Source organism: Gossypium hirsutum, chromosome D10, assembly GCF_007990345.1.
Source record: "Gossypium hirsutum isolate 1008001.06 chromosome D10, Gossypium_hirsutum_v2.1, whole genome shotgun sequence".
In the NCBI taxonomy this organism is placed as follows: Eukaryota; Viridiplantae; Streptophyta; class Magnoliopsida; order Malvales; family Malvaceae; genus Gossypium; species Gossypium hirsutum.
The window spans coordinates 30,637,901-30,702,114 of NC_053446.1; the positions used below are offsets into that span (position 1 = coordinate 30,637,901).

General features: G+C 34.1%; 2 protein-coding genes across 3 annotated transcripts in view; one reads left to right on the plus strand and one right to left on the minus strand.

The window, feature by feature from the left end:
- The window catches only part of LOC107914848 (protein SULFUR DEFICIENCY-INDUCED 2), a 2,962-nt gene extending 543 nt beyond the window's left edge, over positions 1–2,419 (minus strand). Inside the window, exons 1-4 of one of the 2 annotated variants that reach the window (XM_016843899.2) lie at positions 2,098–2,419; positions 1,554–1,766; positions 692–847; positions 1–554 (exon numbers count right to left, since the gene is read on the minus strand). The exon at positions 1–554 is cut by the window's left edge and continues 543 nt beyond it. In XM_016843899.2, the coding sequence (XP_016699388.1) occupies positions 144–554; positions 692–847; positions 1,554–1,766; positions 2,098–2,205 (888 nt within the window). In that variant the 5' untranslated portion in view covers positions 2,206–2,419 and the 3' untranslated portion in view covers positions 1–143. Of the gene's footprint in view, positions 555–691; positions 848–1,544; positions 1,767–2,097 lie in introns of both variants that reach the window. The other variant, XM_016843898.2, reaches the window with a different exon arrangement.
- Positions 2,420–47,967: 45,548 nt separating this feature from the next.
- LOC107916053 (amino acid transporter AVT1H) lies at positions 47,968–50,425 on the plus strand. Its single transcript, XM_016845220.2, has 3 exons — positions 47,968–48,264; positions 48,347–48,957; positions 49,687–50,425. Exons 1-3 carry the CDS (start codon positions 48,036–48,038, stop codon positions 50,224–50,226), a joined length of 1,380 nt encoding a protein of 459 aa, XP_016700709.1. The 5' UTR covers positions 47,968–48,035; the 3' UTR covers positions 50,227–50,425.
- The last annotated feature ends 13,789 nt before the right edge of the window (positions 50,426–64,214 follow it).

The following is a 64,214-nucleotide window of genomic DNA, read 5'->3' on the forward strand; positions in this document are numbered from 1 at the left end:
TTATTTAGCAGTTACTGCTCCTAGTTCCACTAGGCTACATACATGGCGCCTTGTTACAAAGGCACTCCTGAAGAAAGAAACTGTCTCTAGCACACTCATCAATATACAAACGGTTCTGGCGGAAGCATAAACAATCCATAAAATCAACAGGCTAACTGATCTCTGAACGAAGAGATTTCTTCGAATATAGGAAGCCTCCTTGATCTGTATGAAGTCCATTGGCTCATCAACTGGTCAAGACCTTCTGCTAGGAATGTATCTTCTGCATTCAACCCTATTGCAGTAGAAGCTATTGATATGAGCTGTTCTGACTCCAATTCCTGTAGCAGCTCCTTCACACGGTTTCTTGATTTGGGATCCCCAGATCCTGGAAGTTTACCCTGTATTACTTCCTCAAGAACGGATCGTGCTTCAATGTAACGTGCTTGCTTGATCAGACACTGGCAGAGGTTGCAAGCCTTGTTTGCATCAGGGTCGATTATCTGAGCTTTACGATAAACCACTTCTGCTGCTAAATAGTTCTCTTGCTGCATGTATGCCCAACCCAAGTTTCCCTGCATTACACATTTATCATTTTATTTTATTTTTTGATAATGATGAAGCAGATAAACTGAAGACAATCTTGTAAAGAGTAGAGAATTGCAGAAGAAGATACAAATGGAGAAATAAGTGATGAGAAGAATTTAAGTACCAGTATTCTAGAGGTCTCTTGCTTGACAGTAACTTGGAACTTCTTCCCATGGGACCGTGCTGTCTTAGTAGGCTTTCCATTGAAAGCCTCACCCTGGTAAATCATTCTAACCTTCTGTTTCAATAATTGTATCTGCTCTTCAATTCTTCCACATTTCTGCTTTTGCAGTCAGTATGAGGAATTTATAATAAGTATATATATGAAGACAATGAAAGCAAGGAGATAATCCCTACATCTAAATTTGTTAAGAACAGTTAACTAAAACATTTCTTGATTTCATTATGAGAGAAAGAGAAAGACACAACTAAACCACACAGTTGAACTGGATTTTGCAGTTCACCTTGGCAAACAAACAGTATTAGCAAAATGGTTTCAGGATTTGTTACCTAGTATTAGCTTATTAATTTAGCTCATTAAAATTATTAACTTGAAAACAACCCAAGGTTTACCTAGTTGGTTTGAGTCCCAGTATCCACAATCCATTCTCCTATTTGTTGTATCAAAAAATAAAACTATCACTTTGAGAAGACTCGACATAACTATAGTTTGTTGAACTTTGTTCTTTAGGCCTCACTTCTCATCAAGTTCAGCTTTTTAACTTTATTGATTCTTCAATATGATTTTGGGACTCATTCTGCAAGTATTAAGGGTAAATGCTTAAATGCCCACGAATCATGGAGGAACAAATTAGTCCTTGTTATTAAAATTTTCATCCATTTCTACCATTAAAAACCGATCTTTCTACTTCAACATAAACTACCGTTAGTTAAATAGTTGACAAAAAAAACCGATTTGCTACAGTTGCCTAATGGTACTTTAGCATAAAATATCAAGACATTGTCAAGTAATATACCAGAAATACCTTATACAAGTCAATGAGGACATTGTCAAGTGATTCTTGAGCTTGCTTGGAGCAGCGGTCCCTGAAAGACTTAATGGCTTCAATGGCTTCTTCAGCTCTATCCTGCTGTTTCATAACCACTGCCATGTCCTTCAGTGCGCTGTCCACTCTATCTCCTGCATTTATCGCCTTCCAAAACAATACTATGGCGCCTTCTGGATGCTTATCTACTAACTGCAGTAGATTGGGATTAGAGATGACACCAAATTCATCCAAACAAATCTTTCACTTTCCTTAACATTTATCAGAAATTAAATGCAACATATGCAAATTAGGAAGGACTACTGAATTAGCCAATCTCAATTAAATGGATAAAAACCATTCACCAATAAGCAAGTAATCTATGATAATAATAAAAATCCTTATTTAATCTAATTGGGGTACCCCCTGCATAGTAATTTAGTATTGCACTCAAGGGTTTTTTAGTAATTGCAAAAACGAAAGAGTAACTGAAGAAAGAGGGGCATATACGTATAAATATAGGAAGATACATGTATAATAATACCTGAACATGTTTAGCTCGAACGTAAGGGGAGTCCCCAGGAGGAAGCTTGTGAAGGACATGGTAATGAGATGGATGCAGTTGGGCTTCTATCTGGTTTCCCTCCTTCATTTCTTCTTCTTTGAATTTGAGGAAACAAAAAGAAAGGGAAGATTTTAGAGAAGTTTTCTTCTTTCAATGGCAGAAGAACAGAAGAGGAATGAATGAGATCCTAAATACCTGTTCTGGTGTGGGAAAGATGAGATGAACCTGTACGTATATCCATCCAGGTTCAATCTTATTTGTTTTCGACACTTGGCATTTCCTTTTTTTTTTATTTCTTTTAACTTTTTCTAAACAGGGTTTGCCCTATGCTGTGGGTTTTTTTAAAATATTTTTTAATGTAACAAATAAAATATTATTTCCTATTTTAGGTATATCCAAATATTTTGAGTAAATTATAAAATTAGTCACTCAATTATGCTTTTAGTTCTGTTTTAATCATTTAACTATTAAATTTTTCGGTTTAATCACTCAACTTTTCAAAATCAAATATTTTAATCACTCTCACATTAATTATCACTAGATGAGTGATGGAAAGCTGACATGAGTACTTTTTTTAATTGACCTAATAACAAATTTAACCCTCTAAAGTTTACACATTTTATCAAATTTATCCTAAACCTAAAAATTCAACAAATTTAACCCTCATTGTTTGTAATTTTTTTATTTTATTTCTAATTCTAATTTAAAAATAAATAAATTTAGCCTTCAATACTTACAAAATTTGTCAATTCAGTTCTAATTCTAAAGGTTTAAAAAAGGAAAAATATTTTTTAAAAAATTTATTTTTGGATAAAACTGTAAAAATGATTTAAAATATAAAAAGTATTAATAAATTATAAATCAAAAATCAAAACATATGCATTAAAAATAAAAAAAATACAAAAAAAATATATCAAATAATTCAAAAAGAAATTAACACAATTTAGATTGATGAGTATTAGAAAGTGATGAAGTTGAATATTCCCATGAGATATAGAATCAATAAGGTTATCTCTATTGATTCAGTTCAACTCGTATTTTCAATTTTGGACTAGATTTTTTAAGACTTTAGTCGTTTGACCGACGTACTTAGACTACTCAAGTTTGAAAGTTATTGATAACATGTCCAAGTTGGAAAAAACAAAGAGAAAAAAAAACTTTTCAAGGTTTTTTATTTCTTGAAAGATCTCACATTGTATTGTTTTCTCTACTCAAAGATTAGGTCTCTGTATATTTTAAAAAATAAGAAAAAATTCAAAAAAATTGTTTTGTAATAGTCTAAAAAATTGTTAATTTTTTAGACGTATTTAATTAAATAATATGATATTAATTTAAAATATGACACTTGGTTGGATTTAAGCAAACTTGATTTTTTCCCATATTCATGAAGGTGACATTAGTTTAAAATGAGTAAAATCCAAATGGTGTTAAATATTCTTCTTATCCAGCAGGTTTTGGAGGTACGTTAAGGGATATTGAAAAATAGAATTTTAAATATTTTCCTTTTTTAAAATTTTTAGAACTAGAACTAAATTGAAAATTTTGTAAATGTTTAGAGCGAAATTTATTGAATTTTAGAATTTGAACTAAAATAACAAGTTTTGTAAACATTGAGAGCTAAATTTGTTGGATTTTTTAGGTTTAGGATCAAATTGATAGAATGTCTAAATATTAGAGGGCTAAATTTATTATTAGGCCAATAAAAAAAGCTTATGTCAACTTTTCATCACTCATCTAACGACAACTAACAAGAGAATAACTAAAATATTTAATTTCAAAAAGTTGAGTGACAAAATTTACAAAAATTAATAGTTTAGTGACCAAGATAGAACTAAAGGCACAGTTGGGTGATTATTTTTGTTGTTTACCGACTTGTTTAGGTATGTCCAAAACCTTTGTATTCATGCTTTTGAGTTTTTTTAAAAAAGAGATAAATTTAAAAATCACTCGTGAAGTTTGTTTTGATTTTGTACGATTTTATATGTGAAATTTTAATTTGATTCAATTTTCATAAACAATTAATATCATTATCCACATAAGACCATTTTACATTTATATATTACATACACAAAGAAATATATTTATCTAATATAAAAATAAATTGACGTATTTATATTTATCCAACATTTGAAAGACTACTACACAATATTAGAATGCGTCGACTCAAAGATGTAATGTAATGTTGCCATCAGGGGAGTCTAAAAACAAGTTGTACTCTTTACCTTTAACCAAGGTTTTCTCCTATTGGTTTTCCTGGTAAAAGTTTTTTAATGAGGCAGCTTGTAATAAAAGATTGTGTACTTTTTTTCCTTCATTAGTTATTTTATCCCACAAGCTTTTCCTAATAAGGTTTTAACGAGACACATTATCTACCAATGGACATCCAAGGGGAGTGTTATGAATATCTTATTAAATGGATGTCCATCATGACAAAGATAAAGTTTTGATGTACTTTAAATTCTAGTAGTTATTAGAATTAGACCTCTACTTCTTTTATACTTCTTATGCCTATAAATAGAGACTCTGATGAAGTATTGTAATCATCTCTTTTTATCAATAAAGTATATTCTCTATTGCTTTCATATTTTCTTTGTTCTTTATTCTCTCTATCTCTTTTTATTTTATAACAAGAACAATATTTTTTTACACTTTTTTAAATATTAATATATATAAATGTAACTATTTTTATATTTTATTCCTCATGCATCTATGATAGAAAAATAGTTAGGAAATTTTTTTAAAAATTTTTATTTCTATTTTATAGTGTCAAATAATAATTTTACGTTTTAAAAATTATAAAGCTATGGTACTTTTTTTGTGTCTACAAAATTTAGGTTACATTTCATTTTCATTTCTGTTCTAATAGGAAATGGAAATATTTTTAAAAAAAACATGGTTGGAAATTTTAAAAATAATTTAAAAAAACAAAAAATATATGAAAATTAGAAAATAATGAAAATTAAAAATTTTAACTTAAATTGATTCATCACTTCAAGCCAATATAAATGCAAAAATATTTTGTTATACAATTTTTAAATATTAAATTTGATACCCTACTTAGAATCTAGATAAATGTAAAAAATATTTTATTTATCATGTTTCTATTATGAAAAAAAATAGTTACCAACCATGTTTTCATTATTGAAAACAAAATTTTTTTTCTTGATCAAATGTGTTTCTTAATTCTTTTAAAAAAATAAAAAGTGAAAATTGTTTTCTGAAAAAGGAAAATGAAAAAAAAGAAACATATGCATTTTTATTTTCTTAGAAAATGGAATAAATTAAAGAAAATATATTTAGTTGAAAATTTTAAAAATGATTTTTGCAAAATGAAGATGAAATTATGTGAACAATAGAAAATAATGAAAATTTGTTTTTATTGTTTTCACTAAAACAATGTTTTTTAACTATGAATGAATTGACTCTGGTTTAAACTCATATAAACTATTTTTTTACAGTTTTTTATATATTAAATATGATACCCTTTGCCGATTGATTCTTAGTTCAGTTGGCATCGACATTGTTGCCAGTGTAGGAGGACGTGAGTTTGAGTATGCTGAAGCGCATTATCCTCTTATTTAAGGATTGAAGAGGGGTTATGGGTAGTTCTAACCATTGCATCAAAAAATGAAGATTAAGAATCGAGAGATTACACTCATATGAAAGGAAGTAAATAAAAAAAATTATGATACCCTAGTTCGGATACATATAAATGTAATTTTTTTTATTTTACTCCTCTTATATCTATTATAGAAAAATAGCCAGGAAACATGTTTTTTAATTTTTTTTTCTATTTTGTAGTGTTATATTTTGGAGACAATATTGTTAGTCACGAAGCCAGATCATAAATTGTAAAACGGAAATGGAAAATAAAAATAAAACAATTAGTTTATTTTAGGAAATACTATTTAATGTGCTATTAATGTATGCATTTAATGTATCATTAGTGAATAATAATATAATATTCATCATTAAATAAAATAATAGATTGAGAAAGAATTATAAATAAATACTAATAATTTTATTTAAGTATAATTATACATTAATTTTTTAAAAATATTAGTTAGCTATAATTATTATAAATAAATATCAATGATCTCATATTTAAAATTTAAAATTTTGGGTTTAAGGTTTAGAACATGGAATTTAAGATTCAACTGAGTTGGTTTTCAACTTTCAATCCTTGATTAAAATGTGTTGGGTTATTACTTCCTAATTTGAAATTGGTTGAGTTTTGAAAACACTTCGGTAATTATTTATATGATTAATATTTTAACAATTCAACCTTTATATTTTATGGTGTATTTATGTAGATTATGCATGTCAAATTTGATGTAAATTTAAAACTTCTAACTATTTGTTTTATGTAAAAAAATTTCAACGATTGAATATATTTTAATACATATAGAGAGTATTTTAGATCAATATGATAGAGATAGCGGATTGGTTTAAAAATTTACATCCATGACAAATACAATTATATTGATAAATTCGACGATTGGATTGTTAAATTATTAATCATATAAATAGTTATAGAAGTATATGAAACTACTTTAGTTTTTACACTGTGTAAGTGGATCTCTCTCCATACATCAAAACTAAGGGTGATATTGGTTTAGGGGCATTTTACCAAAAAAGCCCTTTTTTTAAAAAAATTATCGAAATGGGCCCATTATTTAATTATTTATCGGAATGGTCTATTTTTCGGAAAATCGCGTTCATGTCAGCGCGATGTCAGGGGACACGCTAGAAAATTGCATCCACGTCAGCGCGAGTTGCTGACATGGCAACAAATCGCGCCCTCTAGGACGCGATTTGCTACCACGTCAACAACTCGCTCTGACGTGGACGCGATTTCTTAAGCCACGTAGCACGCTTCGGGGGACGCGATTTTTCTGTTTTTCCTACGTTAGGGTTTTTCGGCTTTTAGGGCTTAAGGCTTTTTAGGTCTTGGAAGAAATAATTTCGAGTTGACGCTTCTGATCAAATAGTATAAAATCGCTTCTAGCTGGATGCTATTTGAGAAGAATTTGTGAAATCGCGCCCTCGTGGACGCGCTTTTGCTACAGTAGGTCATGGAATAAATATATTTTTTTTGACGTTTCTGAGCAAATAGTATAAAATCGCTTCTAGTAGGATGCTATTTGAGAAAAAAATTGTAAAATCGCGCCCTCATAGACGCGCTTTTGCTACAGTAACATGTTTGGGCTGAGGTTATAAATTAGGTAGAAAATGTTCTCAGAATGCATAAGTCACAGCAGAAACAATTTAGAGAGGCTAAGAAGGTTAGAGTTTCAAATATGAGTGAACGTATTAGTGATGTTATTTACTACGATGGTGAGGTTTGCCACACCGAGAATGATTTTATTTTTTTGTTGGAGAATACGGTGTGATTGGTTTTTAACCAGAACATAGATTTGACAGAACTTCGTAAAAGAATTAGGCGTAAACTTTTCGGAACGACGCCAATGAAAATTCTGTCTATCATGTATCGATTTTGTTCTTCTGTTGATCCGGTGACATATGACTCGTTCGACATAAAAGGTGCTCGTAGATTGGAGGCAATGGTGCAAACTCATCTTACTAGTGGAGCACCTTATATTGAGTTATATGTACAATTTACATCACCAACTGATGTACTTGTGACCGGTGTTCGAGATGTATACACGACCCCTGGCCGACACTCAGTTAGCGAATTACAAAATACGGAACAGCCCATATTCGGTAGCGGTGTCGAATGCACATCCCCCGCAAGACACTCTGTCGGTGGATGGGACATGTACGTTGGTGGCTCGACGTTTGACGCTGGAAATACGTACCGGAGAATGGCATCAAGTTCTAGTGGGTGGCAATCTACATCCAATTGGGGACATTATCAAATGCCCAGAATAAGGGATGACGTACTCCCTACGACGTCAACCGGTGAGGGGACCTCATACGCTGCAGATGATTGTGGGTTAGAAGATGACTCCGATGTGGATCCACCTCGAGAGCCCGGGCCGGATGGTGCAGAAGTTGGCTTATTTTCTGAACCGGAGCCTATTCCAACAAAACCTGAAGATGCTGAAAGGAGTTCAGATGAAGAAGAAAATCCACGATTCAGAGCATACTCACCTCCAGCCCACATGCATAATGTCGATCTGTCCGCAGATGATGCGTTAGAGTTTCCAGATCTACCACACCGGTTGCATGATCGTACAAGTTCGGGGGTAGATTCCGGTGAATTTGAAGTTGGTAATCAATTTACCAACAAGGATAGTTTTATTGATGCTTTGAAACAACATAGCATCAAAAACGGCGTTAACTACTACGTCGTTAAATCCAAATCTGATAAGTTTGAGGCGAAGTGTGCGGTCCAAGACGACACATGTTCATAGAAAATCTACGCCTCATTTTGGAAAAGGACAGGGTTGTGGGAGATTAAAAAGTACAAAGGTTCACATACATGTGCTGCAGGTATATTATTGACGATTTCTGAATAATACTTTTATTATGCAATGTTGCATTATTTAATGTACTCGGTTTATAGGTGTTTCACAAGATCATCCCAAGATGGATTCAGCTATGTTAGCTAGCTTGATACTGCCCATGGTAAAAGCAGATCCCAAGACTTCAGTGCCGGTTGTAGAGCCTAAATTTTTCTTGGGGCCCAATAGAACCCAAAACAAACCAAATTAATAAAACAGTCACAGTCCATTTTACAAAAAATAAACCCAAAATTAACAGCCCATTACTAAACCAGCCCAAATAAAATACCCTAGGCCCAAATCAACCGCAGCCCACAACAAAAATATTCAGCAGCAGCAAACCCTAGCCCCCAAGCCTCCAAGCGCTACATGCTGCCAGGCTCCCTCATGCACGCCTCTGACTAGCCGCCACTCGCATGCCCACTGGCACCACTGTTCGCCTATCACTGACCTCTGACACCTGCGAAATAAGCCTCACACAACAGAGGAGTACAAAGAAGTAAAGAGCAAAAGAACAAAAAAAGAGAGGACAAACGATTGTAATATGGCTATAAATGCCAAAGTATTCTCGTTGTACTCTTTTTTTTTACGAACGCTCATCTGAAAAATCAGAAATAGAATAAAGATTTTTTTAAAGGTTGAATCTAATTATTTTCGTTTCGTTTTTCTGTTCTCCTTTTGTTTTTTATTTATTCATTTCTTTTACAAGTTAGTTTTAACAAATAATTAATAATAAAAAGAAAAGGAAGTACCTGGAACTGCCGCGTGGCTCCGTCGATGGAGGTCCATCCGTCGTTATCGGGGTCGGGCTAAAAGGAGTGGTTAGATTTCTCCTCTTTCTCTCTTGGCTTCTCATTATTGGTGTCATCCATCAGATTTAAAAAGGGGCTGAAGGCCCCATCTTTTGCCACCACCCGTCGTCCATGGCGGCGGCGCGATCAGAGAAGTAGGAAAGGGGGTCGGCGGCGGGGTTCCAAGGCTAAACCTGGAACCCTAGCAGAGAAAAGGGAATTTCCCTTTTATTTCTCCTTGTGTTTCTCTGCAGAAAATGTAACAGAAAAAAAACAAAGTGTTTTAGCTTTTATGGCAAATTTAAAACGGCGTCGTTGGAAGGGAGGAGGCTTGCGCATTCTTGTCCTAATGGGTAATTTGCGCCTTTGGCCCCTCCAGTTCTGCGGCTCATTCAATGCAGCATTTTATTTCACTTAATTTTGGCAGCATAATTTGGCGCTTGTTCCAATCTGGTCCTGCGCAAAACGGTGGGCACGAAAATGGGAATAATTCCTTCTTCAGCCCCCACGCCTTTGCGCGTATGTTATTTTAGTCCCTCAATCGATTCCTTTTTGTTCTCTTTAAAAATCTGCCCTAAAATGTTACGCGGATCACGATTTGATCCCAAGCAGTTTTATTTATGATTCTGTTTTTTTATTTATTTTTATTTTTATTTACGTCACCTATTTGTTGTCAGTTTATTATTATTTCTTCAACATTTTATAATGAAAATCACTTTTAAAATAGATTAGTCACTGTCTATTATTCTTTTACTATTGTGCTTGTTTCTTGTACATTTTGTTCATTTTGTCATTTCTTTTAATAATTAGATTCTTCATATTATTTTATTCTTTCTAATTTTTATGTGCTGCATTTTTATGTTACTTCATTTATTCTAGTTGCAATTTAACTACCATGTCACACCATCATCATTATATTCCATTATTTACGTTTAAATATTTCATTCATAAAGTATTTTACATCATTGCATTAGTGTTGTATTACACAATATGTCTAAGAAGGAAATATTTGTTCTGTTCCATGCGATACCTACATTCTATCAAGTATCATGTTAGTTCGTATTAGAATTCAAAAAGAAAGTTTTAAACAAGGCAATGTTTTGCGTTTTGGGAATTCGAGAAATTGTACCCTAACTTACTGGGTCTCAATTTTCTCGTTAAACCCAAATAGCAAAATATCCTTTTAAATTTTCAAACACATAAAATTTTGAAAATAAAGGAAATATTCCGTATTTAGAAAATTCGAGAAATCGTGCCCTAACTTACTAGGCTTCGATTTTTCTCGCGTTGATTCTAAGTAACTGAATATCCTTTTAAAATTAAAATAAATGAGGTTTAAATAAAAAGAGAAATGCAAACTTACTCTAAAAATATGAGATGTCGGGTCCTAACTTACTGGGTGTGACATCTTGTTACTTCGAGATAAGAAGACATTTCCCATTTTTGATTAAATTAAAGCATTTTAAAATCAACATTATAAAGAGGGATCATATTTTTAAATTCTTTTCGAGTTTTTAATTTTCGACACTAAGACATTAAGTAATCAACTAGGTACCAATTTTGGGCGCTACGAGGGTGCTCATCCTTCCTCGTACGTAATCGACTCCCGAACCTATTTCTTTGATTTTCACAGACCGAATGCATTGTTTTAATAAATCTAAATAGTTTATTAAAAACAACCGTTTTACGAGGTGACCCGATCACACCTTATCAAAAAAGGATTGGTGGCGACTAATATTTTTGTTTTTATTTTCAAAATCCAAATCGACCCCTTTTTTTCAAAAAAATGGTGTCAACAGCTTGGCGACTCCACTGGGGGTAAACACGAGAGTTGATTGCTTTTTGTATTTTTGTTGAAAATTGAAGATTTGATTTAAATTTACGATCCTTTCATCGCATTTCATTTGTCTTTATTTCGGTTTTTTTTCATTGTGATTTAATTGCTGTGGTAGTTTAAGCTTGGTATATTGCTGCATTGCATTGCATGACCTTGGGTCGCACCTTTTAAGTGGGAGTGAGAAACTAGTCCTTCGTGAGGTTTTCACCTCCGTGCAGGATAGTGGATCGCTTTTGGGATACATCCGTACCTATGTCTTCGTGAGATTTTCATCTCCGTGCAGTCATAGGGAAATGTATTCCCCTGAACTGAACTCGGTCCGTATGAGCCTATAATGGGTGAGGATCGAGGAATCTGCTGGTTCGGGTACCTCGACTTTAGAACCAAACCACATATAATGAGCCCTAGGAGCCTACCCTAAGTAGAACCACCTCGAACCTTGGTAGTTTCTTGAATAGTAGCTTTAATTATTATCTCTTGTATACTTTGAATTTTAGTTTATTGTTATACTGACTTGCTTTGCTTTTACCTTGATTGTGATTGCATGGCATTCTCATCATAAAAGAGGTGTTGATTCGCGTTCAGTATTTAAATATAGAGCTCAACATGGAAAGGGAGTTTCTTGGTAAAGTGGAAGATAATGCGGCCGTCCGAGTTTGGTCTGAAAAAGTTAAGCAAGAAAAGGGTGATAACTTCATGGAAGGATACGTGTCAGAGTTATAGGACTTCACTCGAATCAGCGTAACTCAAAACAATCTACAAGAATTGCAGGAGATTTGGGATTAGTGGGGTGATGAGATCATACAACTCTTCTACAGTAACTATGGTGATTTGCCTTATCTACTCGACGTAAAGGTAGACAAACACTTGTTCCGAGCCCTCGTGCAGTATTGGAATCCCGCCTACAGTTGTTTTACGTTTGGGGAAGTAGATCTGGTACCTACGATAGAAGAATATACGACCTTGCTTCGATGTCCGAGGATCTAAGTCGATAGGGCCTATTCGAGAGTAGCATATGTCCCGACATTCTTGAAGAAATTAATAAGTATTACAGGGATAAGCGAGCAATGGGTTGCAGCTCGGATTAAGCAAAAGAGACAACAAGTGCATTCCTTGGAAAAATCTGCGAGATCTAATCTTGGCACATCCGGATGTGAGAAAAAAGGTTGATATTTTCTCTTTGAGCATTTACGGTTTGGTCATTTTCCCCAAGGCGTTAGGGCATGTGGACGAAGCAGTTTCAGATTTATTTGACAGGTTTGACAAGAGGGTCACACCGGTCCCAACAATTTTGGCTGAAACCTTCAGATCTCTAAATGCGTGTCGAAGAGCGGGCGAAGGAAGGTTCATCGGATGCGCGCAACTATTATTAGTATGGTTCCATAGTCATTTTTGGAAAGTAGAAAAGGTCTCCTATCGGGTATTCTCAGAAAACTACTCCCTATTAAAGGAACTAGTGGTTATACCAAGACGAGATGATATCACGAAAGAGAAATGGATCATGATTCTTCAAAATCTTCAAGAGGAGGATGTCGAGTGGAGGGCCCCATGGATGATCCCTAATGAGATTTTTTATCGATGTGCAGAGTTCGATTGGGTTCCTTTGCTCGGAATTTGGGGAGCTGTTGGATACGCCCCTTTGCTAGTCTTAAGGCAGTATAGATCTAGACAGTTCATACCGGCGACACAAGGGTTGGCTCAGTGTGAATTTTCATTCAAAGAAGATAATTACAAGAAGAAGGTTCGTGAAATATTAAATGCTTGGAACCAAATCCACAGAATGAAGATATTTGCTGTAAACCCGATGAGAACTCCCGAGTATAATTTGTGGTGGGGAAGAAGAATCAATGATAACATCCCCGCATCAAGCCAAGAGGATGTTCGATCGATAGAAGAGCATCTACAAGTGGTTCCGTCAGAACTAGAGATTATTAAACAAGACTTTGAAAGGAGAAGTTCGGAGCTGGGAAAGAAAATTGAGCAACTAGAAGAGGAAAAGATGCGTTTGGGATTAGACGTCGATATCCACAAGTTGGAAGCCAAAAAGTTAAGGAAAGGGAAGAACAAGGCTGAAGAAGATTTAGATAGCCTAAAAACGGATTATAAGAAGTTACGTTTGTCAATGAGAACTGTGGGTCTGGGAAAAACATCGGAGCAATGGCGACAGGAGATCAAAGAAGAAAGGACCAAGGCTGATCAGTGGGAGAAGAAATTTCAAGATGCCCGAGCTCGAGAGAACACTTTGGAAAGAAGTTTGTTAGAGTGCCAGAATGAAGAAGCAAGGTTAAAAGCCCGGGTAGCAGAGTTGGAAAAGTCGCTTCACCTGCACCGTGGTCGCAACTCTCTGGTTGAGTTGAGAGCAAGTTTAAGTAATATTGAAGAACTAAAAGGAAGGATAGGAGAGCTCGAAGACGCATTACGAAATTCTGAGCTGCGAGCGGAGCTTCTGGAAAGGAGTAATGAGCAGTGGCAAAAGCAATTCCATCATTCTCAAAGTCAGATTAGAGATAGAGATTACATTATGGGTGAAGCTGTGACTCAAGTACGAGAGGTAGCCAATCATCTGCAAACCTTAGCAGTTCAGGCTGATGTATTGAGTTTAAACTATGAATCAGAGTCAAGCCGAGGTCGAGAGTTAGCTCGGCTCCTGAGGAGTGTTAAGGCATTGAGTATAAAGGCGAAGCCGTATATGTAGTCCATTTTATGTAAAGAAATTTGTTTTCTAAATCGAGTTCTTCTAATGAAATTGAATTAGAATCAATGCCTCCCTTTGCATTCATACATTTACATTACATTTCATTACATGCATTAATTTTCATTAAAAAGGCCCTGATTAATCAAAATTGTCACAGTTACCCTGGAAACCAACAAAAATCCACAAATCAAATATCACTACGGTACTCGACGTCAAACAAAAGCAATAGACCAGAGGTTAGAAAGGCTGGAACAAATGTAAAAAGAAATGCAAGATAAGATGCAAGAACAATTGGATAAAATCCAGCAAGACGCGCTGGAATCCCAAAGAATTATGAGCCAACTGGCACAATTATTGACTGATAAAGGAAAGAGCCCTGTAATTAATTCGGGAGTTGATTAGGAGGATCCTGTTTATCCTCCAGGTTTTACCCCGACAAGCACCCAGGCACAACTAGACATGTGCCCACAAGGAGCACCTGGACCTCAATATCGGGCTGGCACCTCGGTACCAATGCATTTTCAAGTAGGCTCAGATTCTAACCCCGAGGACAACCCTACCAACCCTGTGGTCCCTGATCTTGATGACATAGCAGAGATGGAGAAAGCGAAAATGGACCTGCCAAAACAACTAGAAGAACGGTGTAAATGGCTAGAGGAAAAATTTAGAGCCATGGAGAACACCAACTACCAATGTGGAGTCGACGCCAAAGATTTGAGTTTGGTTCCTGATTTAGTGCTCTCGCCTAAGTTCAAGAAGCCAGAGTTCGAAAGGTACAACGGGACTAGTTGTCCTGAAGCTCATATAACTATGTTCTGTCGAAGAATGATAGGATATGTCAACAATGATCAACTGTTAATCTACTACTTTCAGAACAGTTTGATCGGGTCTGCAGCTAAATGGTACAACCAGCTAAGTCGTATTAAAGTTAGTTCATGGAGAGACTTGGCGCAAGCTTTCATGAGGCAATACAGTCATGTGACGGACATAACACCCGATCGAATTACATTACAGAATATGGAGAAAAAGCTTAGTGAGAGCTTCAGACAATACGCCCAACGATGGAGGGAGGTGGCAACACAAGTCCAACCACCCCTTTTGGAAAAAGAGGTCACCATGCTTTTTATTAATACCTTAAAAGCCCCATTCATCAACTACTTGTTGGGGAGTGCTACTAAGAGCTTTTCGGATATGGTAATATTCGGTGAAATGATCGAAAATGCAACAAGAAAAGGCAAAATAAACGCGGGGGAAAGCTTCAAAAGACTAGCCCTGAGAAAAAAAGAAAGCGAGGTAAACAACGTAAGCGCATATAGCAGGAGTTATTCAAAACTGATTACTGTTGGCCCTCCAAGAACGGCATCCACTAGTCACCAGGGCCCCTCAAGGCAAGAGCCTAACACAAGGCCCAACACAAAGAGACTTCAATTCACGCCCATTCCAATAACATACAAGGAACTGTATCAGAAGCTATTTGATGTACACATAATGTCCCCACATTATCTAGAGCCCATGCAACCTCCATACCCTAAATTGTATGACATGAATGCCCAATATGAATACCATGCTGGGATACCAGGGCACTCGCTTGAGAACTGCATTGCGTTTAAGAAGGCGGTGGAAAGATTCATTAAGATGGGGATCGTAAAGTTTGACAACCCATCAGGACCAAACGTGGCAGGGAATCCGTTACCCAATCTTTCTGATAAAGGGGTAAATGCAATAATTGAGAATGGGGGAAGGAGAATCAAGGATGACATTGCGGAGGTAAATACCCCACTGAAATGGGTTTGGGGACAAATGATAAATGGAGGTCTAATCAAGCAAGAATCAAAGGAAAGGCCCGAAGGAATAAAGAAATATTGTGAGTTCCATGCCAAAGAGGACCATGACATTCAAAACTGCACTGAATTCAGGGCCATGGTACAAAATCTGATGAACAACAAAGAGCTAGAATTTTATGAAGAGATCAAAGGACTAAAAGAAGGAGAAGTTTATGCCTCGGAGGAAGGACCTACGGGAAAAGCCCAAAATCATCTGGTGGTGATTATTTCAAGGCCAGGAAACGCAGGATCTGGAATACAACTGGCACCAAGAGTCATAATCCAAAAACCTGTAGCCTTTCCTTACAAGGATGACAAAAAGGTTCCTTGGAATTATGACTTATGTGACGATCCCGGGAGAGGAGAACCCAATAAATGCTTCAGAGGAGGGTAATGGTGTAGGTTTCTATACACACAGCGGAAAACGCTACGACCCGGCAAATACAAAAGGGGAGCCTATAAAAGGAAAAGCCTTGGCGGTTGAACATGATAAAACAAAGACGGCCAGAATTGAATCGCATGTTAACAAATCGATGACTGAAAATGAGGCTAGAGAATTCTTAAAATTCTTGAAGCATAGTAAGTACAACGTGGTGGAACAACTGCATAAGCAACTGGCTCGCATCTCAGTGCTCGAGCTACTTCTAAGTTTAGAGACACATCGTAATACGTTGATAAAAGTGTTAAATGAAACTTATGTTGCTAACGATATCTCAGTGAACAAGTTGGATCGCCTGGTTAACAATATAAATGCCGACAACTTCATCTTCTTTAACGATGATGAGATCTTGCCAGGTGGTATGGGATCTACCAAGGCCCTGCACATCACTACCCGTTGCAAGGGGCACATACTACTGGGGGTACTCATTGATAATGGATCAACACTGAATGTTTTGCCCCTGTCCACATTAAACAGGCTACCTGTGGACAGTTCTCACATGAAATCATGCCAAAATATAGTGAGAGCATTTGATGGAACTGAGAGGAAAGTGATGGGAAGAATCGAGATAACTCTCTCGATTGGTCCAAATACATACGAGGTGGATTTTTTGGTAATGGATATCAAACCATGTTACAATTGCCTACTGGGGAGGCCATGGATCCATTCTGCAGGGGCTGTACTGTCGACACTTCACCAAAAGTTGAAATTGGTAATAGAAGGCCGATTAGTAACTATAGGTGCAGAAGAAGACATCATTGCATCAGTTACCAATGACACGCCATATATAGAGGCCGATAGTGAAATGATAGAATGTTCATTCTGATCATTGGAATTCATAAACGCAACATTTGTCATCGAGGGGAGCAAAATTCCAACGCCTAAAATATCCAAAGCTACGACAATGAGTTTACAGCTAACAATGGGAAAGAGAACGTTGCCTGGAAGAGGACTTGGAAGATACCTCCAGGGATGGGTCAAAGTACCGATCTTGGTTAACAAACAGGACCGTTGTGGTTTGGGGTATAAGCCTGACGCAAGGGAAAGGAAGAAGGAATTGGTGAAAAAGCGAGAGAAAAGAAGAGCACGTTTAAGCGGGATAGAAACCAAATGGGAACCAATGACCTTTCCCCATATATCTAAGACATTTGTTTCAGGGGGAATTATCTACCCCGAAGGAAAGAATGAAGTTACGGAAGGAAGAACCAGAAGGTTGGACATCAATGCCATATCTGAAGAGGAAAGGGTGGAAAGAAATTTATCGGACATTCACCCTTACGAACCTGGAAGTGTTCTAAACAACTGGACTGCAGAAGAGATCCCTATAACATTTAGAACTAATTCAGAGTAATATTCAAAACACTTGTTGCCCTAAGCCTGGGGGTAATAAGAATCTTTTGTAAAAGGCACATGTCCAAAATCTCATTTCAATGAAAACTTATTATTCAGTCTCACATTCAGCAAATATTCTTTCATTCTTTTCATTCCATTTATAATCATACTATGCATACAAGTATTCTTAGATTCTTTTTATTTGGGCCTCCCTTTGTCCCAATAACAGGTCTTCAGATATAAACAAGATGAGCGACGATGTTACTAACTCAGAGTCCCTATTTGAACAAGACATGAGTATGGATGATCTTCAGGATTTTGAAGATGACCAAGACAGCGTTTTATCTCCGGATTTGTTAAGAATAGTGGAGGAAGAAGAAAAAAAATCCTACCCTATAAGGAATCAGTAGAAGTCGTGAGCTTAGAAGAGGGAAGGAAGGTAAAGATTGGCGCTGGAATTACCGAGGAAACAAAGTGAAACATTGTTGAGTTGCTTCAAGAGTTTAAAGATGTATTCGCATGGTCCTATCAAGATATGCCCGGGTTAAGTACTGATATCATGGTACACCGACTGCCTATAAAGGAAGAATGTAAACCAGTTCAACAAAAGCTCCGAAAGATGATGCCTGATGTCTTGCTAAAAATAAAAGAAGAAGTTAAGAAGCAGTTTGATGCTGGTTTCTTACAGGTGGTCAAGTATTCAGAATGGGTAGCCAACATAGTCCCTGTTCCTAAGAAAGATGGAAAGGTACGAATGTGTGTGCACTACCGGGATTTGAACAAGGCCAGTCCCAAAGACAATTCCCCTGGGGTGCGTGGACCACCTTACCCTGACAAGCCACTGATACTATACTTGGCAGTATTTGAAAATTCCATGGGGTGCGTGCTCGGCCAACATGATGAGTCAGGACGAAAAGAAAGAGCGATCTACTATCTCAGCAAGAAGTTCACTGAATGCGAAATGAGATATTCACCAATTGAAAAATTATGTTGCGCATTGGTTTGGACTACTCGGAGATTGAGACAATACATATTGTACCGTACGACTTGGCTAATCTCAAAGTTAGACCCTTTGAAATACATGATGGAGTCAACCGCTCTAAACAGAAGGATGGCCCGATGGCAAATTCTACTGTCTGAATTTGACATAACCTATGTGAATCAAAAGGCTGTAAAAGGGAGCGCGATAGCAGATTTTCTAGCTAGTAGAGCTCTGGATGATTATGAGCCTTTGAACTTCGATTTCCGAAATGAGGATCTGATTTATATGGCAACTGCTGAAGCAAACACACAAGAAAGCAATGCTTGGAAATTAAACTTTGATGGAGCCTCAAATGCTGTGGGCAACGGGATTGGGGCAGTCTTGGTATCTCTAGACGGGGATCATTATCCGTTCACTAGTAAGCTAGATTTTGATTGTACAAATAACATGGCAGAATATGAAGCATGTATCATGGGAATCCGTGCGGCTATGGAACGTAAAATCAAGGTACTTGAGGTATGTGGGGATTCGGCACTGGTAATTTATCAGCTCAAAGGCGAATGGGAAATAAGAGATCCCAAGTTGATTAGTTATCGAAAGCTAGTCCTAGAATTGATTGAGGAGTTTGACGACATCACTTTTTGTTATCTCCCACGAGACGAGATCAGATGGCCGGCGCTTTGGCTACATTGGCTTCCATGATCAAAGTAAATAAACAAGAGGATGTGAAGCCTATCCAAATGAGCATTTATGATGCTCCAGCCCACTGTTATAACGTTGACGAGGAAGAGGAAAAAGACGACAACCCTTGGTATCAGGACATATTGTGATACGTGAAAAATCGCGAATACTCAAACCAAGCAACTGAGAATGACAAGAGAACGATGAGGAGACTGGCTAGTGACTACGTCTTAGATGGAGAGATCCTGTATAAAAGAGGAAAGGATCAGGTGCTGTTAAGATGTGTGGACGCTATGGAGGCCAAGCAAATCTTGGAAGAAGTCCATGATGGTGTTTGTGGAACACACGCTAACAGTTTCACAATGGTCAGACAAATCATGAGATTCAGATATTATTGGTCTACCATGGAAGGAGACTGCATCAAATATGCTAAGAAGCGCCATAAATGCCAGATTTACGGAGACAAAATTCATGTGCCTCCTTCACCTCTTCACGTCATGACTTTCCCATGGCCTTTCTCCATGTGGGGCATGGACGTCATTAGGCCGATATCGCCGAAGGCTTCAAACGGACATCATTTCATTTTTCTAGTGATTGACTACTTTACTAAGTGGGTAGAAGCTACTTCTTACGCCAATGTCACGAAGGTAGTCGTCAGTAAGTTTCTAAAGAAGGAAATCATATGTCGATATGGAATGCCCGAAAGGATTATATCTGACAACGCATTGAACTTGAATAATAGCACGATAGCAGAGGTCTATAGTCAATTCAAGATCAAGCACCATAACTCATCACCATATCATCCAAAAATGAATGGCGCGGTGGAGGCGGCCAATAAGAATATCAAGAAGATTGTGGGGAAAATGACTGAGACCTATAAAGATTGGCACGAGAAGTTACCATTCACTCTCTATGCTTATCGAACGTCTGTCAGAACTTCCACCGGGGCAACACCATTCTCTTTGGTTTATGGAATGGAGGCAGTGCTACCAATCGAGGTTGAAATTCCCTCTCTTCGAGTTTTATCAGAACTAAAGTTAGACGAAGCAGAATGGGTCCAATCCCGATATGACCAGCTGAACTTAATTGAAGAAAATAGGCTAAAAGCTATCCTTCATGGTCAAATGTACCAAAAGCGAATGATACGAGTTTACAATAAGAAAGTTCATCCCACGAACTTCCTTGAAGGGGACTTGGTACTGAAGAAGATTCTTCCCATACAAAAAGACTTTAGAGGAAAGTGGATGCCAAACTGGGAAGGACCTTATGTAGTAAAGAAAGCCTTTTCGGGAGGGGCATTAATTTTAACCAAGATGGATGGAAAAAGCTTCGCCAATCCTGTGAATTCAGATTCAGTAAAAAAGTAATTTGCCTAAAAAAATAAAAAAAAGGGAGAGGCCAATGTGAAAACTCGCAAAGGGCGCCTTGAGACCAAAAGGGGTTTTGAATTGAAAACCCAGGAATGGGCAGTTCAAATTTTTTATCAAAGATGAGGTATACGGTAGTCTTATCATCTCCGAGTTAATAAGAATGAGAGATGCTACATCTTAGGGCATCAACTAAGTCTTTTAGGACTTCTAAACACATGTCAAGTTCAAAAGGGTCCTCAAGAAGTTTGGGGCAGAGAAGCTCATGCTACGATATCTGGGGCACCTATTTTCATTTTTTGTTTTTTTATTTTGACAAAATACGCCATCTTGATTAATTTATTCTCATTTTGTATCTTAGAAAAATTTGCTATCTTGATTAATTTGTTTATTTAGAGCTTCGCTCTCAACAAATTTCCATCTTATCCATTGTGATAATCTTTTTCATCTTATTCATCTCGTATTTCAGCAAAATTTGCTATCTTGATTGATTTGTTTATTTCGAGCTTTGCTCTCGAAAAAATTTCATCTTGTCTATTTTGATAATCTATTTCAAGCATTTTTCACTGAAATAACGATTAATGGACTGATAATATTTAAGCAGAAGGAGTTTTGCATATTACTCTGAAAGCTTCTAAATAGTACGATGACCTGAAACAGGGATATTGTTTAGAACTAACCGAATTAAGGGTTAGAAGCATTGGAGAAAGAATAGTTTAAATTGAGACTATTTCTTTGAATCTTCTGTCGAAGATACTTGCTGAACGAGAAAACATCAGTGATAGAACCTTGATGAACAACGAGGAACGACAACCCAAACATTAAAAAGGGATCATTCTCATGACATTCTACATTCATGCAAATATCATTCATACACATCTACTTAGGAGCATTTGATTTATTCTGATCATGTCATCCTAAACACTAGGAATAAATAGGTCCATAAAATGAATTTTACAGGTCATGTTCCCCAGAGAACAGATCAAAGAAACAAATCCTATACCCCTGAAGTTGCAGTAGGATGGATTGAAGTCATTAAAGCAGGTCCTGTCTTCCTATATTGGTAGGAAGTGGATCGAAGATGCAATCTTGTCTTCCCATACTGGTGGCGAAGTAGATCGAAGAAAATAGATCTTATCTCCCTAAGTAGTAGTGGAGCAGATCACCTCAAGTCTTATCTCCCTAAGCAGTAGTGGAGCAGACAGAACCACAGATCTTATCTCCCTAAGCAGTAGTGGAGCAGATCGCATCAAGTCTTATCTCTCTAAGTAGTAATGGAGCAGACAGAACCACAAATCTTATCTCCCTAAGCAGTAGTGGAGTAGATCGCATCAAGTCTTATCTCCCTAAGCAGTAGTAGAGCAGACAAAACCACAGATCTTATCTCCCTAAGCAGTAGTGGAGCAGATCGCCTCAAGTCTTATCTCCCTAAGCAGTAGTGGAGCAGACAGAACCACAGATCTTATCTCCCTAAGCAGTAGCGAAACAAATCGCATCAAGTCTTATCTCCCTAAGTAGTAGTGGAGCGGACAGAACCACAGATCTTATCTCCCTAAGTAGTAGTGACGCAGATCGCCTCAAGTCTTATCTCCCTAAGCAGTAGTGGAGCAGACAGAACCACAGATTTTATCTCCTTAAGCAGTAATGGAGCAGATCGCATCAAGTCTTATCTCCCTAAGCAGTAGCGGAGCAGACTATAGATAGCAAATCTTATCAAGTTGAACCTTATCGCCCTGAAGCCGCAGCAGAGCAGACGAAAGAAACCAATTCTATCTCCCTGAAGTTACAGTAGAGCGGATTAAAACCAAATCTCATCCCCATGGAGTCGCAGCAGAGTAGATTGAAGCCATATCTCTTTAAAGATGCCGTGAAGTGGATCAAAGTGACAAGACACAGTGGACATGAATGAGGCTACTTGAAGAAGAAAGGCACCATGAAGTCAAGACTCGGCGAGACCGGGCAAAATTGGTCTTTCTTAGTCTTTGCTCTATTCTCGTTACACGACAATGAGCAAAGAGGGGCAGCTGTAGAGCCCAAATTTTGCCCGGGGCCCAATGGAACCCAAAACAAACCAAATTAATAAAACATTCACAATCCATTTTACAAAAAATAAACCCAAAATTAACAGCCCATTACTAAACCAGCCCAAATAAAATACCCTAGGCCCAAATCAACCGCAGCCCACAACAAAAATATTTAGTAGCAGCAAACCCTAGCCCCCAAGCCTCCAAGCGACGCATGCTGCCAGGCTCCCTCATGCACGCCTCTGACCAGCCGCCACTCACATGCCCACTGGAACCACTGTTCGCCTATCACCGACCTCTGACACTTGCAAAATAAGCCTCACACAACAGAGGAGTACAAAGAAGTAAAGAGCAAAAGAACAAAAAAAGAGAGATCAAATGATTGTAATATGGCTATAAATGCCAAAGTATTCTCGTTGTACTCTTTTTTTTTTACGAACGCTCATCAGAAAAATCAGAAATAGAACAAAATTTTTTAAAGGTTGAATCTAATTATTTTCGTTTCGTTTTTCTGTTCTCGTTTTGTTTTTTATTTATTCATTTCTTTTACAAGTTAGTTTTAACAAATAATTAATAATAAAAAGAAAAAGAAGTACCTGGAACCGCCGCGTGGCTCCGTCGATGGAGGTCCATCCGTCGTCATCGGGGTCGGGCTAAAAGGAGTGGTTAGATTTCTCCTCTTTCTCTCTTGGCTTCTCATTATTGGTTTCATCCACTGGATTTAAAAAGGGGCTGAAGGCCCCATATTTTGTCACCACTTGTCGTCCATGGTGGCGGTGCGATCAGAGAAGTGGGAAAGGGGGGTCGGCAGTGTGGTTCCAAGGCTAAGCCTGGAACCCTAGCAGAGAAAAGGAATTTCCCTTTTATTTCTTCTTGTGTTTCTCTGCAGAAAATGTAACAGCAAAAAAACAAACTGTTTTAGCTTTTATGGCAAATTTAAAACAGCGTCGTTGGAAGGGAGGAGGCCTGCGCATTCTTGTCCTAATGGGTAATTTGCGCCTTTGGTCCCTCCAGTTCTGCGGCTCATTCAATGCAGCCTTTTATTTCACTTAATTTTGGCCACATAATTTGGCGCTTGTTCCAATCTGTTCCTGCGCAAAATGGTGCGCACGGAAATGGGAATAATTCCTTCTTTAGCCCCCACGCCTTTGCGCGTATTTTATTTTAGTCCCTCAATCGATTCCTTTTTGTTCTCTTTAAAAATCTGCCCTAAAATGTTACGCGGATCACGATTTGGTCCCAGGCAGTTTTATTTATAATTCTGTTTTTTTATTTTTTATTATTATTTTTATTGACGTCATCTATTTGTTGTCAGTGTATTATTATTTCTTCAACATTTTATAATGAAAATCACTTTTAAATAGATTAGTCACTGTCTATTATTCTTTTATTATTGTGCTTGTTTCTTGTACATTTTTTTCATTTTGTCATTTCTTTTAATTATTAGATTCTTCATATTATTTTATTCTTTCTAATTTTTATGTGCTGCATTTTTATGTTACTTCATTTATTCTAGTTGCAATTTAACTACCCTGTCACACCATCATCATTATATTCCATTATTTACGTTTAAATATTTCATTCATAAATTATTTTGCATCATTGCATTAGTGTTGTATTACACAATATGTCTAATAAGGAAATATTTGTTCTCTTCCATGCGATACCTACGTTCTATCAAGTATCATGTTAGTTCGTATTAGAATTCAAAAAGAAAGTTTTAAACAAGACAATGTTTTGCGTTTTGGGAATTCGAGAAATTGTACCCTAACTTACTGGGTCTCAATTTTCTCGTTAAACCCAAATAGCAAAATATCCTTTTAAATTTCCAAACACATAAAATTTTGAAAATAAAGGAAATATTCCGTATTTAGAAAATTCGAGAAATCGTGCCCTAACTTACTAGGCTTCGATTTTTCTCGCGTTGATTCTAAGTAACTGAATATTCTTTTAAAATTAAAATAAATGAGGTTTAAATAAAAAGAGAAATGCAAACTTACTCTCAAAATATGAGATGTCGGGTCCTAACTTACTTGGTGTGACATCTTGTTACTTTGAGATAAGGAGGCATTTCCCATTTTTGATTTAATTAAAGCATTTTAAAATCAACATGATAAAGAGGGATCATAATTTTAAATTCTTTTCGAGTTTTTAATTTTCGACACTAAGACATTAAGTAACCAATTAGGTACCAATTTTGGGTGTTACGAGGGTGCTCATCCTTCCTCGTACGTAATCGACTCCTGAACCTATTTCTTTGATTTTCGCAGACCGAATGTATTTTTAATAAATCTAAATCGTTTATTAAAAACAACCGTTTTATGAGGTGACCCGATCACACCTCATCAAAAATGGATTGGTGGCGACTCCTGTTTTCGTTTTTATTTTCAAAATCCAAATCGACCCCATTTTATCAAAAAAAATGGTGTCAACACCGGTGTTAATTTCCAATATCCGTAGCCAAATAGGGTGCACGCCCTCTTACCGCCAGGCTTGGATAGCTAAGCAAAAGACGTTGGAGAAGATGCATAGTGGGTGGGACGCTTCATATAATGAAATATGGCAGTGGTGTCAAATACTAGAGAGATACGTCCTAGGTGCCATCACAGACCTTGAAACGGAACATGCGTACTACAACGACAGATTGCTACGTGGATGCCAAGTGTTCAAACGCCTGTTTTGGACCTTTAAGCAATGCTGAGACGCATTTCCATACTGTAAGTCGTTGGTACAAATTGACGGTACCTTTATGTTCGATAGGTATACTCATCGGCTATTGCTTGTAGTGGCACAGGATGATGGTGGGAGAATTCTTCTAATTGCATTTGCAATAACACCGGGGGAGTCGTCTGATGACTAGGATTTCTTTCTCTCTAGGTTAAGGAGGCATGTGTGTCCCCAACCTGATATCTGTGTTATTTCAGATCGGTGCACTGGTATACTAGCTGCATTTGATTGACAGGGAAGCTTATGGCAGCGCACACACCATAGATATTGCCCAAGACACGTTGCTTCGAACTACTACAGACAATATCCATCTAAGAGCGAACGACGACAAGTGACCAACATGGGTATTTAGTCTATATCTATGTTATTTCGTTTGCCAATTTGAATTAGTTTTATTGGTAGAAGTGGTATAAATTATTCGCTATGATCTTATATTGGCAGGGTATGAAATAAATAAAGATCGTTTTCATGAGATGTTGGCAATTTTACGTTCAATTAACGGAGAAGGGGCGGACTACCTTTGTAACATACGTTTCGAACAGTGGGCACAATCATACGACGACGGCCTACGGTATGGCCATATGACATCGAACCTGGCTGAATGCATCAATTCTGTTCTTAAAGGAACGCGCCATCTACCGATAACATCGGTTGTGCGAGAGACATATTTTCGTTTGGCGGCGTTATTTTCAAAGCGAGCAGTAAGTTATGCAGGCCAGATGCAGGGAGGACATGTATGGTGCAGTAAGGTAGTTCAAGAAATTAACAAGGCCAAGGCGAGGGCAAACACCATGCACATAGTGTGTCACGATCAAGACAATTTATGGTTTCGCGTGACAAAATTTGAAGACCACACCAAGGTGTTGTTGGCGGGCAATATCGTGTACACTTGCGAAATAGGACTTGTGACTGTGGGATGTTTGATGCACTTCGTTATCCATGCCCGCATGTTATTGTAGCTTGTCAGAATCTCCGTCTGGATCCGATGAGTTATGTGGATGAAGTGTACAAATTAGAAAATATGTACAACATCTGGAGACACGTTTTCCCATTGGTCCCAGATGAACGTAAGTGACCGTCCGTATCTCTTGCTCCTTTTAAGCTGTTACCGGATAGAGAATTACGTCGCAAACCAAATGATCGACCTTGCTTGACTAGAATACGTAGCAATATGGATATCTGAGAAACAGCCAGTCAAACGAAGTTGTGCGTATGGTGTAGGAATCCAGGCCATACAAGTCGATCATGCCCTAATCGCAAAAGTTGAATGTAATTATGTGAAAGTAAAATTATTAATTTAGTTTAGGGTTTTTAATTAAATTAGGTTAGGTTTTTAAGTTTAGGGTTTATGGTTTTTAATTAAATTAGGTTAGGGTTTTTAATTTAATTAGGTTAGAGTTTTTAAGTTAATTAGGTTAGGGTTTTTAAGTTAAGGGGGTTAGGGTTTTTAAATTTAGGGTTTAAGGTTTTTAATTAAATTAGGTTAGGGTTTTTAAGTTTAGGGTTTAGTGTTTTTAATTAAATTAGGTTAGGGTTTTTAATTTAATTAGGTTAGGGTTTTTAAGTTAAAGGGTTAGGGTTTTTAAGTTTAAGGTTTAGGGTTTTTAATTTAATTAGGTTAGGGTTTTTAATTTAATTAGGTTAAGGTTTTTAAGTTTAGGGTTTAGGGTTTTTAATTAAATTAGGTTAGGGTTTTTAATTTAATTAGGTTAAGGTTTTTAAGTTTAGGGTTTAAGGTTTTTAATTAAATTAGGTTAGGGTTTTTAAGTTTAGGGTTTAGGGTTTTTAATTAAATTAGGTTAGGGTTTATAATTTAATTAGGTTAGGGTTCTTAATTTAATTAGGTTAGGGTTTTTAAGTTAAGGGGGTTAGGGTTTTTAAGTTTAGAGTTTAAGGTTTTTAATTAAATTAGGTTAGGGTTTTTAATTTAAGGGTATTAATGGTTAGTAGAATTCTCAAATAATATAAAAAATTTCTATTTTATTACATCAAATAAATTTCTATTTATTACATCAAATAATATCAAATATTCAAAATATTTATACAAATAAAATTAAATACGACAATCAATGTCTATGCCCAGGGGATTTAGTGCCACATGGCGGCCGTCGACGGTTATGGGCTGGATTCCTCATTTCTCTAGCTTCCGGCGGCGGTTATTGTTCCTCCGGCGGGGATTCTGGTTCTTCCGGTACGGCATCTGGTTGTCAGACTTAGGATGATGATCCACCTTCAAAGAATAGTGTATGTGGAGGTGTTTGCATCACGAATGGCGACGGTGTTTGAAACCCATACATTGGTGGGGATTGGTAAAAATGAGAGCTCCCCGACAGCCCCTCTTGCGATCCCTCATGCGCTGCTGGCCTATACATCAGCGGTCCACTACATAACAGGAAATAGAGCTGAACCGGGCATTTGGCTCTAACCTGCCATAAGACTCGGAAAATACGGCTTGCCATAGATCCTAAACCATGGTATGTATTCTGGAACGCACGCTAACTCCGGAACGATGATTGGTTCCCGAGTAGGTATATATTCATATCAATCTTCCCACATTTCCATGTACTCGGACCAGTATCTCGTCCAATCCGTATTCAATTGCCATCGGTTGTCTACATCCAAACTGTCATAGCACTCTGTCTGTCTAGTGCGGCTCCACGGTTGGGTAGTTGATCAACACGACTTTCACGTGCCAAGCTTGTGGATTTTGTAAGAACTCTTCCGGGATTACTGCCCGAATTGCCGGATCCTCGTATGGTGTCCATTGAAACTATATGAACATGATAGAAATATTAGTTATATACATAATACTAAATACTAAATACTAAATATCAATCGACTAGCGAATGTATGGAAATATCTATTTTATTTAAAACTTACTTGTGCTTCCGATCGTTGGTCCAATAGAAGCCGTATATCTTCAAGAGAGGACGGTAATCGAGCATGACTTGCCGGATGATTCCACCTAATTAAATAAATTTTTAGCATACTTTTATTTTTAAAAATCTACATAATAATTGTAAAATCTAATTTAAAATTTACCTCGTTATGAGTGGGAATGTATATGGGTGGTCCACTCGAGGACGTAGAAATGGAAAGCGAAACCGTGCCCACGACTGCAGTAGTGACAGGCAACCTCCGATTTTTGCTCTCCTCGGTCACGTCGCCCCATACATCTCCCGATATAACGTTGCCAAGACGGCAGACCCCCAACTCAATTCACCGGCTGCTCTAAAATCAACGAGTTTCAACAGTCATCTTAGATGTACGCGGCTCCATGACGTGTCGAAAATCAGATAACCTCCAATTAATTGAAGAATATATGCTCGAACATATCGGATTCTTTCAATTTCGGTTGAATCTTCATCCGGATCAGGGAATGTGTCACGTAACCAGCCCATCTTGATCTTACCTCCCTCCATTTTCTCCGGAATAGCGCCCAAAAGTTCGTAGCACACTGCCCCCTAATCGCTAGATTGGGCAGACCCGATGACTGGGCTCCCGTCCACCGGCAATCCTAATTGCAGACTGACATCTTCTAGAGTGATAGTGCACTCTCCACATGGAAGATGGAATGTGTGCGTCTCGGGTCTCCACCTCTCGATCAACGTACTGATTAGTTTCGGGTCCACCTTGCATCCCCGGCCTACCGTCGCCACGTGCCAAAAACCCGCTTCCCACAGGTAGTTCTCTACCAACGGTGATGGAAGAGCATGCATATTCTGGATATTGCATTCCAATACCCGATCTATAGACTTTTATAACAAATAAAAAATTAATAATTATCTAAAAATGCATAAATAAAAAATTCTTAAATAATATTTTAAATTTAAATTTAATACTTACTATTTTTATTTGTTCCACCGATATGTGATGCTTATGAAGACGAGTCAATTCTCCGGCCATTGCTAAAATCGTACAAATTTTTACGATTTAAAAAAATTAAAAAAATATTTTTAAAATTATTTAAAAAAAGGGAGTTAAGAGAAACTTAAGAGGAACTTAAGAGTAACTTAAGAGAATTTTTGAAGGAAATTGAGAGGAAATTGAGAGGAAATTTGAGAGAGGATTAGTTTGTGAAAAAAAAAGGGGTGGGGGGTATTTATAGTTTTTTTTTACCGTTGGGGGGGCAACGGTCAAATTTTTGACCGTTGGAGCACTGTTCACGCGCGGGTCAAATCGCATCCCCTGACATCGCGCTGACGTGGACACGATTTGCCGGAAAATGGACCATTCCGGTAAATAATTAAATAATGGGCCTATTTCGGTAATTTAAAAAAAAAGGGCTTTTTTTGGTAAAATGCCCATTGGTTTAGTTTGGCCGGATTTTTTAGATTTTTTGAACTGTCAATCATAATTTGGTTTGGTTGTCAATTTTTCCATATTATTTTTTTGTTTTAATTTTTAGACTTATTTTGATAAATGAGCTTTGTTTTGTGGTTTTTAAATATTATTTGACAAAATTTCAAAACCTTTTTCATAAATATTTTTACAAAACAATAATTTTTAGGAATATTTAAATTATTTGAACTATTTTAAATATAAAATATTTATTTTTATATCATAAAAATTAAAATTAATTATATATTAAATAAAAATAAAATTTAATTTGATTTTGGGTAACCATAAGTTTTAAACTTACATTTCATAAACCGTCTAAATACCTTAAAATTTTACTGTATTTTCAATTTCATCCAGCAGTAATGGAAACCAATGTATTTGATCTGAGCATTAATGGTTTTGTTCAGTGGGTTTCACTATTCTTTTCCTAAGATTTTGCTAGTTAAAATTATTATAAAAGAGAAAAGGGAAACGAAAAGAAATTCAGAAATATGTTGATTTTTAGAAAGTTTTGGAAAAATATACAAGAAAGAAAATTAAGAGTATTTTTGAAACAAAAAGGCTAAATCCTGAGACTCTTTATCCTATTGAAACAATCCTATTTACACAAATAACTAAAACATTTAATATATTTAGACAAATAGATTATAATTTTTTAAGAACTATAGGAATATTATAAAAAATATAAAAAAAATGCAGAAAAACTAGAAAATTATTAAAAATCATAAAAATTAAATAAATCTACGAAAATATTTAATAACTAGAAAAATATTAAAAACATTAAAATTTGTAAAATCCAATATTTCCCCATTTCCAAACTAATTACCATCATTAACAATACAATAGTGTGGTCAATGATAATGATAAGTGTTATCACTAACAATAGCAGTGCTGACATTTTTAGCTCAATTTTCGCCATTTTCTTCTATGATTTCTCTATATGTTTTGGTTGATAACCATAATAAAACGATAACAGTGTAGACTGTTTTGAGATGCAAATTAAGGGTTGAGAGGGCAAATAATAATTGAGGTTATATATGTATAGAATTGTAGATATTTTGATAATAATTATTTGTAAGTTTATTCCTTTATTGTTATTTTAATAATTTTTATTTTTAATGAATTTTTATGGTTTGTTATAATTTTTAAGTATTTTTAACAAATTATAAAAGAAAAATATCTAATTTAGTAACGTGGCACGTGACAAAAAAGATAAACATTATAACGGTTACAATTAATGGTCAAATAGTCTAATTAACAACAAAATTAACATCTGGGAGTTTAATTAAATACATTTTTTTCTTATTTGAACTGTGCTTAAAATTTATAACAACAAAATAATATCATGAGAAGCATGTAAAATAAAAATATTTTATACTATGATTGTTGAGTACATCCCCACATATAAAAAATAAAATTAAGGGTAAGATACATTCAGATTCACTTCAATTTTAACACGTTTTTTTATTTTATTATTTAGAATTCTTTTTATTAATTTGATTCCTCTTGGTAATTCAATTTCGTTTTGTAATCATTCTATACTTAAAATGCTTTAGTTACTAGACATAATTGCTAATGTAATCTTCTTTTAATTGATATAATGATTATTTTAATCCTTAACATTTTATTAAATTTTTTATTTTAATTATAAAATTTTAAACTTTGGTTTTAATTGTAAAATTTTAATAAATTTATCGTATATCCTATCAATTTAATTCTAATCTTAAAAATTTAAAAAAAACACAAAAAAATCAATATATATTTTAAATTTAAAATATAAGAATGCATGATGATTGTTTTTGATATTTTATATATAAAAATTACAGGGTCCTTTTCAAGTGTCACCGTAATTGAATCCACCATCGGATCTTCAATCAGAGGCCACCAAAATGAGGAACTCTTTCTCCTCTACCCTTCTCTCGATTTGGATGTTTCAAAAACATCTCAAAAAATCCTTAAATCGACAATAAAGCTTTGAACTTTTTCAATTCTGATTTTCATTGATGACCGTTAGATCGACCTAAGCCAAGGATATATTCTTCGCCTGGTAATATCCTTGCTGACTGTTCAGATCGTTGAGGCGTCGTCCCAAACCCTTGGGACTAGATAACCTGAAATAAAGCTTTGAGTTTTTTTTTTTAGTTTGTGCTTTGTGTGGGTTTATTGTAGCTTTTGTTAGGTTTCAGTTGTGTGGAATTGATGGTGGCTATGGTTGTTGATACAAGTTTTGACAGTGGTTGTGTAATGGTTTATGGAGAAGGGAGAGGCTCTATGGTAATGGTGTTGGATAAGATGGTGGTTTGTGAATAACCAAGAGCCCAGAGGGAGTGTGAGTTCAAGAGAGGTAGGTAGCTTGAGGCCTAGTGATTGATTGATTGATGGACAATGGTCGAATGGTGCTTGGTGTGTGCTTATTGGTAGTAGTGGTTGGATTGGAGTTGTGTAATGGTGTAGTGATTTCGGTTGTGGGCTTTGGATTGTTGGGTGGCTGGTGAGAGTTGAAAATGGTGAAGGCGGGAGGCTGTGTTGATGGTAGTGATTAGTGGAGCTGTGTGAGGTTGAGGGATTTAGTAACATCAAAAGTTGGTCCTTGAGCCCTCCAGGTCGTTCGATGGTGATTTTTTGTAATTTTTTTTATTTTTAAATATGTTATAATATGTATTTTTATATTATTTTTTTGAAATTTTATATATAAAATATATATTACAATTTTATGTATTTTTTATTTTGAATTTTTAAAAATATAAAAGTTTGAATTTTTAGGATTATGACTAAATTGATAGAATATGTAAACATTGTGAGATAAAATTGTTAACTTTTTTAGAATTAAGACCAAATTAACAGAGCATTTAAAATGTTAAAGGCTAAAATTTTTATTATACCAATTAAAAGAAGGCCACATCAGCATTTTCTTCTTACGATTATGTTGGAAAAATTTCGGTTTGAAAACATTTTTCTTGTATAGCAGGAAATTAAAAGTTTGAAAACTGACTCGATTTGTAATATTTATAGCAATAAACCTTAACCGAATTCGTACATGTGTTTTCGACTTAGAGAACGTTCATTCTCCGTTATTCTCATACCACGAATTGTTTTGAGTGTGGGCTTGAACCAATTGAATCGAAACACAGAACTAGAAAATGTTTTCTCTCATTTTGGGATGAAAACGAAGATTCTCTTTTCTTAATAGAAATCGGTAGAATTGTTATTCTAAAAAACTATATGAAATAGTTGAGAATAAATTCTCTCTATTTTTCAGAAGAATAAAAATATCTCAAAGTTGTGTTAATAACTTTACCGATGTCATCTATTTATAAGAAGAGAAGGTAGAATCCTTGTTGAGTTGTAATGGTTTATTTCAAATAGAAAAACAACATTCTACTTAGAATAGGACTAGGGTGGATGACACACCCTAGTATTCCTACTAGGGTTGCCATCCCCTTAATGTCCATGAGGGGTTTTTGGGCCTCTCTCACATCGGGTCCAATTACAAGTACTTTCTAGGCCTTTTTGACATAATACTCTATAATTTGATCTAATCTGATTCAATTTTTCTATTTCCCAAAATAAAATAATATTTATATATAAAATAATTTTTTCATCCCTATTTTACCCCCAACAAAATTTTGATAATTTTACCCCTGATAAAATTTTAACGATTTTACTCATGGTAAAATTTCGAGAAAATATGTTCAATATTTCACACCTCAACGTGTTCACTATGACCGAATGGTTTATTTTCATTTTCAGGTTTCAAAATAGTCCAAAAACATAAGCTCATTCTTCCGATCATTTTTAAGTAATTCATATAGGATTGCAAATGAATCATTTCCATTTTCATTTTTATTTCCATTTCCATTTTTAGAAACATACATTCATTTCCAAATGATTCCATTTTGGAGAAAACCATAATCATTCTTGAATGTTTCTCATTTCTCTTTTCCTATTCATTCCGTTCATTTTTATTCAAACATGCAATTCATTTCTAGTTTCAACGAGTTAGCGGAGAGACCGATTGGACATATGTAGTTGAGGCTTAAATGATTTATAATTAAGTTCTGGCTTTTCACCTATTAATTATAAACTCATTTAGTCATGAAGTCATTCCACTATAGTATCATAACTAAGCTCTCCTCAATGACATACCATTACGAAAACAACTATTCAGTGCTCGTACAATGACATTGTCATAAATGTATTACCCTCATAGGATATCCTTGATCTCTTTAAGATAATATCCGTTTTCCCAATATGATCATATTTTATCTCATGGTAATCATTACATCTTCCTTCATGAAAATTCAATCAGTATCAAATAGTGATCAAGTCATTCATCACAAAGATGGACGACCCAAGGCCACGTTTACTTTACATCAACCATGTAATGCCAATAATAGAATATCATTTACCCATTTTTGGGGGTATGAATTCCATTTTTTTAAATGACACTGCATACTACAGAAGTCGTACACCTAACACACTAGCTTTCGATTCCTTATCTATTTGAACTTAGGCTTTTACTTACATCAAAGTGTATGAGTCATGCATACATAGTCCACCATCTATTCAGGATTTAGGTATGCCACACTATGAATGTCACAAGTGAATAAATCCATAAAGAGATTCAAGATCTATTATGCTTAGGTCATGTCTGATGTACTATCAGTCTAGTCAGCCACATCGATGTCTCCATCTTCTGGGAGTCATCCGCTCAGATGCCCAAGACCTGACATATGTCCAATTGGACTTGATAGATGACATATTAGTCTTTTAATCGATTTGCTCATTTTCGATTAGAATAATGACATGTTCAGGTTTTTCTACTAATAAAAGTTACCTTTCTGTACTACGATCTGACCACGTAATACCGCTTAGTATTAGTTAAACATTTAGAAAACCAATGAGCAACATTTGCTTACATTTTTCTTTGCGTGCAAAAACCATTTGAGGATAATAATACAAAATATATTAATTTAATTCATGAATAATTTTATTAATTAATCTGTTCAAAAAAAATTAAAAGTGTACTTAGACAAAAATACTACACTTAGGGCACTAGATCCAATAGTGCACACGCCCAGATATCTATTTTACAGTAGGGTTGGTAAGTTGTTATCAGGCGAATCCAGGACCAAGACATTAGCAGATAGCTAAGCATATACTCAAGTATTTACAGAGAATGAGGGATTATATTCTTGTGTATTCCGGAGGAGATCTTACTCCTATTGAATATACTGATTTTGACTTTCAAATGTGTCGGGATTCGAGGAAATCGACATTGAGTTGTGTTCTTTATCCTAGATAGTCGGTCCATAGTGTGTATAAATGTTAAGTAGGGTTGCATTGCTAACTTCATTATGGAGGGCCGAATATGAGGTATGGAAAGGTTATGACACTATAATAGTGCAAATATATCTAAAGTCAAAAACACCACATAAAGACAAAACAAATTGACACAAAGTATCATAAAGGAGACGGTAGTGTTTGATAGAATAGTGGATGTAATCAAAGATTGCATCTGAGGACAAACCCGAAAGATTTCTTTTTCCAAGACTGTACTAGTTAGAAAGTTCTTTGGGAAACATATGGAGGGACATAATTTTAATTGTTTTGGTATGCTTTGGTTAGTAATGGACTTAAAAGGTTTTATTTGATGAATTTTAATGCTTGAGATATGAATTAATAAGCATGTTGATAAGGGTTATGTTACTTATTTAACTTTGTTAGGTTCAGATGTATTGATTAATATGTCATAGGAATTTTTTATCATGCTTTATCTTCTCAAATTGATCCATTTGATATTTGTGTAAAGTTGTTATGTTTTGTATGTTAAATGGTGTTTAGAACATGAAATTTCACTTCCATAACTCATGAAAATGAAATAGTATTGTTTAAGGTTAAGATAGGTACATTTTGTTAAGTTTTGATTCACACAATAAGTTTCATCGTGACGTCCTCTATCTCAATGCCGTGACTTTCTTTTCCAACGTCACAACTAGGCCTTTTCACTTCGCAACCTCACCAAGTCCATAGGAATGCCGAGACGTCCCTTGTTTCCACATCAAAATTTCACCTACTACTGTTTCAACACTAAGTCCCAAATCATTTCTAAAGATTCACGAATGCCTTCATGGGTACGAATTGAGCTGGGGCACGTCAAATCAATGTATTTTAATTATCGATATTACTTTAATTCATGATTTTAGTTACTTTGGTGATTTTAATGTTCAACTAGGTTAAGGTACTTTGTAAAATGAATGAAATAGTATGAGTTGTTTAGGCAACATAATGTGATATCAACATTTAGATCAAACGATCGAATAGAGTGTGGGGTGTCGCAGATTTGTAAAATTATAGATCACATAACATTGAATATCCAAAAAAAATATTATGTGTATTTATTTAAAGAACATTTTAATCTCTTTTTTGTTAGTGAATTGTGGATGAATAATGAATTTAGAAATATATTACATGTATTAAAGATAGTGAAGATATAAGTATACGGATTATTGGTGCAAGTATTAAACTGTAAAGTATGTAAAAGCATTATGCGAAAAGTGTAAAAGTGATATGTGTGCATGATATTTGCCCAAGTAGAGATTAGAACTACTAGGATATTAGTGGCATGCCATTAAGGACTCTTAGCGCGCTCTCTGGTTATTACCACGTTAGTGCTCTTTGATTTTTGCACACTAGTGCTCTCTGTTTAGCACATTTGTGATCTCTGTATAGCACTTTAGTGCTCTCTGTTTACTAGTGCATAATAATGCACCTCTGTATCAGTTCCATATATCCTAAGTGTTCTGTTTAGTCTACTGGGCATCTTCTAAAAAGGTAAACAATTTTCTTTACAAGGTAAAGGTTTATCTCCGATTCATATTCGAAATAGTAAATTAGTAAAGTAAAGATGTAAGTTAAATATGTAAAATTCGGAGAGCACTAACGATTTATCTCCGATTCATGTTTGAATGTATTTGAGAAAGTATAAGAAAAACAATGACTATTAAGTTAAATATGTAAAAATAAATTGTGAAAGAAATAGTGAGAAAATCATGAAAATTTAAACTAAATGGTGAAATATGATACATGTATAAAAAGAGTAGTAATTTTTATAAGTTGATTTGAGGACTTAAGGACTAAATTGTGAAATAAGTAAAAAGTTACAAATGAATATGATAAATAAACAAAGAAACGAGATATTGGAAATTAATAATAGAATTTAAATATCATGAGTACTTACTAAGTCTTCACTGACTTAACGCGTTTATTTTCAACGTGTGGGTAAAATGATTTTGAATAATCGTAGTTGAGGTCGTGGATATCCATCTCATCACATCTCCAAGTGCTAAGAGGGTATGTTTCAAAATTTTGAATAGAATGACGTGTACTTAGGAAGATAAAGTGTGTTCCAAGTAGTAGGGACTAAAATATAAGTTATGAAAACTTTATTTTTTTTAATGTTCAAATATATTAGTGATTAGCCAAAACCACTTTGACACCAAATGTAATATTCCTATATCAGGTTTCTTGGGTCGAACCGAGTATAGGGGTGTTACAATTGAACCTAATGTTTGAGCTATGTTGATTACATGGTGAATATCTAGCCCATATGGAAGATCATTCTGCTTGGGAATACAAATATTGGTCATTGATTTGGAACAAATTTTCTCAAAGTAATCTATTGGATTATGGACCTTGGGTTGGATCATGATTCTGCTGATAAGCTGCCAAGAGTCCATATTTGCTTTATTTTTTATTATATTGTCTTACTCTTATGGTATTATTGTTTTAATGGGATTGAATTAGATCTTCAAATTTTAAGCAAGTCTTGAAATCAAAGTCTACATATTTGAGAGACTTACCTAGAAAATGTACAGAGAGTTAGGCCCTTAATTTGTTAGTGTGAGAATATTTTGTAAGAGTGTTCTTTGTTATTAAAACATTGTATTATGGTTTTACTTGTTGTGGTCAAAGGGGGTGGTCATAGTGGTGAGAGTATCGTTTCTTCAATGTGCAAGAATAAGGAAAACATTACATTGTGTGTGATTAAGTAGGTTCACTTTATAATTTTTTAAGAGAGTGCATATTTCTCACTAAGCTAGGTTACGCAGATGTAGGGAAACCTAATTGTGTAACCATCTATTTATGTCTTGTGTGGTTTCTATTTTTTTCATTTTGTGTAGGGAAAAGTGCCCACCGTCTCAGGCACCAATTTGGTTATGTAATTTCTGTTCTTAGCAATAGCCTTTTTTCTAACAATTGGTATCAGATTCTGCCACTTAAAGTAGTTAGTAAAGGTCTAGAGTGTTTCTAATATCTAAAAATAGAAGGTTCATCCCCATTAAGACCCCATATGCTTAAAGTTGGAAGTTATGCCTATTGAAAAGCACACATGAAGGCCTATATAAAGTCTATTGATGAGAAAGCATGGTGTGCAGTCCTAACTGGATGGGAAGCTCCCAAGATGGATGGTGAAAATTGATACGATCCAACCTCGGGTTTGATTTCGAGTCGTATTTGCGTTGCCCAATCATCGACGAGAAAGTATCGTTCCAATTAGCAAGTTGTTTTTAGTTGGGTAAGTATGGGAAATATCAATGGAAGTTAGGCTTAAAATTGGCTAAGTGTTGAAAATAGGTTCGGCTAACAAGGAATTAAAAGGAATTAAAAGAAAGTTGATAGGTTTTGGATGGAATGGTAAGAAATGGTTCTTAAGCAGCAAGAATGAACCAACATTAAGAAATACTGACCCGAGACTTATATGGCTTAAGTGGTTTTGGATAGATGAGATAAAACCTCGACCCACTATCTAGGAAGATAGGAACCTCGGTATGAAGATTTGAACGCCACACTATTGATGGTGATAAGTTCAGATTTAAAGAAAGAACTGGTTGACACTACTAGTTTTGTAGATAAGCCAACAAGTTTTCAAACGAAATTTGAGAGAAGCAAATCTCATAAAATGATATAATTATATTCAATCAAATGTCAAAAGTCTTTTTACAATTCACCTATTTATAATGCTAGAATAGACTAGCCAAATAGTCACAAGTATTCATCTTAATGTGCTAATTAAAAGCTGAAATAAAGTTCAAGTCTCTTGACATTCTTGAACCAAATAACTCCATCATTGAATTCATTTCAATTCAGCTGAATGAATGTCCTTAAATGCTTGAAAAATGACTCTTGAATTGTCCCTTGGCTAACCAAATAGAAACCAGCTCCTTAATTGTGTTTTGAATGCTTGATTTAATCTTTTGAAAGAGCAAAAACAGCTGGTAGATGAAAGGGTTGCTGCCTAATTTTAAAGGGTGTTATAATGCTCTTTAAAACTCCTTAAATGATGTATAAACCCCTTTGTAACAGCTCCTTCTTTTGTGTCCAAAAAACACTTGAAAAGTCACTTCAATTAAGTTGTAACAGCCTTGAAATGTAACGGTTGTAAGCTGAAGAGACACTTGCAATAAGACACATGCAATAAACACATTAAAATGAACTTATTAAACATATTTAAACACTAATTAAACATATCAAAAATAAATACTTAACTTAAATAAATGAACTAAACATATGCATCAATTATTCCAACAACTAGTTAATTAAAGAAGCAAAAATAAATAAACTTAAACTCATGCATCAATAAATAATCCTAGTAGCTAGATTAATTAAAAGCAACACTTATTAAATAAAGTTCAACAAAAAACACTTTTTAATTAAACTGAGATGAGTTGAATAATTTCCAGCAACTCATTTATTAAACTAAGATGCTTAAATGTATGGTTTGAAATGCAAACTAAATGAACAAATGAGTTACTTAATGCAAGACTTAATTTAATGATGCAGACTTAAACTAACATAGGAGTTACATAATGCATGTCATTATTTATGATGCATACTTAACTAGCATGGAAGTTACATAATGCATAACTTTATTAAATGCAGAACACATAAAGTGCAAGTCTAAAATTAAAAATATTCAAACTTATTAATTTAAATAAAACTATATTGAGGTAAAAAGTCCTTAAAAACATTGGCCCAATAATCAATCAGGCCTAAGAGATGTTTCATCTTGCACTTGGGCCCTTCAAGTGGACGGTTTAAGGGTATTAAATTAAGAAATTTAAGTTAATTTTAAGGGTAAAATAGGAAATTAAAGTACAAAAAAATTAAACAAAAGTGAGAGGTTTTCATCTACCTCTTGTATTAGCCGAATTTTAAAGAAAAGAGAAGCCATTGAAGGAGCTTACTTTCTGTTAGGTTTCTCCTTTGCATGATAGGTAATTTTTATCCATTTTTATGTTTTTGAGATAGTTGCAACTAAGTCCACTAACCCGGGTGTTAAATTATGAATTTGTTAAATGTTCATACTTGTGCCATTGTTGAAATTGTAAGATTCTTGAAGTTTCATGATAGATTTATAAGTTTGATAGCTAAATAGGATTAATTTTTAAAGTGATTTTTAATGAGTTTGATGTTTAAAGATTTATTTGTTAAAGTTGTAAAATCTCATGAAATTATTGTGAATTCGATAAATGTATGGGATGTTCATGGAATATGGGAAATTTAGTTAGCATAAATTAAACTTAGTTGTGTCTAATTTGGTAGTTTAAGGTTTAAGGACTAAAGTGTATAAAAAGAAAAGTTTAGGGGTAAAATTATAAATATGTTTAAAAGGAATTCATTGTATAAATTGAGTATTTATGAGGTTTAAATGGATTAAATTAAATTAAATTATATTATATTCTAGATCAAGAATCTCAACATGTGGAGGACGTACGAGGAAAATGAAAGATCGTCGATTAGTGCCTATTAGTTGAATCACTCAATGGGTAAGTTTCTATTGATGTATTTGGTGTTATAATTTGATATAAATGTTTTTAATTATATCTATTTGTATTTGGTTGATAATGTAGTAAAGAATTTGATTTACAAGAAATAGAAATGAAATTTTTTGAAATGATTTTGATGGATCGAGTAAAAGTTTCATACATGAGATTTCTATCAGAATATTTGTTATGGACTGAGCTCCTGCATGTGTTGCGGACTTGGATTTACATGTGACTTGGATTGAGCCTAGACTGGTAATCTGTTGTCATTTTACATGTATACCTAGCTCTGGCCAAGCTAGTTTATCTGTGTTGTCATTAGTTTAGCCCGAACAGGTAACCTGAGACAATTATTTCTGTATCTTATTAGCTTTTATGAGCATTATCTGTTCTAGACTCATGTAATGCGTAATTTTACAAAGATCCATCGGAATAATAAAATTTGATTTACATAGAAATTGTCTCAATAAATTATAACAAGTTAGGATTTCTGAGTAATTCATGTGTTTATATGTTACTGACCTTGAAGTTTTGAATTGTGTTGTAACAAAGTTGAAGTTCAATGGATTATTTGCTTTTAGCTGTTTAATTAATGTAGTAAGTAATGAACCGATTGTGGTAGCTTACTAAGTATTTCTTATACTTACTTTGGTTATTATTTCTCTATAGATTTTAAACTATTGGATCGTGTTGGTCGGATCACTGGAGCTTACACCTATCTTCGTCTCTTTTCGGTAGTTTTTGAAGTCTCGATCTATGGTTGATCATGCCATGTAAATAGGGTGTTTGTTTTGTAAGAATATGGATCCTTATGTAAGAATATGGATCCTTATGTTTGGTTATATCCTTTTCGGTATTTCTTATACTTACTTTGGTTATATGTTTTGGTACCTTGTGTTGTAATGGATCCTTATACAAGTTTAGTGCTAATAAATATATTGCAAGTTTGATCTTTTGGTCATATATAGTATAACTCATATGTTTTGGTATTTAATGGTTAAATGGATGGATTGATGAGTGAAATTGTGATAGATGAATGTGATTTTGTTTAGGTGTTTGAATTGTGGTGTCAACAAAGGCACATTGGTTGGGCACTTAAGATGAATGTTTTGGCATGTTTTAGACTTGTTAAATGTGTTTTTAAGATATGGAATTGGTTGATTTTGATTTGGCTTGGTACCTGAGTTTTGGATGAAATTATGTCTTGTTTTGCAAACTTTTTAAGGTACACACGACCTGGGACATAGGCTATCACACGGTCGTGTGTCACACATAACCTACTCACACAGTCGTGTGTGTTATTTGTTTTCAATGTAGGTTGGTCCACACAGGCACAAAGAGTTACACGACTTGGCGACATGGCTGTGTGACCCTAAGCTACACGGTCATAGTGAGTTACATGGCCTGGCCACACGGCCGTGTTACCATTTACTACACGAGTGCGTGGAGTAGCCACACGACCATGTTTCTAAGACACACAGTATGGGCTCTATCACACGGCTTGGCCACATGGTTGTGTGACCCTGTTTTCCAAATTTTTTTGTTTTGTTTCAAAATGATCCTTGATTGTTTTCAAATTATTTTTAGGGCCCTGGAGGCTCGATTTAAGGTCCATCAATGTATTTCCTACTTGTTTTAAATGAGTTATTGAATGGTATTAGATAATTTGTATAATTGATTTTATTTGAATTTAAATGTTCTAAATTATACTATAGTACACTGTAACCTTAATCTGGCGATAGAAACGAGTTAGGGGTGTTACAAAACCCCTCCGAAGAGGATAAAAAAATCACGGGTAAAGATAATTTTAATAAATCAGAAAAAATAGAGAGTACAAAGATGAAGATAAAAACTAAACCTCGAAACCCAAAAATAAAAACCCTCAAAACTTAAACACAAAATTCCTTGAAAGCTTGTAAAAGCTAATACTTAAATGTGTTATGAGTTAATATTTTTAGGGTAGAAAAAGGTCTATTTATAGGCTAAATTTGTAGGTCGAATAATCTTAAAATAATCTACACTAGTCAGAGTTTGTGTAACACCCCATACCTGACCTAGATGTTATGGTCGAATCTTGAGAGGTTACACAAGTTCATTTTGAAAGTCAAAATTTAACTCAATATATTTCAAAGTCAAACATTGTCTTTGTCCCTTTTCAAGACCTTAAAAAAAACTCATTGTTAAATTTAAAACAACTTAAAATTTTTTGGAAACTACATATTCCTTATTTTAGTTTTCTTGCAGTGGAAATCCTAAAATATCGTAGTTTTGAAAAGGCGTATTTTGATCTTGTTAAACCAATTCCTTTTCGTTTGAAACGAAAACATTCAAGAAATAATTAAATCGTCCCAAAACGAATATTAAATCCAAAAAAAATAGTCCCAGAAAGTCCACAGTCCACAAGAAAAATTAAATTATAACTTAACAGTACTAAAGAAATTGGAAACTATAAACCGAGCTCCCGCCATGCTGACCCACCCTAAGGTTGTTAGTTACCTGAAAGGATACATACAAAATCGTGAGGCGAGCTTAGTGTGTGAAATAACTCAATAATAAATCATATACGAAAATATCATAGGGAACACATATCAGCTCATGCTTAATTACATATTTCAGATATTACTCATTAATCGATTAGATACAGAATTATTTTCAGAACAAATACATAATCAATGTACATATATAGATCCTACCCGCATCCACTACACAACATCGCTATCCATCCCAACACTCCAATTAGGGTATCAAGTATCCATCCAACCCCACACACCAATAAGTGAGCGTATGCTACTTTATAGAATCAATGCAGTCAAGCTGTCAGATACAATATGCGGTAAACCGCCATATTCCAATGTATGTGGCTAAGCCACCAGATAAGGCAGATAAATTAGACTGTCAATACTTCCTCCATTATATCATAATCCAACCCAATGCAAATAATTATACTAACAGATAAACAGAATACAGATGACATGCATGTTTGACAGAAATAGTCATGTTTTCAAAATTATCAAAACATATATCATACATGTAACTCATATACCGAACACATCAACATATACCACATTTCAAGTCTTATTAAAGCAGCATGGACCCCACGAAGGGTCTAATTACGAATTACAGATTAAACCAACCCTAAATGAAAATTTCTAGAAATATGGGTCACACGTCCGTGTGGCCCACACGGCCTACATGAATTTTCCATGTTATCGCACACGCCCATGTGCCTCACACGGCTTACTTGAATTTCCCATGTAACCGCACATGCCTGTATGCACCCACAAGGCTTAACACACAGCCAGCCATACGACCATGTGGTGCACACGGTCTGCCACGGCTGTGTGTCGAAGAATAGTTTCGAATTTCTTGGGTTTTTTCTCCAGATTTTCTAGAATTATTCGCGATGGTTTCGAGTTAGAAACACACACCTGACTTAGATATGATGTAGACTGAATATTGAAAGCACCATAACCTAAAAATAACAACTCACATGAATTAATAACATTATTTTCACCACACTTGACTGAGCAATATAATGCAACCTTCATTAATTAAACCCAATTTTCGAAACAGAACAGCCCTAACAACGTCGAGAAAACTTACTCTTGGACGAAATAGCAACTTAACAACGCCTAATTCGTTGGAGGAACACCAACTGTCCCTTGATCTTCTCCTAAAAGCACATTGATATCATTAAAGCCAATAATTCAATATAAAAATCACTTATCTCCATAGAAAACCCAACATCTAACATCATCAAATAATAATAATAAACAAACCATTCTCTTACCTAATTGAAATTGGAATACCTAAGGGATTCACTCCACACACACATAAGAGTTAACCAAACAAAAGAAGAAAACACCAAGCCACGAAGAGAGCAATTCAACGAAGAAACAATTAGCAACAATGGTGATAGACCAAACAAGAAAGTAAGAGAACAAAGAAAATATTTGGAAATAGAAAAGAATAGAAACAGACGTGAAGCAAAAGTAAAAAAGAAATTGAGAGAGTGTGGGAGCAAATTTAGAAGGGTTTTCGGGAAAACAAATCTAATATTTTTAAAAGAAAAATAACAATAACAATATAACTAAAACACACTAAAGGTAAGCTACAACCTTACCACTAAACTAATAGACTCATTCTTATCAAAACTTACACGAAAATTAACTTAAGCCGAATGCTCATATATAAGGGTTGAGAAAAAAAATAACAAAATTCAAGAAATAAAATTCAAACCCAAAACCTCATACATACAAGTACAACACTTAACCACCAAACCAAATCAAATTACGTATAAAAAATCTAACAAATTAAAAACTTAAAATTTATTTTGGGGTGTTACAATTTGGTTGGGATAAATAATCAAAATTTAATTGGAGGAAGAAAATCGAGAAAATTGCATGATACGTCGCGATGTCGTTTCTACTTCTCTCCTGTTTCGTCGTCGTGACGTCACATGGCTCATCGCAACGTTACTCTCTGTTTGCATCTTAATTTAACTGAAATGCGAGGCATACATCACACATTGTTATTTGTTAGTTACCATATTTCAACTGGAACCTGAATTTGTGTTTAATTAATAAGCAAATGAGCAGCAGATGCAGGGTAATGGGAATGAGAAAAGAATCTTGCACAAACCTTTCATTCGGTTGGCTCTCCCTAATTATCAACTTTCCGCCTTAGATTCTACTGTTTAATGATTTTTTTTACAAAAAGATATATGCCCCAAAATAAAACATTTTAAGCATCAAAGGAATAATATTGTTAAAGACAAAATATATATGCTTGCTGGTGAAGATTTGTAGATCCAAACTATAATAAATAATTAGGTACCAACTGTTTGTTTTTCTTCTCCAAGCCTTTTGAATTACAAGCGGATCGAATGTGCAACTAAATTAAAAAAAAAAAGAAATAAAAAATATTATTAAAAATTTTAAAGATTATAGGATTTAACGAGAATTTCTAAAAATTTTAAGAATTTTAATTAAGAGTTAATTTCTTTGAAAGGATTAATACAAAATCTTAATTTTTTTGAAAGGTATTAATTAAAATTTTTAAGTGACATAATTAGAATTATTAAAAATTCTATGCCCCAAAATTTTAGGCGAAATCCCATCTTTTTCACTCACTAAGGAATATTAATTTGGTATCTTTGTTTGCCTATAGTGCCCGTGCCACTGCTAAATTTATCGGATTGGAACAAATCTAATTTAAAAACTAATTTCAGTTTCAGGTTCAATGTAACCTAAGCATTTGAGGTCATTATTCCCTGATATGGTGGGTATACCATGCATTAGAGTTTTGGATTGGGTTGGTGTGTTAATTGGATTTTAAAATTATTTTGTGTTATAGTAATTTTGGGTTTAAATTAATTTTGACTTTAAATTATTTTGAGTTTGTGTCACCTCATCATTATCATCTAGTTTCTATATATATGTTGGTTTAGTACTATAATTACGTATATCAATATCATATATAGACTACAATAGCATCGGTTAGGCCTTTTAGTTTTTGAAGCAACAAGCATTGGTATCCAACAAAGTTGAACTTTGATCTTCTAGTCGAAATATTAGTAAGGAAAGAGATAAAAATAATAATAAAAATTTTAATTATAATTAAATATATTTATCAATATATGTTTATAAGTCCTCAAAGACTTTATTATTTTGGTGGTTTAATGTGTATGAGAATTATGCATAGCCGGTGCATCAAATCATTTAATATTTTTAACTTCATATGTTTTTTTTGTTTAAATTTAATTTTAAATATATTATTTTCACGTGCATGCAAATATGATAAGATTTCTAGTTAATTTTACTTGTGAATAAAGAGATAATATATATTTTACAAAGTAGGCAATGATAATTACACTTTACAAGTTATAAATTAAAACAAATTAACAGTATTATTCTCAATTAATTCTTCTATAAAATTATACTTAATTTAAGTAATTGTTCTGATATTCTTTTTTGAAATAATTTTAAATTAGATTGATTGAAGTTTGAATGAATAAGTTTTTATAATCGAATTGAATTCAAGATTAAAATTTCACATTGGGGTTAGAATTGATACATCATGCAGTTAGATATGATGTCATATCAGAATGATGATTAAAGTTAGCCTTCGTAATTTAAATTGTTATGATATATTAGTATCTATATATAAGGAAAGCCTTAAGGCCTTTCACAATGCACATCTGATCGTGTTTTTTTTTTTTTACATGCAAATGTTACCGAGTAAATTTTAATTTCAATCTCTTTACTTTTTTAGATGTAAAAATAGTTTAATTTTAATTTTATTATTATATTTCGCTCAAAAAAATATTAAGTCTCTATTTTTTTTATAATTATATAAAAATGATTAAATTTCAATTTTAATCATTATATTTTGCTTAAATTTTATATTCAGTTTCTACACTTTAATTTTTACATAATTTAGACATCTGCCCGTTCTTTTTTCTTTTCTTTTGACATGAAAAAATAATGGTTAAATTTCAGTTCTAACCCCTCTACCTTCTCAAGATTATATAAGAACGGTTAAATTTTAGTTTTGAGCCCTATATTTCACTCAAATTTAAAATTTAATCTCTATACTTTTATTTTGACATAATTTAGACACCTGACTATTCTTTTTTTCTTTTCTTTTGACATGAGAAAATAATGGCTAAATTTCAGGTCTAATCCAAATATTTTTTTAAGATTATATAAGAATGATTAAATTTCAGTGTTGATCCCTATATTCCAGTTGAATTTGAGATTTAATTTCTATAATTTTGACATAATTTATATTAAAATGCTGAGGTGAACTTTTAAGAATTATTAATACCGTTAAAATTTTCTATTAAATTCAAAATCATTATAAAGTCATTTTTTGTTACAAGGATACCAAGGTGGTTTTTTTATTATTTCAAAATGTTACACTGGCAAATTTAAAAGAAGGATTTCAACAGTATTAATAAATTGAACTAGATTTTAAAATTAGAAAAGTAGAGGGATTAAATTCATGAAAATAAAAGTATGGGGATTAAATTCAAAATATATGAAAAGTACAATAACTTTGAGCTTACTATAATATTTAAATTTTTACTGTATAGTTTAGTACAAAGAAATTAAATAATCATCCAAATGCGAAGCGTGGGAGAGAATCATACTAGTAAATTAATTAAAGATAAACCAACTTGGACATCCAATCACTATAAAAAAAATATGAATATCAAAATTTATTTAGATATATAATATCTTAAACAATATTATAATACAAAAAACAAAATATCTATCTAGTTGATCTTATGACTAACTGCTACAGAATCTTGCAAATAGTACTTATGGTATTACGTAGGTTGATTTCCTTTTAAAATATACATTTATAGATTCTTTATTCTTCTTGTTATTTTTCAGTATCTTAACTTACAGTATGATTCTCCCACAATTGTTCTGAGTGCAGTGTATGTCAAACTCCCTTTTGCTATAAATTGAGTTCCTTAGATACAACTTAAGCACGTGTATCTCCTCAAGTTTAGGGTGATCCACGCTTTGTATTAGATTCCTATTGCCTCCAAACTTGTCGGAAGTAGAACTAAAGTATGCTGGGAAAGTTGAGGAAATCAGTGGCAAAATTGCCATTCCATGAATCAAACTTGGCCTTGAAACAGGTGAAGTGTGATGCTTGTATAGAGGAAAATGGAGTGTGTAAATGCGATAATGGTGGCATCGAGGGCATGGTGATGACAGAAGATGCTGCTGGTCAACAAGCTAGGTCGGGGAATAGCTCTTTTCTTCATGCCGTCTTGAATATGAGTAGCATGCTCATAGGTAATTAAGCCTTCCTAATCCTCACCATGTTTATTTATCTTCATTTCTTCATTAAATATATATATATGCATGAAACATGCAGGTCTTGGTCAGTTGTCAACTCCATATGCACTAGAAAATGGAGGATGGGGTTCAGTTTTCCTGCTTGTAGGACTGGGGTTTATATGCACCTATACTTCTCACGTTCTCGGAAAATGTCTCGATAAGAATCCCAAATCGGAAAGCTTTGCAGATATAGGAGAGAATGCATTTGGGAGAAAAGGAAGAGTTTTAACAGCAACCTTCATCTACATAGAAATATTCATGGCCCTTGTGTCTTACACTATTTCACTCCATGATAATCTGATCACAGTGTTGTCAAGGACCCAAATTAAGCTACCAGGGGTGCCTAATCTTCATACATCTCAGCTCATAACTGTGGTTGCTGTTTTGATAGCACTTCCAAGTCTATGGTTGAGAGATCTTTCTTCTGTATCTTTCCTTTCATCAGGTGGTATCCTCATGTCACTCGTTATCTTTATATCAGTGGTCTGCACAGCTGCTTTTGGAACTGTTGAGGCTAATCACAGCATACCCTTTTTACATGTGAAAAACATTCCTGCCATATCCGGTCTTTATATCTACAGTTATGCTGGCCATTTTGTTTTCCCCAACTTATACAAAGCCATGAAAGATCCATCCAAGTTTACTAAGGTTGATACCTACTATCCTTTTTATCTTTTGTTATATATGTTTTCAACATATACACTACTGTTGCTGTTGCATATAATTTTAATCATCCAAGTCAAACAATCTCAAGTGGTTTAAACCTTCCTTATAAAACTATAATTTTGCTTTCCGTAAATGCTTAAATTAGTGCTCAACCTTTAATTGCTTAAATAAGAATTTTTCACGTACTTTAACTCGATTTGTAAAAAAAATTAAGTAAATGTTGATGTATTTAAAATAAAACACATAATACTTGAATCAAATATTGTTTGAAAAGAAGAAATTTGTCAAAACATAATTTGAAACTTGCTATTCGATAATTGATAAGCCCTTATTTAAACATTTTAAAAAAGGTTTGCTCTTTATTTGAATATTTTTAAAAATATTAGACCCTTATTTGACCATTTTAAAAGGTACTTCATTTGAATATTTTTATAAATATTTTTATAAATATTAGACTTTTATATGATAATTTTCAAAGGTTTTATCCTTACATAAACAACCCATTTGAACATTTAGCCCACTTTTTTTTTTTACTTTCCGTTTTATTTCATCAGCTGGGAATCTGCTTACGTTTTGGGTATTCCTTGATTCTAAACTTGAACTTGAAGTTAGAATCTAAGAATCAAGTGTTTATTCATGCATGAAGCATTTTCTACATGTACAGCAAGAATATTGTTAACTGATCACCTTATGTCTGCACTTTGATTCCAGGTATCTATTGTTAGCTTTGCAGCATGCACACTACTTTACACTGCTCTAGCATTCCTGGGAGCCAAGATGTTTGGGCCAGAAGTCAACCCTCAGATCACCCTCAGTTTGCCCCGACATCATTTTATCACAAAAATTGCATTATGGGCAACTGTGCTAACTCCCATGACTAAATATGCACTTGAGTTTGCACCTTTTGCCATTCAGCTCGAGAATAACTTACCAGATTCTCTGAGTTCTCGCATGAAGTTGATCATAAGAGGCTTCGTAGGCTCTATTCTCCTTCTAGTGATACTCTCCCTTGCTCTTTCGGTTCCATATTTCGAGCATGTGCTGAGCCTCACCGGCTCCCTCGTAAGCGTCTGTATTTGCATGACTTTTCCCTCTGCTTTCTACATCAAGCTTTCATGGCCTCACATATCCAAACCTGTCCTCATTCTTAACCTTTTCCTCATCGCTTTTGGTTCAATTCTTGGAGTACTTGGAATCATTTCATCAGCAAAGATGCTAATAAAAACCCTACTCAGAGCTCGCTCAACTTGACACGGGTCTGTTAATCTTGCTTGTTGGATTTCTCCATTTTCTCACTTGCTTAATAAGGAGTCCTGATGATAGACAAGTCAAATAGTATTGGAAGCATAAGAAGATGACTGCAGCTTCATTTTGCTCTATCATATTCTTATCTTTTACCATACTATTTATCAAAGATGCCATGCCAGTGTTGATACCAGGCGGTTGAACTTTGAAGGGATGTCTTGTTAGAGTCTTATTCTGTATTAATACTTATAATATACTAACACTTGAGTATGTTCTTCAGAAGTGAATTTTTGCTTTTACTTCTACTTTTACTTTTACTTTTACCAATTCTAGTTTATGCAAATCTTTATATAGACGGACATATAACACATAACTGAAAAGAGGTAAATTAACCGCTCAATACATAATTAAAAATGAGTAAACTTCATTTAGTTATGCTAAAATTTCTGTTTTGATCTCCCAACTTTTAAAACTTACAAAATATCACCCAATTAGCCATTTCTATTTCTATTTCCATTAAGAGGATGAGTTGGCTGTGCAAAAATTGGTATAATAATAAATTTAGTCCTCAATTTTTACATATTGTGTTAAGTTGATCATGACTTTTGAAAAAAGATAACCCTCAACATTACAGATTATTTCAATTTGATCCTAATTCTTAAAAATTCAATAATATATATAAATACATAAATATTTTCAAAAATATATAATAAATTTAAATATATATAAATTATAAAAATTATAAAGATAAATAAATAAAAAATAAAAAACATATTCTTATATTATTCTTTTTTTTTCCTTCTCTTTTCTTTTCTTTTTCTTTTTCCTAATTGAGACTGAAAATTCTTTTTGAAGCAAAAGTAAAACCTCAAAAAATAGTTACTAATATTTGAAGAAAACTCAAAAGACAAAATATGTTCTATGGGATAATTTAGTGGCCATTATTGTCGCATTTGGCATCCCATCAAAATATGCTGCTTAGAAATTGAAACTGGCTTTGATCAACTAAAATCTAAATTAACAAAGAAAGCTGAAACGTCTTTTAAACTGCAAGACAAAAAAAAGAGGAGGAAGTGTTTGGTTTGATAATGGCATTTTGTTGTATGACTTATTGTGGGAAGGGAATCGATCTGTAAGTTTATCATTCATTTACTGCTTATTTAATACTGCTACCAATGTTTACAAATGTCTTCCTTTCGTAGGGTTTTTATTATTATTGAATTTTGGTTTTAATTTGAGGAATGATAAGGGCTTAAAAAGTATGGGTTTTATTTAGTTTGTGAAACTATCGTATGGATGTTGATTATTTTTAATTTTTTCTTCCATTCTTATGTATTGGATTCCTGAGAAAGGAAGAAGAATGCAATCTTAAACTTTAAACTTTGCTTCCTTTCGGAACTGTGATTTGAGAAAGGAAGACATAATGAAGGTAGATATAGGTAGTTGATTTTCATTTAAGCTTCAAATTTACACTTAGGAATCAAAATGATTTCCACTTTAGAAGAAAGGTCTTTCGTAAGAATAAACACTCAAACTCCCACCTTTAATTAATCAACCATCATTGAAATAAATCAAAAGCATGTAAATAGGAACACCTTACCATTAAAAATCTAAAAGTTTTAATAATTTATATATATTATAAGTTTTTTTTTGAAAATATTTATGTAATTTTATTTATTATTTTGATTCTTTTTAAAATTAGGATCAAATTGAGATAATATGTAAATTTTAGGGTTACTTTTTAAAATAATGAGTAAATTGACATAATATAAAAATTTAAGAGCTAAATTTATTATTATACAAATTTTTGAAATGCCACCCCACCTTCCGTCAAACATGAAATGAAAAAGACAAATAAATATGATTAATTGAGTAACCATTTTGAAAGTTTTAAAAATCGAGTGGTTAAAAAGAAACTTAAAATATAATTCGTGACCTCCAAGTTTACTCATTAGAAATTTATATATTTTGAATAACTTTTTTCAAATATAACTAATATTAAAAAAACATTTTTAGGCAATTTACAATAATATAATTCACCGTATATAATCATTATATTTTCATTTCAGAATGTAAAAAATATATATGTTATCTTTCAAAAATTTAAAACTCTTACATACTCTAGATCAAAATTTCTAAAATATTTTTAAATTAGATGCCTTATAAAAAGTTTTCAAAAATTTTATAATAAATCAACTAAAAAAATAACTTTGGATTTTGTAAGATCATTTTTTTATTTATTGAATGATTGTAAAGAATAATAAGAGTTGAACCGCTACAATTTTATTGTCTTTTCTTAGTAAATAAATTATGTCCTGAATAAATTAAATCTATAAATTAAGATATTTATTAATATTTTTTAAAAAATTGAAAGGTAAATTTTCATTACAAATAGAAGTAAACACAATAGAGATTCAATATTGTTGAATATTGGCAATATCCCATGTTAGGAAAAGATAGAAAGAGAGGGGGTTTGGTTTGTTATATATAGAACCCTTCCCCCTTAGGTTTTATCATCCCAAAAAATTCTCTATTGTAATATTTCTAGAGGAAATATTAATTTGGTAGTGTCCGAGGACGTAAGCTAAATTGGCCGAACCTCGTTAAAACTCTGGTATTTTATTTCTTATTTGTTTGCTTATATTTAATAGCTTTATGTTGGTTATATTTATTTAGTTATTATTGCTATAAATATCTAAGTGAGTTCTGTCTAGTTGCTGGGTTTTAAGCGGGACCATTTGTGACCCCTCCAATTTAACTGGGAATTTTCTTAGTATAATTGTTGGCATAATAATTATCTAAATATTTCTGATAATATTGTTATTAATGTTATCGTCGCTTCCACAACAATTGGTATCCGAGCCAAGGTTTTGTAGTATGCTCTGTGTTTACAGCTTAGTCTGATCTTCCACATCAGAAACATTTCCGAAAGCTTGTGGGTATTCAGCATTTGGTGGCTATTAAATAGAAGCTATGGCAAAAATGACAGAAGAAAAACCATCCACAGCAACAACTTCTACCTCGTACATCTTGTCGAGGGTTGGAACTACAAATACGAGATTTGCAGTGGAAAATTTTGATGGAACAGGTCATTTCGGCATGTGGCAAAGCGAGCTTCTAGATTCCCTCTTTCAACAAGGTCTAGATATTGCCATTAAGGAAGAAAAACCAGAAGGGGTTGATGATAAAGAATGGAAGACCATCAACCGATTGGCATGTGGTACAATTCGATCATGTCTTTCCAGAGAGCAGAAGTATACATTCAGTAAAGAGACTTCTGCAAGTAAATTGTGGAAAGCATTGGAGGAGAAATTTCTGAAGAAGAACAGTCAAAATAAGTTACATATGAAGAAAAGACTGTTTCGTTTCAGTTATGTTCCTGGTACCACGATGAACGAGCACATTACCAATTTTAATCAGCTGGTGGCTGATTTGTTGAATTTGGATGTGACTTTTGAAGACGAAGACTTGGCGTTAATGTTGTTGGGATCGCTTCCAGAGGAGTTTGAGTACCTTGAAACTACTCTACTTCATGGAAAGTCGGAAGTAACTTTCAATGAAGTAACTGCTGCATTGTATAGCTATGAACTACGCCGAAAGGATAAGTTGAAAGGTTCAGGTGAAGCAGAAATGGAAGCATTGGTAATAAGAGGTCGTCAGCAAAGTCAGTCTAAGGGGAAGAGAAGAAAGTCCAAAGGTCGAGTTGTTGCCAAAGATGAATGTTCTTTTTGCAAAGAAAAAGGACATTGGAAGAAAGATTGTCCAAAATTGAAGAAAAAAGGGAAGACTCCGCAAGATGCAAATGTTGCAGAATGCAATAGTGAAGCAGAGTCAGACTTTTCTCTTAGTATGACATCTTCAACATTACATGCAGATGAGTGGATCATGGATTCTGGTTGTTCCTATCATATGTGTCCCATTTGGGAATGGTTCTTTGAATTTCAAAAACTAGATGGAGGGGTTGTTTACATGGGTAATGATAACACATGTAAAATAGCCGGGATAGGTTCAATTAAACTGAGGAGTCATGATGGATCTACTAGAATTTTGCGGGATGTACGATATGTCCCAAAGTTGAAGAAGAATCTCATCTCTTTGGGGTCGTTAGAATCTAAAGGCCTAGTTGTGACAATACGAGATGGAGTTCTTAAAGCAACTTCAGGAGCATTGGTGATGTTGAAAGGCATAAGAAAGAACAATCTGTATTACTACCAAGGTAGTACAGTGGTCGGGACAACAGCAGCAGCAATTTCGAGTACCAAGAAGGACGCTGAGGCAACACAGCTGTGGCATATGCGTTTGGGCCATGCTGGTGAAAAATCCTTGCAAACTCTAGCCAAACAAGGATTATTGAAAGGTACAAAGACTTGCAAACTTGAATTTTGTGAGCATTGTGTTCTGGGAAAACAACGAAGGGTGAAATTTGGCACTGGGATTCTCAATACTAAAGGTATTCTAGATTATTTGCATTCTGATGTATGGGGACCGTCCAAGACTCCATCACTTGGAGGAAGACGTTATTTTGTCACCTTTATTGATGATTTTTCCAGAAGAGTTTGGGTGTTTCCTATGAAGAACAAAGATGAGGTGCTTGAAGTTTTCCTTAAGTGGAAAACTAAAGTTGAAAATTAGACAAGAAGGAAGATTAAGGTTCTCCGATCAGACAACGGTGGAGAATATAAAAGCGATCCATTCCTGAAGATATGCTAAGATTGTGGTCTAGTAAGGCACTTCACCGTAGGTGGAACACCGCAACAGAATGGGGTGGCAGAGCGTATGAATCGAACGCTTGTGGAGAAAGTTTGATGTATGTTATCTAATGCTGGATTAGATAGAAAGTTTTGGGCTGAGGCTGTGACGTACGCTCAACATCTCATCAATCATTTGCCATCATCTGCTATAAATGGCAAGACTCCTTTGGAGAAATGGTATGGAAAACCTGCTACTTATTATGACACATTGCGTATTTTTGATTCTATTGCATATTATCATGTGAAAGAATCAAAGTTAGATCCAAGAGCAAAGAAGGCTCTATTCATGGGCTTCAATGCTGGTGTTAAGGGATATCGCTTGTGGTGTCTAGAGGCAAAGAAGACGATAATCAGTAGGGATGTTACCTTTGATGAATCTGCCATGTTGAATAAGGTAAATCCAGAAGAAGTGAGTAGTACTTCGCAACAGGTGAAGTGTACTCCGCAGCAGGTGGAGTTTGAGCAGAGAGTGGTAATTCTAGCAGAAGGTACCACTAGTGATTCTTTATTGGCAGATGCAGAGTCAGATGAGGAAGAGGTTTCTACCCAAGAACCTCAACTGCAATCAGAGCCAATTGCAGTCATAAGGCAGAGACGAGAAATTCAGAAACCTGCTCGTTTCACTGACATGGTAGCTTATGCACTTCCAGTTGTTGATAATATTCCATCCACTTACACCGAAGCCATTCAAGGTTTAGAGAATAATAGATGGTTAGGTGCAATGGAAGAGGAAATGCAATCTCTAGAGAAAAACAAGACGTGGAAGCTGGCACAACTACCAAAAGGGAAGAAGGCGATTGGTTGCAAATTTGAAGACACTATTGAAGTTTGTGTTATGAGAAGATGTTCGAAGATGTGGAATATCGCCAAGGTGGAGATTTGTTGAATATTGGCAATATCCCACATTAGGAAAAGATAGAAAGGGAGGGGGTTTGGTTTGTTATATATAGAACCCTTCCCCCTTAGGTTTTATCATCCTAAAAAATTCTCTATTGTAATATTTCTAGAGGAAATATTAATTTGGTAGTGTCCGAGGACGTAAGCTAAATTGGCCGAACCTCGTTAAAACTCTGGTATTTTATTTCTTATTTGTTTGCTTATATTTAATAGCTTTATGTTGGTTATATTTATTTAGTTATTATTGCTATAAATATCTAAGTGAGTTCTGTCTAGTTGTTGGGTTTTAAGCGGGACCATTTGTGACCACTCCAATTTAACTAGGAATTTTCTTAGTATAATTGTTGGCATAATAATTATCTAAATATTTCTGATAATATTGTTATTAATATTATCGTCGCTTCCGCAACAAATATAACATTCATTACCTAAGTTTAATTGATAACTCGAGCAAAAGAGGTCAAGATTAGGCACTTAATGCGTTAACTTCATAAATTTTTATAATTTATCTTCAGACACTTCAAAAGTACTTTTATTAAGTTATTATATGCATTTTCAATCATTTTTGAACTTCCTAAAATAAGATCAAACTGTGGTCATTCGAGGCTTGTTCGAACCTAAAATAATGAAAACTAGGCAACTTAAAGGCTAAAACAGAAGTATTGATACCTAAGGCTAGGTATTGTACCTAGGTGCTATTACTATTCATTTTAACATTCTGACTTCCTATGTGTCGCTACCCATTTGTAGGTACCGAAACCTGAGAGCAAGGATGGCAAAAACATGTCTAAAACCACTTCAAATCATACCACATTGATCTCCAATCATTCCCAAGCATTAACCAACATTTCTAAACCCTAAATACATCCAAATATCATGCAGACCAAGTATGCTCCATTAAGATTCATATAACTAACAATAGAGTAAAATTTGTCTAGATGCCACCCATTATTGTACCGTATACATATGTCGATGTCCATGCCATTTCTAGTAACAAAAATATGATTTTCATGCTCTTCAAGCCTTTTTTTGGTGATGAAATGTGACTGAGGTCGACAACTCCCAACAGGAACTTCAAAATGATCTTCTACCTATAAGTTAGAAAACAACGTGTTAAGCTATATTGTAGCTTAATAAATACACGGAGAATTCAAGCTTACCTTAAAATTATTTAACTTAAACATATAAATACAAATAATATAACATAACAATTTACTTAAAACAATATTATAACTTTAGCTCTGGGCAGGAACAAAGCCATTTTTTTTGGGTGGGGTGGGAGGGGCGGAATTAAGTTGTATATTTTGACATTAGTAAAAATACAATTTAACCATTTGAATAGTCTATATCTTTATCATTTTTAAAGGATTAAATCGATTTTTTATCATATTGGGAGGCTAAAATGCAATTTTTCCATTATTAATATAAAATTTTATAAATTATAAAAGGTTTAAAAGGGTAATATTTCCATTTTAGAGATTTTTATATAACGTAGCGGGTACAACCCAATATCTAGTTGGTTTGATAAATCCTTAAAACAAACGCAAAATGCTAACGATTAATACAAATATTACCTAAATCTTTTGAAATTGTTGGGGGTGGTGCTGAAATTGTGATCTCTAAAAATCATATTTTTTCATTCATTTATTCAGTGAATTAATAAGCATTTGTTTATAGATCGGGGCCCCTGCCAGTCCCTTAGCTCCACCCTTAGTTGTGGGCAGCCCTACATAGATTTATAAGTACCAAGACTATGATGTTGACCATGTAGGAGCATTTGAATTGCCACACACCATTCTTTCTCTATTGAATAGTTATTGACTTAAGTATCAAATGGTGTCTCAAAGTACAAACTTCGATGCTGTCTAACATGTTTTCTACCTTGTAGACCCATTAAAGCATCAACTAGTCCTTTTTTGACCATTCATAACAATAAACCTCAATAAATTTTATTAGTGGAATTTAAAAGCTTCATGGTTTCTTAAATAATTTTCCTATTTATTAACCTTATATCATGTAGATATGATGCTTGCAAATGAATTCATGTCATATAATCACAAACCACAAACATTATATTTGTCATTGAATCCATACGTGCATCCAAATTCCATCATTCAAAACAAAACTCCCAACTTAAATAGACTATTGAGCTATGTGGCTATCTCTGCTGCCATATAGTTTATTAGTCTTTTTATTTATTTATTTAACATAAGGTTTGTTTATGCACTGATATGATAGTGTTGATTGACAAGTTTAATTGGTCTTATTTTGCGTACAAGTAACTTAAATTTGCAAGTTACAAGAAATGTACTTGTAGTAGTTGTGTTTGGTGAATTTTTTTGGATAAAAGTCATAATGTTTGACAGAATTATTATTACAAAATATTCAACACTTTCTTCCTTTGTTCTTTTTTGTATTCTTTCAATTTGAAACACTAATAATTGGTAATCAAAGTTGCTATCTTTTAGGGCATGAGTTCTTTGTTTTGTGTTCTTTCTTAAAGAAAATTCTGCTTGAATTACTATTCCTATGTCATAAGGAAGTTTCTCTCCACCTCCACCTCCCATCTTTGTTGGAGAAAACTATCACATTTGGGTAGTGAAGATGAAAACTTACCTCTAGGCTTATGATCTTTGAGATGTTATTGAATCAAATAGGGAGCCACCACCTTTGAGAGCCAATCCTAAACTATCTTAGGTTAAGCAGCATAATGAAGAGTGTGCCAAGAAGTATAATGTCATGTCTTGTTTGTAAAATGGTGTGTCTTATATGATTTTCACTAGGATTATGGCTTCTGAAACTCCTAAACAATCTTAGGACAAGCTAAAAGAAGAGTTTCAAGGGTCAAAGAATACAAGACAGCAACAACTTATAAATTTGAAGAGAGATTTTGAGAATCTAAAGATGAAAGATAGTGAAACTATCAAACAATATTTTGATAGAATCATGGTTATTGTTAATAGCATTAGACTACTTAGAGATGTATTTAGCGACAAAAGAATTGTAGAAAAGGTTATTACTACTCTCCATGAGAAGTATGAGTCTAAAATCTCATCCCTTTAGGATTCAAGAGATTTCTCGACAATTTCACTACCTGAGATGATAAATGCACTCTATGCTCAAGAGCAAAGGAGAGCAAACAGGTAAGAAGAACATTCAAATGGTGCATTTCAATCTAAGAGTAAAGAAAATGCAAGTTTTTCTAATAGTAAAGGAAAGAATAATTGGAATGACAAAAGGGAGAAACCAAGAAGATACAAAGATAGTGCAAGAGATGGTGGAAATAAGAAGTATCTACAATGTTCACATTGCAAACAACTACTCATTTGGAGAAATATTATTAGTTTAGGCCTGACATACAGTGTAGATCTTGTAAGCAGCTTGGTCACATGGAAAGAGTTCACAAGAATAAAAGGCAACAATAATAATAAATGTGTAAGCTTAAGCTATTGATGGGAATCAAGCTTAGGAGGAGTGGATGTTCACTACATCTTGCTTTACAACCAGCAGTAAAACTAAGAAGAACTGATTGATTGACAGTGGCTATACAAACCACATGGCTTCATGTGAAAACATATTCAAGGTGATTGACAAAACCAGCATTTCAAGGATTAGAATGGGCAATGGGCAATGGGAAATTTATTGAAGCAAAGGGAAAATGAGATGTTTTAATTAGCTTTCCAACAGGTACTAAAATAGTTTCTAATGTACTTTTAACGTATGATGTTGATCAAAACTTGTTTAGTGTTGGTCAATCGCTAGAAAAGAACTATTCAATTGCTTTTAAGAATAGAAATTGCATGATCTATGATCCATTTTGTTGTGAACTTGTGTATGTTTCCATAAATGAAAGAAATTTTATTTTAGACTGGAATTGAGTGGCCTCAGGTGCTTATGCTAGCTTTGTTGATGAAACACATTTGTGGAACAAAAGATCGGGGTATTGTTAAAAAATCGGGTTTGGAAAACGTAACAGAAAATAAATTTTGGGAAAACTTAGAGTTTTAAAAAAATCCAAAACAATAACTTGGTTGTGATATCTAAAGTAATAAACACTTAATCAAAATTGTACCTATTTGATTCGTCTAGGATGAACGTTTATATCGAGTAGTCTTCTCCGCTATCCTCAAGCTCACTCTACCGAGTGTGGGCTTGCTTCAAATAAAAAATTCACAAAAATTACCAGTAGGGTAATTTTGTAATTTCTCTAAAAATTTGGGCCAAGTTGTAAATAAGAAAAATATCTCTAGAAATTTTCTGAAATAATTTCTTCAGATAATTTTCTCTTTACAACTTTCTCTTGAATTCAAGTGTGTGAAAAATAATGACCCAATGCACTTTTATATAGGGAGAGTTTAGAGAGTTCAACTATGATAAACTTAATCACTTTAATATTAAATTAATAAAATACTATTAAGATAAGTATTAAATTTAATTTAATATTAAATATAGTAAAATAATATTAATTTTTGAATAGTTAATCTGAAATCAAATTCTTTAGTAGAGTTCTTGTAGGAGTGTAATTCTTCCATTACTCAACCACTAAAGAACCATCACTGGCAACCATTTGTCGGCCATCAGAATGCTATCGTCGCAGCCGTTGGCACCCTGAGTAGGTTTCGTTGCTACTGATTTGGTTTGGGTTAGTGACAGCCCAACCGGTTCAGTCCAGCAACTGGTTGGATCATCGGCTTGGTTTCACATACCAGGCTCAATTTGACCCATTTTTCGGTCGTGGTCTTGGTTTTGGGCTCTCAGACCTAATTTATGATGTCAAGTCCAATTTTCAAGTTCAATTACTCATTGGGCCAATTGTTTGACTTAAAAATTAATTTCCAAAAATATCATATTAATTTTAATTTAATTTTACTTTATCAAAATTAATTTTCTAAAAAATCACTTAGATTTTCCAAATTAATTTTTCAAGAAAAATTTTTAATCAAATCTCTAGTTGAACAATTCTTATGACTGCCCAATTTAATTTCACGTCGAATAAATCGACTCAATTAAATTATTTCCAAAGCCGTAGAATTTACTTCTAATTCAAATGTAGTCCGATCAAGCTTTTGTTGACCTAGCGGAGGGACCAATCAGACATATACAATTAGACTCTAGTAATTGTAATTATGTTAAGAAGTATCATTTCGATAATTTGCAATTACTTAATAATAGAGTCAGTCCATAAGAAGTACCATGATTGAAAACTCCTTATTGTATACTCTTTTACGAAAATAATTCATCCAACTACTTTGTCTAATGAACTCGTCATGTGTGTGTTTGTAACACCCCATATCCAGTCTAGACGATATGATCAAATCCTTAGGAATTACATACATTTGTTTGAAAACCAGAAACTTAAAATTTGAAAATGTTTCGTAAAACAATACTTGATAACAATATTTTTGATTTTTAAGGAAAATACCTTATTCTGTTAGTTCATTTTAAATCTGGATAAACAATTTTAAGATCAATTAATTATGGAGTGCAAAACTTAAGTTAAATAGAGTTTTGAAAATTGTAATTTGGTTTTAAAAAAAATTAAGCGCATTGCAGTTTGAAATAAAATATTCAAAACATGATAAAACAGTTCAAAATAAAGAATAAAATCCAAAACAAATAACAGTCCCCAAAAAGTCCAAATAAAGCAGTCCAGTTGAAATTAATTCTTAAACTTAACAAAATTAAGGAAACAACAGTTTGAACTGAGCTTTTGCTACGCCGATCCGTCCTAATTTTGTTGGTTACCTGAGAGAAAAACATACAGAAAGGGAGTTTATGAACTTAGTGTGCAACACATCTTAAACAACAAATCAGTTGCATATAAATTAACAGATAGTATTTCAGAATTATGCTCATATACAAAATCAGATACATATTCAGATGCAAAATTAAATCCTACCCTCATCTGCTATACACCATCTCCGTCCAACCTTACACACCAAATAGGGTATCAAGTACCCATCCAACCCCACACACCAGTAGGTGAGCTTATATCACTTTCCAAAAGTAGTGCAGTCAAACTATCAAATAATAATATGTGGTAAACTGCAAGATACAGATATATGTGGCTGAGCCACTGGAATAGATATATGTGGTTTCAAACCACCAGGTAAGGAGAATAATTGAACTACTGCACTTCCTCCGTCACTTCATATTCCCACAAACAATGCACATGCAAATACTAATTAGATATCAAATGCATGTATGACATACATGATATACACATCACATATCAAATGCTTTGACAAAAATCGCATCATACTATACATACGACATACATGTTATACATATCATGCTTTCAGAAATCAAATTTAATAGAAACAGAGTGTTAGATCCCATGTTTTACAGTCTATTTACATAGTACGAACCCTATGAAAAGGTTATATACAAATTACACATCAAACTCGACCCTAGGGTAAATTTTCAAAAAATGGGCTCACACATCCTTATGGCCCACTTGACTTAACTGGCCTAGCCCATGTGGCCTACATGGCTCAAATAGCCCAAACTGTATGTCTCACACGGTCTGCCACATGGTCGTGTGACGTCAACAACAAATTTTTTGGCATCACACCGTTCATTGTTTTTTAAGTTTTTCATTACACACCTGGTCAGTTTTCGATTAAATCCAACGGCGAGAATTCCAATACCTAAACCAACACTTTAGAACGCCAGATTTGACAAAGATATTCTAAAATTTCGAGTCTCTAACTCAGTTGCAACAACAAATGAAATATTCCTAAACCAAAATTCAGCCTGACAACATATCGATCACTTACCCTTGAATGAAACAACAGCCAAAATGAACTCTTCAGTTAGTCGGAGGGTTAATCGATGCTAAATCTTCACCTAAAGAGAATTTCACATGGTCAAAACCATAGTCGCATAACAAATAAAAATCATAACCCAAAACGTGACAAACCATATAACCAAATTCGAAACTTAAAACCATAACCTTACCACACACGACACCTTGCAATGTAGAAGGAAACGTTAAAGGAAAATCCCAAAAGTAGTGAAAATCGTAACAAAAGAAGAAGAAACAACAAGGGGAAAATCTTGTGATCAAAAATTGAATTTAGAAGAAATGGGAAAATAAAACAAAAATTTGTAGGAAAGAACAAAACTAATGTGAAAGTGGAAGGGAGGAGTGAGAGTGAATGGACGGTTTGAGGAAGAGAAATTTTAGGGGATTATGCAAAATATTTAAAAAAAATAAAAACAAAATAATAAAAAGAATAAAATCTTAACTATCCAAATATTATAAGATTTCCAAATTCTGACCACATAACCTACACAAACATATAATAGCAAAAATAATTTTCCTTCGCACGCAGAGGATTCGAACACAAAACCCCTAGGTAAGCTGAAGTCTAACCACTAAACCAGCAAACTCATTCAATAATCAGTTGCGTGAAAATAATACTTAACCTAGAAGTTAAAAGATAGGTAATTGAAAAAAAGTTAACAAAATTCAAAGGAAAAGTATTCGAAACTAGAACCTCTCACAAACTACTCACAACACCTAACCACTGAACCAAATTAAACCACTTTGATAAATTCTAATAATTCAAAAACTAAAAAATTTGAGGCATTACAGTGTTACCCTCATATGATATCCTTAATTCCTTTGAGTTAAATTCGTTCACTCAATACAACCCAATTTTATCTCATTGTCACCATTGTGTATTCTTAATGATTAATATGATCATTGTTAACAAATGACTGTAATAAGTTGCTCGTTCGAGAATGAGCAACTCGTGACCACGTTCCATATTAATCAATCCACACAATGCCAATAAGAGGATACCGTTAACTCTTTAATTAAGCTATGAATTCCACTGTTGCTAGTAAAGCCATGTCATACACAAGTCATGTCTCAACATACCGATTATCGGCTTAATCATCTTTAGAGCATAAGCCTCCACTTATATCAAAGCACATGAGTTACATACGTATGGTCGGTGACTAACTCAGGATTTAGGTAAATCACACCATGAATGTCACAAGTGAATTAATTCACAAACGGTTTCAGAATTAATTCATCTTGGGTTCAGTCTAATGTATCATTCTGCCAATATGTACATCTATGTCTCTACCCATAGAGTCAACTACTCTGATAGCCAAGACTAGTCATCTCTTTAATTGGAATTGTAAACGACATAATAATCCTTCTCAGTATTTGAAACAAATGTTCACTTTGATTCTTTTACGGGATTACAGACTCATTTAAATTATCTACAAAAGTAAGTTATCTTTCTCACAATGTAAATGTTCTTACAATGCCACTTATCATCAGTTTGAACTTAGACAATCAATGAACTAATATTTGCTTGTCACAATTTC

Coding starts and splice junctions, on each gene's coding strand:
- LOC107916053 (XM_016845220.2), top strand. CDS start 48,036: ATGCTGGGAAAGTTGAGGAAATCAGTGGCAAAATTGCCATTCCATGAA. Junction 48,265..48,346: donor TATGAGTAGCATGCTCATAG/GTAATTAAGCCT, acceptor TGAAACATGCAG/GTCTTGGTCAGTTGTCAACT. Junction 48,958..49,686: donor ATCCATCCAAGTTTACTAAG/GTTGATACCTAC, acceptor CTTTGATTCCAG/GTATCTATTGTTAGCTTTGC.